Source organism: Solanum dulcamara, chromosome 4 (assembly GCF_947179165.1).
Source record: "Solanum dulcamara chromosome 4, daSolDulc1.2, whole genome shotgun sequence".
NCBI classification, from domain to species: domain Eukaryota; kingdom Viridiplantae; phylum Streptophyta; class Magnoliopsida; order Solanales; family Solanaceae; genus Solanum; species Solanum dulcamara.
Genome location: NC_077240.1, coordinates 76595667 through 76667174, shown reverse-complemented (window position 1 = coordinate 76667174; position 71508 = coordinate 76595667). Strand labels below are relative to the sequence as shown.

General features: G+C 32.6%; 7 protein-coding genes across 9 annotated transcripts; 3 read left to right on the top strand and 4 right to left on the bottom strand.

Moving 5' to 3' along the window:
• Positions 1-10408: 10408 nt before the first annotated feature.
• LOC129887635 (protein ETHYLENE INSENSITIVE 3-like) lies at positions 10409-14519 on the bottom strand. 2 transcript variants are annotated; one of them, XM_055962803.1, is made up of 2 exons: positions 14376-14519; positions 10409-12966 (listed from the first exon to the last, which is right to left on the bottom strand). In XM_055962803.1, exon 2 carries the CDS (start codon positions 12954-12956, stop codon positions 11106-11108), a length of 1851 nt encoding a protein of 616 aa, XP_055818778.1. In that variant the 5' UTR covers positions 12957-12966; positions 14376-14519; the 3' UTR covers positions 10409-11105. The 2 variants fall into 2 exon arrangements, with proteins under 2 accessions (XP_055818778.1, XP_055818779.1); XM_055962804.1 differs by having other exon boundaries at positions 10409-13111; positions 14376-14499.
• Positions 14520-28686: 14167 nt separating this feature from the next.
• LOC129887634 (5-methyltetrahydropteroyltriglutamate--homocysteine methyltransferase-like) lies at positions 28687-37259 on the top strand. The gene is made up of 12 exons (XM_055962802.1): positions 28687-28853; positions 31956-32309; positions 32419-32506; positions 33364-33491; positions 33580-33971; positions 34499-34662; positions 34974-35054; positions 35142-35308; positions 35391-35496; positions 35583-35833; positions 35924-36125; positions 36634-37259. The coding sequence occupies exons 1-12, from the start codon at positions 28702-28704 to the stop codon at positions 37000-37002; spliced, it is 2454 nt and encodes an 817-aa protein (XP_055818777.1). The 5' UTR covers positions 28687-28701; the 3' UTR covers positions 37003-37259.
• A 1103-nt stretch (positions 37260-38362) lies between these two features.
• Positions 38363-42245, top strand: LOC129885126 (double-stranded RNA-binding protein 1-like). Of its 2 annotated transcripts, none has more exons than XM_055959334.1 (7): positions 38363-38639; positions 39467-39532; positions 39747-39845; positions 40209-40462; positions 40948-41167; positions 41348-41467; positions 41565-42245. In XM_055959334.1, exons 1-7 carry the CDS (start codon positions 38429-38431, stop codon positions 41948-41950), a joined length of 1356 nt encoding a protein of 451 aa, XP_055815309.1. In that variant the 5' UTR covers positions 38363-38428; the 3' UTR covers positions 41951-42245. The 2 variants fall into 2 exon arrangements, with proteins under 2 accessions (XP_055815309.1, XP_055815308.1); XM_055959333.1 differs by having other exon boundaries at positions 39446-39532.
• Positions 42246-42681: 436 nt separating this feature from the next.
• On the bottom strand, positions 42682-44301 carry LOC129885125 (inactive protein RESTRICTED TEV MOVEMENT 2-like). Its single transcript, XM_055959332.1, has 2 exons — positions 44140-44301; positions 42682-43443 (listed from the first exon to the last, which is right to left on the bottom strand). Exons 1-2 carry the CDS (start codon positions 44243-44245, stop codon positions 42821-42823), a joined length of 729 nt encoding a protein of 242 aa, XP_055815307.1. The 5' UTR covers positions 44246-44301; the 3' UTR covers positions 42682-42820.
• Positions 44302-45664: 1363 nt separating this feature from the next.
• Positions 45665-46830, bottom strand: LOC129885124 (inactive protein RESTRICTED TEV MOVEMENT 2-like). Its single transcript, XM_055959331.1, has 2 exons — positions 46695-46830; positions 45665-46363 (listed from the first exon to the last, which is right to left on the bottom strand). The coding sequence occupies exons 1-2, from the start codon at positions 46789-46791 to the stop codon at positions 45792-45794; spliced, it is 669 nt and encodes a 222-aa protein (XP_055815306.1). The 5' UTR covers positions 46792-46830; the 3' UTR covers positions 45665-45791.
• A 2014-nt stretch (positions 46831-48844) lies between these two features.
• Positions 48845-50466, bottom strand: LOC129885123 (inactive protein RESTRICTED TEV MOVEMENT 2-like). Its single transcript, XM_055959330.1, has 2 exons — positions 50279-50466; positions 48845-49513 (listed from the first exon to the last, which is right to left on the bottom strand). Exons 1-2 carry the CDS (start codon positions 50400-50402, stop codon positions 48978-48980), a joined length of 660 nt encoding a protein of 219 aa, XP_055815305.1. The 5' UTR covers positions 50403-50466; the 3' UTR covers positions 48845-48977.
• Positions 50467-56676: 6210 nt separating this feature from the next.
• Positions 56677-66857, top strand: LOC129887633 (abscisic-aldehyde oxidase-like). The gene is made up of 10 exons (XM_055962801.1): positions 56677-57553; positions 58813-60486; positions 61814-62073; positions 62196-62405; positions 62524-62742; positions 63512-64477; positions 64920-65015; positions 65222-65320; positions 65574-65763; positions 66399-66857. Exons 1-10 carry the CDS (start codon positions 57406-57408, stop codon positions 66620-66622), a joined length of 4086 nt encoding a protein of 1361 aa, XP_055818776.1. The 5' UTR covers positions 56677-57405; the 3' UTR covers positions 66623-66857.
• The last annotated feature ends 4651 nt before the right edge of the window (positions 66858-71508 follow it).

Sequence of the window (71508 nt, the reverse complement as noted above, 5' to 3'; positions counted from 1 at the left end):
TATTTAAGAAAATTAACATATTTGGCATAGTCAACATAGTTAAGAAAGATCAATGAAATATGTTTAACCTCTCATCTCAATCAACTCATACCAACATGTAGCACATCACTTTCTTGACTCCACAACATCAACATAATAAAAATTAGGATAATAGATGAAAAAGACCTAGTTGGACATAAATCTACCAATAAACTCTATTTTTATGAACAATCAATCTCAAAGAAGATGTAGGGCACATGGGTGGACTCAACCCATGCTTTGAGTAGCCTTACATACCTTGGGGAAGACTTTGAAGAAACCTTAATGTTAGGTCTTCAATGGAAGGCTTGAATTCTTGAAGTTCTTGAAAGCAATCCTTGTTGGAAATGGATTTGAAAGAGAAGAGAGGGGATTTCTAGGGCTTTTTAGAGAGAGGAATGGACTGAAAATAATGGTCCAAAACGTCTCAAGGCTAATGTATATATAATTTGGGGAAATGCCCAATTTTCTCTTTCTCCAAAAATCTGGAAAAACGAGCTAAAACACTCCTGGCACTATAGTGGCGCGCCGCGCCACTACAGCGCCAAGTCGAAAATAGGCTTAAAACCAGCACATCTGATAGTGACGCGCCGCGCCAAGGACCAAACTACTGAGGCTGTTTTATGGGGCTAGAGTGGCGCGTCGCGCCCTTACAGCGCCAAGCCTAAATTTTCTGGGTTCTGGAAAATAGGCTTAAAACCCTGCACATCCAATAGTGGCACGCCGCGCTAGGGACCAAACTACTGAGGCTGGTTCCTGGCGCTATAGTGGTGCGTCGCGCCACTGCGGCGCCAAGCCCAGGTTTCCTGCAGTTCTAGTTCATCTTAGGATAGTCATAACTTTTGACTCCGAACTCCAAAAATTACAATCTTGGCGGCGTTGGAAAGAAAACTCGAAGACCTTTAATTTAATAGGTCATGGGCCACCCAGATCATCATATTTCAAAAGATATGGTCGTTAGAAGTCGACCCCTTATACGAACTCATGCATACACTTCACAATAGTCGAGTTCGATCCTACACGTACGCGAAGAAGGGTCCGAATCTTAGTGAGAAATTTTGGGGGGTGTTACAATGTAGAGTCAATTTAGTCAAAAAAATGTTCTTCTAAATTGACTCACATTCTTTAGCAATTTTTCTCCATATTCTTTCTTTAATATTCTTTTTTCGTACTTATTTTTACCTTAATAAATCTATTTTGACATTAATTATTTAGCCGCTTTTGATTTAAATGATTGAAAACTACTGTATAATAAATGTATAATAAATATTTAGCAATAGCTATATACAGAGTGAATTAATTTAAGAACAATTTCAGCCACTTGTGTTTACTCTCAATGTCCACATTCAATGTAACAATTTGCCTCGTCATTATAATTGTTTAAGATCATAATATACTTGCATTTGTCCACATGAATTGAAAACTGATAGAAAGTCAAAAAATAAACAAAGTCGATGTTCCCAAAATTATCTAGTTGTGTTCCCATATATTTATCTAGAACTGCTAGATGATTGAATGAGTTAGGATGTTGAGTGTTGATTCGCCTCGGGCTCAGAGGCAGAGCAAAGAAAGCTTTAGATCTTTGCTTGTTTCGTGGTATGGGGTTGGTGTGGGTGCTAGTTATAGACATAAAAAATTTGTACGACTCTATAAAATGAGTCTTATTTCAATTAGGGTTCCATGGAGGCTTTCTACCCAAACCCATATTTTCTTGAAAAGGCATTTCAAATATTCCAAAAATTCATGAAATATTCACAAAGATCAATGGAGATCAAATAAATCTCAATGAAGTCCATATTATTTTAATTCGAGAAATACACTACTATGTCTCTCAAATCACGCAGAAATCTTTAGAGAGAAGAATCAAGGGGGCAACAATTGTATTTATTTGATTTCACAACTATTAGTGTTACTATTTCTATGAATCCTCTTATTAGTCTTTTTCAAATATAAATTCAAAGGCTTATAAACTTGATCTTGAATTTGGTTGACTTGATGGATTTGATCTTGACTTGTTTTTGAACTTGATCTTAACTTGTACTTGAATTCAAGGGCTTTTGAGCTTGTTCTTGAGTTTGGTGGTCTTGATCTTGAGTTGTTCTTGAACTTGAATGTTTGTGTGCTTGAATTTTTAAATTTTTAGCTTGTAGAGAAATATGTGGTGTTTGATCCACGAGCTCTCTCTGACTTCTTGTTAGAATCCTAGTGTGATTTCTGAACTATGGGGACCCCTATTTATAGTTGTAGAATGGAGGAGTTATAATGAGAAAAGGCTTCCATTTGGCCAATCAGATTTAAGTGACATGGCGGATGAGTAGTGATCAGAATAGATTTTCTTCGACCAATCAGATTTAAGTGACACGGTGGAGAGGAATAGTGATAAGAACAAGTTTCCTTCGGACAATCAAATTTAAGTGATATGGCATGATCCTATTGGCTTCTTTATTTGACTTGGCATGACATATCACGACATGTTACTTTGACATGTGGCATGATCCTATTGGTTTATCTATTTGACTTGGCATAACACGTCACTTGACACGTGGCACCAAAATGGACTCATCTATTATAGCCCAAATTAATGAATTTGGACTTTAATCAAACTCATATTTATTGGCTTAAATAATTAATCCAATTATATTAATCCACAATATTTATTTAGATTAATATATTTTAAATTTAATGTAATTTAAATATTTATAAATTTATACTTAATAAATTTTAAATGATTACACTAGTCACCACCGATTGAATCGTGACATTCGGAGTACAAATATCGCTTAATTATTCATTAATTAGCTCTTAATTTTGAAGTTTTATAGCTTTTCCTCAAGAGTATTTCTCTTGGCATTTTTTTAGATATGGCTCCAAACTCAAAAAAAAAAAAAAATTGATATGTGGGGTTTGAGTATGTGAAACAATTAACTTGGTCACACTTACGGATCGTTTCGTTTAAAGATAAGTTATGTTGAATTTAATTATTTTTATTTTTATTTTATTGATTGTTTAATTTATTGTACCATTTTTTAGAGAAGGTTAATTATGTATAAAATATGTATATTATATATACACACATAAATATATTAAAATATATATATTCTGATTATTATTTTGATGTGCAAAAATCTCTTATTTTTTACTTTGCTAAGTATCACAGGAACTTAACAAAAAAAAAAGATATGTTTTGTAACCTCTAATTGGAATCATGTCTTGTAAGAATAATTTGTCATAGGAACAATATTATACCAATGTACTATATATTATCACTATTCAAGTATCATATATATGATCGCCAAAGACATTGTGCACATATACAACATTATAATGAATAATGTCTCGTGACGGAGCTAACTTAGGGTTAGGGATTAATCCGAACTTTTTTTGATAGAAAATAAAATTATTTGTATATAATTAAAATTATTTGGATAATTTGTCATTGGAATAATGTTTCTACGTAGCATAGAATGAAATTGCAACATTATGAATGATTCAAATACACAAAAAGAACAATCCTTCCCCAACGTTTGTTTCTTTTTCTTTTTTTTTTGATTTAGTACTTACTTTATATGCACTGACTTCACAAATTCTTATCAATTAAAAACAATTAAGATGTTGGTCGTCTTTTTTGGCTATTGGATATGTTTGATAAGCCCAAAAAAAAGGGGGGAAACTGCAAACATTTTTTTTATTTCTCATCCGGTGATTGGTATCATATTAAAATCTGACTAAATTTAAATTCATATCGAAAAATTTTGTATTGGAGGGTAAAGCGCTCTCAATTAACAAAGGCGATTCCATATTTAGGGGACTTGTACTCGAAGGTTAAGAATAAAAGACTACTTACTACTCCACCATAATTCTTATTGATAAAAATATTGCAAAGACGCATATATATATATATATATATATATATATATATATATATATATATATATATATATATATGGTGTACAAAGACAACTCTGATAGAAACACTGCATGTTCTCTTGTCAGAAAATGTTGCTTCACATTCAAGATTTGTGCATTCTGTAGACCAGTTACCATATTAATGACTTCTCTTTTCCTTTTTGGTCTTGTAGGTTTAGAGGTATGGGCTAAACAATTGGATGATTTTGTATATAAATTTTAGGTAACTTATCGAAATCTTATTAGTTTACGAGCTAATATTTAATACGTTAGTTTATAATATTATGAATTTTATCAGATTTTAATTCATCTAGATACGTCCAGATATATGTATTTCTGAATATATAGAGTCAAAATTAGGTGTATTTTATTCTAGATACACTGTATACAAGTGGATTCACATGTCTCTGGGATACATAGTCAAATCTCGCTCACTTCTCTCTCATCTCACTCGTCACTCTCATATCTCACCCCGCATATATGATATTCAGATACATGTAAATCACACCAGATACATGTATATATTGTGTATATAATATAATTTGCATATTTTTGGGATACATAGACAAATCTCGCTCGTGTATCCGCATTCTAAATACATGTGGATCACACCAGATACATGTATGTAGTGTGTATCTAGTGTGATTTGCATGTATCTGACTTGAAATATGATATAAAATTATTAAATAGTGAAATAAAATATAATTATTTTAAATTATAGGGAGAATTAATAAATATGTTTGTGTAATTAGGTAGTTTCCCTTTAAATTTTTAGGACTCGTTTGATACGAGGGATAAGGAATGATTAATTTTGGGATTAATTTATGATGAGTTTATCCCATGTTTGGTTGAAATGAAATCATGAAATAATTTATTTTGAAATTGTAGTGTTATTTTTATCTCATATTAAGGATGACATAATAATTCTGAAATAACTAATCTTGGAATTATTACATCCGAAAGAACTTATTTCCAACCAAATGAATACTTATAATTAAAGAAGGATTTTTTGTTGCGAGTGGTCCTTTTAACTGATCCAACGCGACGTGAATCTAAATTAGTAAAGTTCAAAATTTTGAATTGTAATCTAAAATTACTTTGTGAAATTAGTGAAGTTTCTGGCTAATTTACTAACGTTAAAGAATCAAATTCTTTAATTCACGAAAATCGCACAAGACAAATATTGTCTCGTATTTTTAGGACAGTTTCTATTGCATATATAGTTTATATATATGCATTTGCCTTGAACTTATACATATATAGAGAGAGAAATCTTTTGTTTTGTTTTTTTTCCCTTTTGGATATTGGATCTGTTGATAATCCAAGAAAATGTACAGATGCATGTATGAGTACATGTTCTTCTACCAGAAAATGTTACTTACTTCACATTGAAGATTTCTGCTTTCCATAGTCTATTATAAGTGATCGTTTGGCTAGGAATATTATTTACTTTTTTTTGGAATTGAATTTCAGAAACTGTATTTGGTCACAAACTTTTAGAAAATTACATCGAAATATTGTTTGTTTGTTTTTTTACTTCAAATTATCCACAAGAATTCAAAAACAGTTTAAATTTATATTCTTGGCTAAACACAACTTTAATTTTCAAATTTTATTTTTTACTTTGAAAATAAAATAATATTGATGAAATATATGCGTTCACCACACGAGTCAGGGGACCAGGTCCCTTGACACAATCAGTTAGCAGACCACTCAAGTTAGGTGCAGAAGGTAAAATGACACACAATGTTTATATGGAAACCTCTTTGCTCAAGGGAGAAAAATCACTATCTGTCACACATGTTTTCACAATCAACTTCACTAAGATGCAAGAGTAAAGTAGTCTATTACAACCTATTGTAACTAGACACTAACCTTCTCCATCTCTTACTTGCAATACCTCTATTACAAGACTTTGAGCCTAAGCAATACCTCTATTGCCCACTGCACAAACTACCTCTAGTTAGTGCAGACTTCAACAATACACCATGGCTAACTCTAGCCACCAACTAAGCAATAACTCTATTGCCCACTACCCCAACTAGCTCTAGTTGACATAGACTTTAGAAACCACTTCAAGGCTAACTCCAGCTATGAACTTGAAGCAAAACAAATACAAGGAAAGATGATCAATATTCCTTTATAGTGTTGGAACTGATCTTACAATATTTAGCACACTAAACTCAACATTACAAAAAAGTAACAACCTAAAAACTATTCTTCAAAAGTAGCTCAATCAGGTCCCTCACTGCCTTGAGGAAGTTGTTCTTTCTTTTGAGCACACACACCTTTCTCCTTGAAACAATGATGTGAAGAACTAAGTTGTTTAGGTCCTAAGAATAGTATTTGACGTATGGACGAAACAACCTAGTCTTCTCTGATTGGTTGGACGTTTACTGTCTTTCAGCTGCTGCCCACCAACCATAGCAGGTGGTGGTAGCTTTTACAGTTGGTTCTCATTTGATCTGTGACACACATTGTTCATGGGACCAAATCGGCCGATCAGGTCCCATGGTTTGTCGATACCCAAAACGCGAATGTGCACCTCTGCTGCAGTGTCCACCAACCTCTGCAGCTTTACAACTATACTTCACTTTCTTGCCCTTAACAAGCGTTAATCATGGGACCAGATCCCTCTATCAGGTCCCATAGTTTGTTAAATCATCAAAATACAAATATAATATACTCTCCCTTTTTGATGATGACAAACTATATCAAGTTTGTTCTCCTTTTTTATTAGTGTCACTGCTTGCATATTCCCCCTATGAATATGCACCTCTTGTCTCTCATGTCCTTCCTTGTATCATTCGTTGTACGATAGTTTGTTAAATCATCAAAACCCAAGATACAACAAATATATTCAGTGTAATCCTACAAGTGAAGTCAAAAGAGGATATTGTGTACGCATACCTTATCCCTACAAAGGCAAATAAATTGTTTTCGATACACCCTCGACTCACTTTGAAAATAAAAATTCTCCCAAAATAAGAATTACTTCTTTTTTTTCAAATTTCACAATTTTCATGACCAAATGGATACTTAATTATAATCATATTAAAGAATTACTTTTCCTTCTTTTTTTTGGTTTGGGGGGGAGGGGGAAGGGTAAAAAAAACAAGGTTAAAATTCACGACATCAACCATTTTGATGGTGAAATATATTGTCTCTCCCGCGCATATATATATATATATATATATATATATATATATATATATCATTATCCATTTTTATTTTTAATTAATTAGAGTTTCCAGTTCAAATTTGATATTATTTTTAATAAATGTTTAACCTCTTAAAGAGAGATTTGATATGAATTTGAATTAATTGGATCTCAATATATGTATCGAACCCTTGTACTCAGGTAGTACACGTAGTAAAATTATAACTATTGAGTTACAAATTCAATCCCCACTTATTTTAATTTTAGTTTTACTTTTTTCTACCAAGGATCTTTTTTTCTCATCAAATTATATTTAGAAAAAAAAAGTCGTTATTTTATTAATTTAGTGTGGCTAGATTCAACAAGGAAAACTTAAAATACTAATAAATCATTTTTTATCTGTTATGGATTAACATTTTTCTGTTATGGATTAATATCATTTTTGATTTTTTAGTTATTAATATATTCTAGTTTTGATCGTTGTGTATTTGATCAAATACATTTAATCTTTAATTAATTGAAATGAATGGTTTTTATTCGTATGCTTGTGAATATTCACAAATTTTACTATAATTATAGTTATCTCACCACTTAATTACACACGTGTTATGTTAAGCTTGTACTATCTTCATATTTAATGGTAATATAGTTCTAAAAAACCGTTCAAATAAAACGTACTTTTAACATAAAAAGACTTAAAACACATAATTTTATTATTTGAAGGTTGCATGTGCTTTGTCAGATATCACAAAAATCGGAATATACCTATAATTTAAGGACCAAAATGATATTATCTCATTTGTTATATTCTCTTTGTTTATTTTTATTTGTCCGAATTTTGCATGTCTCTTAAAAAATAATGATTAATACAAGTAGTTTACCACAATATCATTTTAATTGATATGTAGCCTTAGATGGAGGAAAATGATTTAGGAAATAGGAAATTAATGTTGAGGATAGAGGAGGAACTAGATGAGCTTACTATTCCAACTGTAACTGGATCAAAAAGAGAATGGCCTTCCTACATCTGCGGGCCGGTAGGCTATACCTTAGGGGGTCGAGGGCTGCTATTTGTATTATTTTTTTGGGTGAATCTCGATTGAAAGAATCTTCTTTGGCTCCGCTACAATAATAGAAAAAAATGTTTTTTCTTGATTTATTAAAAAATGACAAGAAAATTGAAAATTTATTTTTAAAATTATGGACAAGTAAAAGTGAACGAATGGAGTATAACTAACATCAGTATGGCAACATGGACTTATTTACTAGTAGCACATTATATATATGTAATAATGACAAAGAAGACCTAAGGTAGACATTGGCGGAGCGAGTCTAGGGCTACGAGTTCATTCGATCTCTTTGACAGAAATTTACATTATTTACATATAATTAAAATTATTTTCCATGTATATATAATAGATGTTGCAATCGCTTTGACTAGTTTGTGTATTTAATTATTTATATTTTGAACTTTTTCAGTGAACTGCCATCGAAGGTAGGTGGTTTAATTTCTAGAGTTATTGATTAATTTTCACTAGGACTTTTGGAAAATGAGATTTACAATATTATGAACATAAATGAAGAATGAGAATTAAAAAAATATAAGAAATGACTAAACTAATAAGCACATTTATTTATGAGTTACACAAATCATACACACACGTTTTTTGTTGTTAAAGTCAATTAATGATTTTCTATTCAGCATCCATTTCCATATCCCCTTGATTTGTTAGATATAATAATAATACTAATTATTTTCAAAGGTCAACTATAGTTGTTGTTGTTTAAATCATCAGCAAACTTATTGAATTTGTAGGGATAAATAATGATTAAGAATTACACAAAATGGTGAAAGTTTATTACTTATCTTTTTTCATGTGCTAGTACTTTTGCTCCTAAAATTTCTACTCCTTTGGCTCATAAACAAGAAAAAAAACAAGAGTTGATAGAAAATAATAGAATCACAAGAAAATTGGATACAATTGAGTTATAGCTACTACATAATTTGTTTCTTCAAATTATTAGTAGGGGTGGACGTTCGGACCGTTCACAGTGTATATGAAAATTTCAATTTGGATGTTTAATTTTTAAATTGAAAAAATTGCGATATAAATTTAATGAAAAAGGTAAAAAAAATCTCTTAAACTACGGAAAATTGAAAAAAATTCCTCGGTTAATAGTTTGGCTCAAGGCCTAATTTGATATGATATCAGAGTCAGGTCCATTAAATTTGATGTGATGCCCCTAGATTGTGTGAAGTTGTGAATATACTCCTGGTCCTTGAACGTCATGCTCCGAACCAGATAGTGGAACCCCAAATAAAGAATGTTTGAATTTAAACGTAAAGGGTTGTTTATGAAAAGCGTCCCACATCTGATCGAAACAAAATTTCTAGGATGTTTATAAGAGTTCGATAATTCTATTACTTTTGAGCTAATTTTTAATGTGAATTAAGCGTCGTGGGAACTAATTTGACAATCTTCCTTAGGGAAGAAAATAAATATATCCATTTTGTTTGTTGATCAAGTCAACTGGATTCCTATTCAGCTTCTTTGATTTTTTCCTAATAAAATAAAAGAAAATGAACATTATCCATGGTCAACTCCACTTATTGTTGTTGAAAATAAATCTTTAGACTCTTTCAACCAAATATAAAGAAGAAAAGTTAACAGCAAATTTGAAATTCTAGTGACACCTTTTAAAATATATCATTAGTGGTTGAGTTATTACACTGTCTAAACTTTTTCTTTTTTATTCTCTCTTTTTTATAGAGATAGACCCTATCATCCACTAAATTTCGAATTGTGCGTCATTGATCCTCAAAGTTGACCAGGTTACCATCTTTAAGATGCAATGATAACTATTTCATCCATCTAATTAAGTCAAAAATAAGACAATCAAATTAAAATGAATGGAGTAATTTTGTAGTAATCAGTTTTTATCTTATTTACTTCACTATCCAATGAAATTCTAGTAAAGCATCATCTTTAATGTTAAGGTAAGTGCAAGCGCTAATAGTAAATATATGCCTAAAGTTCAACGAACGAAGCAATAATAAGCCAAACTTCAAGCGGAGGGTAATATATGCCTTTTCCCCAGTACACGAGTAAATATGACCTTTTTCCCCTTTCTAAGTGATGGCTATTAGTATTTACACGTACCTCGACTACTTTACCAAGTATGTGCTATACCTTATGCCTTCTTACTCAACACAGAGAATCAATCCACAAGACTCACAAATTTGACCATGTACCAATTCTATTTTATAGCAAACCAAACATTAATTTATGAGATGATACACTAAAACAGATTTGGAGAAAGAAGACATACCAAAATAGATCACATAACATTTTATTGTCAAGCCATGGCCTATAGATGCTAATAACATATCACGCAGCTTTGGCCAACACATTACACAACCACCATGACAAACAGTACTTTAACATTTAAGAAAAAGACCTGCACCTGCAGGGAATGGTAACATTTCCAGAACCAGACATAGGAACAAAAGAGCTGACAAGTCTCCGAACCAACGATTGACTAATTTCCAGAACCAGACATAGGAACAAAAGAGCTGACAAGTCTCCGAACCAACAGACTATGGGATAAAGCTAACCTATACATAAATATATGAAAATAAACTGACTGCTAACCTTAATTAAAAACATCTATAAGTTCTTTCTAACCAGCATGGCGAATATCCGAGGACATCTCTTACTACTCCCTTGTTTAATTACGCCTTGCAAGATCCTCCAACCTCTACAACTACATAGTAACAGAAAAAACAAACTGAGAAACTATAGGCAATTGAAATCCACCTGATTAAAGGCAGATTGTTTAGATCTTTCCTCTTGGAAAGAAGTGATATCCATGTGCACAAAGTTTGAGGACTACTTGATGTTCATTTGAGTAATCTACTTCCTAGTACCAGACCGGGACATCTTGTTTCGAAATGTCATCTTGTGAAATCCCAAAAAGACATTCAGAGAAATCGGTGGATTGTAAATTGAATGGAGATCCACTAGTACCAGACCGGGACATCTTGTTTCGAAATGTCATCTTGTGAAATCCCAGAAAGACATTCAGAGAAATCGGTGGATTGTAAATTGAATGGAGATCCAAACATGAAACTGAAATCATCATTAGAGCCTGCATTGAATGGTGAAGTTGACACCTTACTCTGATCAAACCGATCTCCTTGCACGAACATGGACTGGTTAGCAGAAATGTTGGTGTCCCCAAAGATACTTCCCTCCAACACAACCCCTTGGCTTTGTAGGTAATTGTTCTGTTGAACACTTGGCTGTTGACGAGACTGCTCTTTGGACATCACAACGTTCCCCGCCATTGAGCTTTTGTTTCCTTCTATATTACTATCATAGAATGACATAAGATCATTGATCACCCTCTGCCCATCTGCAGGAACCCCAAGTCCAGATATATCAAAGGAGGGTGGAGCTGGGTTGACCGGAAGCGAAGCCTGCTTTGGCTGGACATACTGTTGAGGGAAGACAACTGGCTTGACTTCATCCACGTGAAAGTTTGGAACACCAAATTGGGAAGTATTTCTGAAAAGGCAAGTTAATTGATGATTGTCTCTGGTGGATCTATCCGGAAAACCATTGCGAAGCTCACTATGAGGACATTGAAGACACTCGCAAGTGTATATCTTCTGATCCATCATAAAAGTCAAGTCATCAGCCGGCTTCCTCTTGCGAGTGAAATCTAAGTTGGCAAAAATGTTGTCCTTCATTATTGGATGAGATTGTTGTTGCAGAGGCAGCTTCTCCTTGAACATCTCAACATTAACATTCAGCAAACTGAGATGGTTTGGTTTTTGCTCTTGAACATCAAAGATAGGGTCATCAACAGCACCTTCAACATCATACTCACTGCTGTCATTCATAGTGAAAGTTCCACTACCACCAGCTGAGGACAAAGGTGCACAGTGATCAGGATAAAGTTCGCGAGCCAAAACTTCCTCCTGATTGATGATGGCAAGCCAAGTTGCACTTTCCTTCGCTGTCATCTTGTCCTGCAAGCACTTTGATTGCCTTACCAGCTTGCGAATCTTAGTAATATCAGGGGAGATGTGCTTGATCACTGCTGTGAGGACACCAACCTTCCAGGCCTTCTTCAGATCATGAGGCTTCTTATAAGGTGGAGGACCTTGATCATTCGGCAATCCCAATTGAGGCCACCAATCCTCCTGCCCATTTGGCCACCATGGAGGTGAAACACCTTTTTCCAATGGAAATCGCCTCTGAGGAGGATCACAATGCTGCATTAAAGCTGACAATAAAGAACCAAGGGTGGTATCTTGAAGCTCCTGCAAGGTGTGAGGGGTAGGACCAATCGGATTAGAACCCTCGTTCTTGCCTAGGATGGCATTATCAGCTTGATACTTTGCTATGGCAGCAGGTCCATTGCGATCAAACCTCACTTTATCCTTCCACCACTCCCTGAGATTATCAGATGCCCCAGTCACCGGGTTGCCTTTCTCCGGGATAATTCCATAAACAAAACCCTGAGCTTTACATACTTCCATCATCTTCAACATGTACTTCAAGATCCCATCTTGTGCCCTCGACATCTTCTTCCTCCTCGCTTGCTCCTGAGACTGACGTTGTTTGACAGCATCAACACCTTCCTTACCCTTACTCATTTCTTTCAGCCTTTTCAGCTTCATCTTGTCCCTCCACATCTTCTTCTCCAGCTCATCCACATCAATCTCCTCATCACTATAGTCATAATCCATCAACGGCTCCGGCTCAATCGGTGGTGGAACAGCTGCTGCTGTTTCCACCTCCTTTAGCGGAGCAGGGAAGAAATCAAGATCACCACAAAACCCAATATCTTCAAACATCATCATCTTCACAACCCTGAATTTCAGTTAAAAAACAGCAATCTTCAATAAACAAAATAGGATTTAACAGCTATCCTCAAAATCTACAGGTTCCTCTTCACATAAATTTGGAGATAAACCAAATATGTTGTAGTTGGTCAATTAGATGATGACCTTCCCTCCTTCAAATACAAGTATAAGGAAAATAAGAAAATCTAAAATTCACTACATCTAGCAACAACCAAAGGCTATTTTAATTCAAACAAGCCTATAAATCAACTCACATCTAGTCAATATAATTAGTGGACATATAGAAAATGAAGCATCAATATCAGAAGAACCTATAAAATTTGTAGAACTGAAATCTCACACACAAAAAAAAAGTGATAAGACATGTGAAGATCACAACAAACACATGGACATGGAGCTCCAACTAAAACCTAATAGAAAAAAAGTGGCCCTTTTGGCAGATAGTTAGTACTGACATCCGTGATTATAACACTTTCATCAAAAGAAGCCTAGATTTGGACACATCAGCTGAAAAACCCACGATCATCTTTCATACTATTTTCCCAAAAAAAAAAAAAAAGATCATCTTGGAAAAAAAAAAGGGATCTTTACTTCATTTTTAACAGAACCCATTTCTAGCAAAATTTGACAAATTTCTAGATCTGAAATATCAAAAATTGTTGCAGCCCCACAACCAGAAATCACAAGAGCAAAAATAGAAAAAGAGAGAGAGAAGGGGGTTGGGGGTTGGGGGGGGGGGGGGTTATTCCTAAAACCTTGTAACTGACTCTCCCAACTATCTGGTGCCAGAGAACTGAAGAAACCATAAGACTCATTTCATATGTCAGATTTATCACTTGATGTGAAAAGAAAAAACAAAATTCAACTAAAACAATCTACAACATAAAAGCAGAAAAATCCAATCTTGAAACAAAAGCTTCAATTTTTATACTGAAACACAAGGCAAAAACACAACGGAGAAAGCTATTCAGTAAAACCAAGATCAAAAAATGAAGTCAAATAACAGAAAAATCCAATCTTGAAAGAAAGCTTCAATTTTTATACTAAAACACAAGGCAAAAACACAACATAGAAAGCTATTCAGTAAAACCAAGATCAAAAAATGAAGTCAAATAACAGAAAAATCCAATCTTGAAACAAAAGCTCCAATTTTTATACTGAAACACAAGCCAAAAACACAACAGAGAAAGCTATTCAAGTAAAACCAAGATCAAAAATCAAGTCAAATAACAGAAAAAACCCAATCTTGAAACAAAAGCTCCAATTTTTATACTGAAACACAAGGCATAAACACAACAGATAAATCTATCCAGTAAAACCAAGATCAAAAAATCAAGAAATCCAAAATGTATCTACATCTAAAACCAATAAAAATCTAATCTTTACAAAGTAGAAAGGCAAGAAAAAGAAGAATACCTCAAAGGGGTTTCTTCTTTTTGCTTCCAAAACTTTGTTCAACAATTGACCCCTTCAGAATATAGAAGGTAAAGAGAGAACAAAAGAATAGTTTTTTATTACATGGATATAAATACTATTTGTTGTGTGGGCTGTGGCGGTGGTGTGATAATATTAGGGAAAAAGGTGAAAAGGTGTCAAAACCAAATGAACTTATTTCCTTTCTTTTTTTTCTTTTGCTTTCATGGATTTTCTTTATTTGAGAATGAAAATTATGGTATATGATTATGATAGAGTGATCAATATTTTTGAATTTTGAATTTGAAATGTGGATATGAGTTGTCTTTGTTAGTAAGTATTTCATTTTTGATATGAAATTATTTGAAATGAATTTGAATTTAATTGTTTAGAAGAAAAATATTATAGATCGCAGATATTGATCGTAAAAATAATTTTTTTAATATCTGAAATAAGAATATATGCAAATATTTTATACGATTGCATGTAGCATTTTACCAATTTTTACTGTATTTTGACACATGTCAATGAGAAAAACTTCAAGAGTCGTGTCAAATATAATATGCTCGAACATTTTTTTCTGCACGAGATCCAAGAATTTTTCTTGTCGAGAACATAGTTTGAGCTATTGAAAATAGGTAGAAGTACATTATATCAGGATCGGTCACCCGGGCAAACAACCCTCCTCCAAGAAGAATTGTGTTATGCCCCTCCTAATCTTTGTAGAGCGAAAAAGATATCTGGTAATTCCTAGGTTGCAGCACATCTGGTCGTTATTCGGAGTCGTTATTTTTAGGACAGACCAACGCCTCACCTGCATAGATACCTACATAATGTAGTCTCCATCGCACATTCAACATAGCGTTCGGACTCATGTGCCTTCCAGAACCAGAGATATTCAAAACTATTGTTGAATTCTCCTATGAATCAAATAAAATTTACCGACAAAGAGAAAACATCTGGCAAAGGGTTTATTTGATTCATAGAAAAATCCGACAATAGTTTCATCTTTTGATGACTGAGATAAAAATAGATGTAAATATTTTATATGATTGCGTGTAGTATTTTGCTAAGTTTTAATATATTTTGACACGTATCACTGTTTCAAGAAAAAATCAGCGGTCGCTCCAAAAGTAGTTTATTTGATCATAAAAGCATTTTTATCGCGCCAAAAATAGTTTATTTGATCGTAAAAATATTCTTTATTGCGCCAAAAATAATTTATTTGATCGTAAAAATATTCTTTATATATGAGACCTAAAAAAAATTCTTGTTGAGAATATAGCTTGGGCCTTTGAGAGGAGAGGATATTCCAAGAAAAACTTTCGACAAAAATTTCAGCGGTCGCGCCAAAAGTAGTTTATTTGATCATAAAATATTTTTTATCGCGCTGAAAGTAATTTATTTGATCGTAAAAATATTCTTTGTCGCACCAAAAATAATTTATTTGATCGTAAAAATATTCTTTAATGATTTATTTGATCGTAAAAATATTCTTTTTTTATATATGAGACCTAAAAGAAATTCTTACTGAAAATATAGCTTGAGCCTTTGAGAGGAGAGGATATTCCGAAAAAAACTTTTGAGAAAAATTTCAGCAGTCGCGCCAAAGTAGTTTATTTGATCATAAAAGTATTTTTTATCGCGCCAAAAGTAGTTTATTTGATCGTAAAAACCTTCTTTATCGCGCCAAAAATAATTTATTCAATCGTAAAAATATTGTTTCTTTCTATATGAGACCTAAAAAAAATTCTTACTGAGAATATAGCTTGAACCTTGAGAGGAGAGGATAGTCCAAAAAACAATTTGAGAAAAAATTCAGCCGTCGCGCCAGAAGTAGTTTATCTGATCATAAAAATATTTTTTATCACGCCGAAAATAGTTTCTTTTACTTTATCGCGCCAAAAATAATTTACTTGATCATAAAAATATTGTTTCTTTATATATGAGACCTAATTTTTTTTTTACAGAGAATATAGCTTGAGCTTTTGATGGGAGAGGATATTTCATGAAAACTTTTATGAAAAATTTCAGCGGTTGCGCCAAAAGTAGTTGATTTGATCATGAAAGCATTTTTTATCGCGCCGAAAGTAATTTATTTGATCGTAAAATCATTCTTTATCGCACCAGAAATAATTTATTTTATCATAAAAATATTATCTCTTTATATATGAGACCTAAAAAATATTTTTTTCTGAGAATATAGCTTGAGCAGGAGAGGATATTTCAGGAAAAACTTCCGAAAAAAATTTCAGTGATCGCGCCAAAAGTAGTTTATTTGATAATAAAAACATTTTTATCGCACCAAAAATAGTTTATTTGATCGTAAAAACATTCTTTATCTCGCTAAAAATAATTTATTTGATCGTAAAAATATTATTTCTTTATATATGAGACCTAAAAAATATTTTTTACTAAGAATATAGCTTGAGCCTTTAAGAGGAAAGGATATTTCATGAAAAACTTCCAAGAAAAATTTCAACAATCGCACCAAAAGTAGTTTAAGAAATTATATAATTGACGGTAAAAATAATCTTAGAATTATACAAATAATTTATAAGATTACGTTTGGCATTTTGTTAAATTTCACTGTATTTCATTATGTATCAGTATTTCGAAAAAAACTCCAAAAATTACATCAAAAATAGTATATTTGATTGTGGAGACAACCTTTTATAGTGAAAGAGATAAGAATATATGTTTTTTTATATATTGCTTAATTATAATATATGTACCAAATATCTAATACTTAAATTATATACTTAGTTGGATATGAACTAAAAGTGAAATAATAAATATTGTAACATAGAATAAGAAAAGGAATAAATTACTCAACTATGTTGTATGGGAACTCATTAATGAAGGATATCTATCATTATTAATAACGTTAATTAAAGATAAAAAAAATAAAAATAAAGAGGTAGATACACTTGATGAGTGTTTTTAATAAAGAAGTTAATGTTCAGAATTAGGAAATTAAGTGATAAACTACTGACGTCAGTGATTACATATTTTATTTTTTATTTGGTATTCGATTTTTTAGATTTTACCGAAAAAATCATTAAGATTATATTTGGTATTGATTTTCGTAACAAGGCTTGATTAATCCAAGTCACTTATTAAACCAAAAAAAACTCATATTGAAAACTTTAACTTCAGAAGTATCTAATTAAGAATAAATGAATCATGTTTATCTCACCACAATTTTTATCGATAATATCAATGGTTGAATTAATTCAGTAAATATATGATCTAACTTTGCATAAATTACTGCCTTCTCAGCTCGTCCTTCTAATAATGTCACTTTAGTTAAAATAAATGAAAATTAATTCAAATATTTGTTATTTTAAAAAATCAAACACATTTAGTATGATTAATGCATGATTTTCTTAATAAGTATGTCAAAATCTTACACGACAAATAAAAGATCTTAGAGAGAGAGTATTAGCTGATTATGATGAACTAATTCACATTTTTATCTCAATTTTATTATTAACCATGATAAACAATTCTTCATGGGGTCGACACGACAAAAAATTTACGAATGAAATAAAAAAATTGAAATTTAAAATAAATTATAAATATTTATGTGAATATAAATATTTTACTAAAAATAAAGAAAAATAATAAAATAATAAAAAATATAAATAAACAATTTTTGGGGGTGTGGTATACCTCTTCAACATTAGTTAATAATATTAAAGGATAGTATGTCAATATTATCATTTTATTTCTTTTCCAAAAAAAAAAATAATTTAAAAACTAGAGATAGTTGGGGGAAAAAAACATTAAAGAGAAGGATAATTTTAGAAAAAAATTAATTAATACATCTTTACACTTCAAAAAAAAATAATTTGGTTCTTTAAAAAATTTCAAAAATTAATTTATTTTGGATCAAAAAAAATCATAAAATTGAGAAGTAATATAATTTAAGGTAAATAAGGTAAAGTGGGAAGTGACCCAATGACCCTTCTTTCAAGTTAATAATAAAGTGGGAATGCATTGAATTGTTGAATGTGGGGATAGACAAAAGGGACATATCATTTTTGTAGTTTTCATGTGATCTTGACACTATTTTTTGGAATTTATCTTTGGGGTATTTGTCCTATCGAGTCCTTATTTTTAGATACTTGGTCCATATGGATAAGCTTCATTATATAACCCCGATCTATTTTAAAATAAGTAAATTGTTGAGGTATTATACACTCTTTAAAAAAAGAATGTTAAGACATTAATTAGATATTTCTTTTTCTTTTTATCTTTTTAACTATTTCTCTAATCATTTTTACTTGTCCACTTATACTAAAAATAGATATTCAACAATACTTTTCCAGTTTGAAAAATCAATGAATTATTTATCTATTTGTGTCAATTTTACTCTTGCTATTAAATACTATTATTCAATATCTAATACATTTCTCAAAGCATTAAATTTAATATATTCAAAGGGTAATATAGTAATATGACCCCTATTACTTATTGTTTCTTAAAGTGTGTTCAAGTAAATAGTGAACAACTATTATTGGACAGAGAGAGTATTGTCAAATTACTCCTTAGAATGACTATATATTGATCATGATAACTACTCCCAAATTTAGAATTCAAAGGAATTAAAATTTCTTGAATTCATCACATAGAAAATCCAAATTAAGGGTAAAAATGGAAGAAAATTCTAAAATTATTCTTGAAGATTGAACAATTAAGTTAATTTAAACAATGAAAAATGTCTCAACAATTCACTTATTTTTAAATGGAGGGAGTATTTTTCAAAAGTTATCACAATAATATTTAGGGTTAATTACCTTAAATATGACTCGGTATTTATATATTTTTTTTTATATTTTAAAATTAAATATTTATATTTATGATACTACGAAAATCTTATACTTTAAGTATGTTAAGATATAATTATTACAAGAAAATTAAAATTATTATTTTTTCAAGTAAATGATATTGATTAGATTGAAAAAAATTAAGGATAAATTAGTAAAAAATACTTTTTATTTATTTTTTAAAGAGCATTAAAAATGACAACCAATAAAAAGGGGATACGAGTTGAGAGAATCGAATGCTTTACCAAAATTGGAAAATTCCTTCCAAATAATAATCAATATCTGATTTGAGGTATTTCTTAAATAAAGTGGCAGCTCATTTTAGGTAAAAGTTTGTTTGGTTTATGAGATTTGAAAATTTCTCTCTTTTAGTTAAGACACTAATTATATGAATATTTTAGGTGTTATAAAAATAAATAAATTATTTTACTCTTTTAGTTAAATTATTCATCAAATAGAGGAGAATACGTGAGAAATATGGGCAATCATGAATAATATATAGATTTGAAAAATATCTCTTTTAGTTAAGATACTAATTATATGTATATTTTAGGCGTTATAAAAAAATTAAACGAAAAAGGGACAAAATATTATTAAATTATGCATAATTGAAAAAATGTCATCCATTAATAGTTAAGTCTAAAAATAAATTACTATTAATACTTTAATTCAAAAATGTCTCTATTATTATCTTTTGTTCAAAAGTGCTCTTTTCCTAATAAACGTATTATTTTTTTATTTTTTTTAAACACACTCTTTTAAATTTTTCAATTAAATACTTATTCTAATGTATTCTTTCGGAACTATTATATCGGTCTCGACTTAAATTTGATAAGCCTTAAAAGTTACAATAACTAATATAACAAATTAATGTGTAATTGAATATGATTTCTTTTATCATGTCATTCTTAGGTTAGTAAGAAAAGTCATTATTATTAATATAAAAAATAAATTTTAAATAATTATGTAATAAAATATACGTAAAATCATGTTTAGAAATAAAAATTCATACCTAATATATAAGAAATCGGAAGGAAAAAAAAGTTCCTTGTCATCATGTTTATTTGCTAAAAGAAATGTGGTTATACTACTTATTTTCTTATATATTATTATATGTTTCACACATTCAATCCCTCACCCCAATTGAACATTTAAAAAAAAAAAAACAAGGGGAAAATTGCCCTATTTCGAATAGTTCAAGGCAAAATTGATTCATTTTTTTTTGTATTTTATAGTAATTAGGAGAGTATTTTTGACCTATTTTGATAGTTGGAGGGCATTTTTAAGCAAAAAAGGTAATAATATTGGTATTTTGGGGCCAAAAAACTTAACAAAGGGTAAAACTTACCCTTATTGAAAATTTTTTGGGTATAATTGGCCCTTTCTCCATTTTTTTTTTATGTATATATAACAAATTTTGTGTGTTACTTCTTCATATTTTGATTGAGATTCTTTTGTATAATTGTGTTTCTTATTTGAACATATATATTTGTGATAGTTGAGGTGATTATCTGTCATACTGATATTTGATTTATTGAGATGCATCATCATCCCCTATGTTGTTGTTATTATATTGTGTACATACATTGACATGAGATTGAATATGAATAAAGGTCTGACACGTGGAGATCGTCCGTGAGAGATCGTTTTATTATAAGTTGGGCACGTGGAGATCGTCTATGCTAGGGATGGTTTAATTTTATGATAGTGCATTGAGATTGTCCGCACAAACAAGTGGAGATAGTCTGTGTCGATATATGGACCTTGTGAGTCCCCCATATATTGCAAACTCTGGAAGTATTTCCAAGAAGTATTGTGTATATACGGTTGTGAGGTCACTTGGTAGTTGAGGCATATCATCTCATGGTGTTGCATTGCATTTCATTATCTTCTTCATTTTTACTTGATTATGTGTTAAATTGATGGTTGAACATTTTGTGACATTTGATTATCCCTATTTTGGTGAGACTTGGCTAATAAGTATAATGTATATTTATAAAATTAGAAAATGATTTTTATATACTCTTGTCACTACTTCTTCGTTGTCGGTCAATGAGACATAATGAATACACGTGGTTTCGTACTCATACTACACTTGTTGCACTCTTTTGTGGTGCAGATTCGATCCCGAATACAACCACATCTCGTGGAGCTTTTTGAGTCCGAGCTTGAATTATCTTGGTGTTGTGGTGAGTTGCTTGGCGGTTCCGCGACCCACATCTCCCTCTATCTTTTATTTATTTTATTGTTTTAGTATTCAGACAAGATATTTATTACGTCTAGACTGGTCAGTTTAGTTTTATATTTGAATCTTATTTTAGAAGCTCTTGTACTTATGACACCAAATCTTGGATGGTATTTTAGCTTTTCGCAATTCATACTTATAAAAGACTTAATGTATGAGATATTATGCTTATCGCTTATTCTTTACTTTATTTATTTAATTAAATTGATAAAATGTTTGGGTTGGCTTACCAGTTGGGAACATAGGTGCCATCATAACTTGTAAATTTGGATCGTGACAGTTTACTTTTTTATATTTTAATTTTTTTGACTTATTTGTGTGCTTACTTCTTCATTTTTTTATTGTTTTGATTTCTTTCTGTATTTACTTCTTCATATTTTAGATTTTTTATGTGAAAATTCTGATTTCATCACTATTGATGAACAAAAATAGATTTGAAAACCAGAGCTTGGGCGTAGAATTAGAAAGCAAACCTAGTGAAGGGGGTAGGGTGCACATGCACCTATTAACTTCAGAAAAAATAAACTATGTATATATATGTGTATGTAGCTTGAAGAACTATCATATCATTTAAAATGACCATTCAAACATACATGATAGACTAAGTCATTTGGTTAGCGTCTCACCTTGAGTGCGGGCGGGCGACTCAATTTTGAGTCTGAGCTACATCATTTTTATTTCTAATTGATAATTATTGTTTGACTTATTTGTGTGCTTACTTTTTCATTTTTTATTGTTTTGATTTTTTTGTGTATTTACTTCTTCATATTTTAGATTTTTTAAGTGAAAATTCTGATTTCATCACTATTGATGAACAAAAATAGATTTGAAAACCACAGTTTGGGCGTAGAAGTAGAAAGCAAACCTAGTGAGAGGGTAGGGTGCACGTGCACCTATGTATATATGTGTGTATGTACCTTGAAAAACTATCATATAATTTAAAATGATCATTCAAACATACATGATGGACTAAGTCATTTGGTTAGCATCTCGCCTTGAGTGCGGGCGGGCGACTCAATTTTGAGTCTGGGCTACATCATTTTCATTTCTAATTGATAATTATAAAAATGCATAAAACATTTTCATTTCTAATTGATAATTATAAAAATGCATAAAACATTTTCATTTCTAATTGATAATTATAAAAATGCATAAAACATGAGGTGATAAGTTTCGAACAGGCAACCTAATGTATGCAAAGTTATGCCTAGACCACCAGTTTGCGGAGTGAGCTTCATGCAATTATGTCATTTAATTAATTCTATTTATACCTAGTACATCAATCTATGGATGCTTAATAAATTCTCCAAACGAGGTGATGTTGCGGGACATTGCTTCAATTAATGTGCATATGCCTTTAGAGATGCCCCCGTTGTCTTCAAATTGTCAATCTGCCTCTAGGTAGAAGGAGAACTCAATGCTAATGAGATGAAAAATACGACACGAAATTGAATTGCAATGCAATATTACTTCATGCTCCGTTAGCTTGAACTAGACCATTTATTTTAAGAATTTATTAATATAAATAGTTTCTCCTCAAATAATAACAGTAAATGTGTAATTTTTTGTATTTAAATGTATACAACAATACAAAAATAACAACCCAGTGTAATCCCACAATGTGGGGTCTGGAGAGGGTAAATTGTACGCAGATCTTATTCCTACCAAGGTAGGACAGCTGTTTCCGGGAGACCCTCGGCTCAATAAAGCATAAAAAGACGTTAGATAAGGCTAAAAAGTGAAGAGGTCAATAAGTTCAAAACGATATGATAAGACAAATAACGAGGGCGCTATAAATAAAATAGAGTAATCAAAATATGGAAAGTACGGGAAGTACGGAAAGTAATAGATAATAGCAGACATCAGAGAACAAGAAATTATAGTGTGCTAAAGCGTCTACTAATAATAGACTACCGTGACTATATACTAGCCTTCTACCCTAATGTGAGTCCTCCACACCCTCCTATCTAAGGTCATGTCCTCGATCAACTGGAGCTGCGCCATATCCTGTCTAATCACCTCTCCTCATTACTTCTTCGGCCTACCCCTACCTCTTCTGAAACCATCCACGGCCAACCTCTCACACTTCCGCACTGGGGCATCTGGGTCTCTCCTCTTTACATGCCCAAACCATCTCAGTCGCATTTTCCGCATCTTGTCTTCTACAGAGGCCACTCCTACCTTGTTCCGAATAGCTTTGTTCCTAATTCTGTCGCTCCTGGTATGCCCACACATCCATCTCAACATTCTCATCTCGGCAACTTTCATCTTTTGAACGTGGGAGACCTTAACTGGCCAACACTCCGCCCCATATAACATAGCCGGTCTAACCACCACTTTATAGAACTTGCCCTTAAGTTGTGGTGGCACCCTCTTGTCACATAGCACACCGGAAGTGAGCCTCCATTTCATCCACCCTGCCCCAATATGGTGTGTGACATCCTCGTCAATCTCTCCGCTTCCTTGCATGATAGACCCAAGGTACTTGAAACTACTTTTCTTTTGGATGGCCTAGTTTCCAAGCCTAACTTCCGCGCCAATCTCCTAAGTTGTCTCACTAAACTTGCACTCTAAGTACTCTGTCTTGGTCCTACTCAGCTTAAATCCTTTAGACTCCAAGGTATGTCTCCAATCCTCTAGCTTAGCGTTAACTCCACTACGAGTCTCATCGATCAGAACTATGTCATCAGCGAAAATCATACACCATGGCACCTCACCTTGAATTTGTTGTGTCAATCCATCCATCACCAAGGCAAATAAAAATGGACTGAGAGCTGATCCTTGATGCAACCCCATCACAACTAGGAAGTGCTCTGAGTCCACTCCTACAATCCTTACCCTGTTTTTGGCACCCTCATACATGTCCTTAATCACCCTAATGTACACCATCGGTACATCTTTAGAATCTCTAGACATCTCCACCGTATCTCTCGTGGAACTTTATCGTAAGCCTTTTCTAGGTCAATGAATACCATATGCAAGTTCCTCTTCCTCTCCCTATACTGCTCCACCAGTCTCCTCATAAGATGGATGGCTTCTGTAGTTGAGCGTCCCGACATAAATTCGAATTGGTTCTCTGAAATAGACACTCCTCTCCTCACCCTCATCTCCATCACTCTTTCCCACACTTTCATAGTATGGCTTAGAAGCTTGATACCTCTATAGTTGCCGCAGCTCTGGATATCCCCCTTATTCTTGTATAGGGGGATCATTACGCTTGATCATTGTATGATATACATAAAATATAGTTTGATACAAAATAATATATATACTTTGATATATATTGGTAGCAAATATAATTAATTTTAATATATAACTTTCCAATATTCTTTTAAGATGGGAAGGGGTGGTTTCTTATTTTTCAATCCATTTAAACCTAAGTGTTAATTTCACTACTTAGGAACTTAGGTTTTTGTGGTATTCATCTTAATGATTGAGCAGTGCTAAGACAAAGTATGGTCGGGGAGGTTCATTTAAATTTGTTCAAGCAAAATTATATTATTTATATATTTAAAATTATTTTTTTATATATATGATAGATATTAATTTATTTATTTTTTATGTATACTTTTTCATATTTTGAACTCTTTAAAAAGAATTCTGATTCTACCGCTATGAGTGCGGTAAACCTTCTCCTTTGATCATTGAACAACTCTCGATCTTCATGTTGAGTATTTTCTCTCTCTCCATTTTCACATTTCTTTTTACATGTTTTTTAAAATAAATAAAAAGTATTTTTTACTAAATAATTCTTAATTCAATTCAACATAATCAATATTTTTTACATTAAAAAATAATTAATTTCAAAGACAAAAATATGTTAATTCATATTATCTTGATTTTGTAAATTAATAAGCATTTTTAATAATGTTGACAATTAATATGAGACGGAGAGAGAGTATTGAAACCCGTTTAGACATGATTTCAAATTAGTAATTTAAAAGCAAAGTGATTTGAAATTAAATTTTATTTGGACATGCAATTTTGATTTCTTATGTTGTATTTTTTTCATAAACATGTAAATTCATAATTTGTGAAAACTATCAAAAATTTTCCAATTCTTATAAATAGAACCAAATAAGCAAATTATAATTCATAAATAAGGTATTGAATATCCTAAGATACCACATTAATAAATCACATATTTTTTTGTTTTTTTATAAATAAATATTTACGATAACATACTAGTATAATTTTTTTAAATACACATAATTATACAAAGATTCACTGATCCAAAGAATCAACAATAATAGTAACAAATTGTTCTTTAACATGATCCTTTGAGATGGTGTGAAAAAATTATTCACGTCGAACATGAATTTCTTTTTACAAAATTTAAATTAATGAGTCCTTTTTATATATAGAATTTAATTTATGAATTAAATTTTACAATTTAAAATTTTGAAAATCTATTTTTGTAAAATTTGGAATTTGAAATTATAATTAAGAATTGAAATTGAAATTTATATACATATTTCATAAATAAATACTAATTTTTTAAATTAAAATTTAAAATTGAGGCCCTTAAATTTCATAATCAAACACCTACTAAATTAAATATTGCTTTATATATCTTGAACCTCACGTTGTGAAATTTTACTGGATTTTATTGTTGTATATATCTTGAACGCTATCAAAAGGTAAAAGAGAAAAATAAAAAATAAAAAAGGAAGTGATAGAGACCTCAAGCGGATAGTGGCAATGGCGGCTGGCCAATAGTAATAGTTCCATTAACTACTATATTTTTTCCTCAACACAAGGTCAATTTATTAATTTATTAAAATATTTCATTTCGACATTCAAACTAATTTTATTTGTAATTGAATATTTTAATTTTTAATAAAATATTTTAATTACATACTTTTAATTCAAAATTTAACTTTTTTATGTGTTCTTATTCATCAATTAAATAACTAAGTTAACTATATATAATATATTATTTTCTTTAATTATATACATTTGCTTCAATAATCCGTAACACTCCAGAAAGATTTTACTTGAAGTTGATATAACTAAATGAGATGACATATTTATAAAATTAATTATATTTATCTAATAGGCAAATGAAAATACCATAAAATTTTTCTTCAAAATTTGAGTGTCTAACTGAAACACTTCAATTAGAACATGATTTAATTTAATTGTTGTGATGATCCTAATTCGTTGTGAGTGATACCCATACTAACTCTCTCTCTAATGAAAGAATCAAATTAAATTTTTTTACAATAATTTATTTTAAAAAAATGATTATATTTTTTTGACGTCCAATCGACGTTGGTTTGTGAAGAAAACACTTTCAATTATTTTCCACTCCTCTACTTTCTTTCATCATTTTCAAACAGGCTAAGTTGTCAACACGTGCAAATGGGAAAATTCGAGAAGTGGTGGGACACTAGACAGTAATGGTCAATGTCTTGTTTTGGATCTACCTATTTTCAGTCATTTGGGCTGATGATCATCGTAAAATGCCATTTGAGTATGTGAGAATTTGCTTAAATTTAAGGAAAAATAATTTAATTACACAAATATTTCTATCGTATTTATTAATTCTTTATAAAATTTGAAATAATTACATGTTATTTCATTAATTAATAATTTCATATAGAATTTTAAGTCAAATACATCTAAATATATATATTTTTGTTATCGTGATACTCTGAAATACATATACATAGGGGAGAGGCGAACAAGAGAGGAGAGAATCAAGCGAGATAGAAGGAAGGCGAGCGAGATAGTTCGTGTATCCCAGATATATACGAAACACACTAGGTACATGTATCTGACCGAATAGATTGTGAAATATAGATACATAGGAAAAAGGCGAGCGAGAGAGGGAGAGGGTCGAGCAAGAGAGTCAGAGACATGCAAATCTACTTGGATACACTATATTTGGAATAAATTACACTTAATTTTAACCCTATATATTCGAAATATATGATTCTGAATGCGCCAGATACATGTATCTAGGAACCAAAATTTGACACGAATGATAATTTCAAAAACTCACGAAAAATACATATTTAAATTTGAAATTAGTGAAATTTGTGTTATTTGCTGTAAATTTAATTACTCTTTTGAAGGTAGTATAGTTTGCAAAACTAGAACTGATTGAGTATCAAAAGAGTTTTTCCTTGTCTGAATATTTGGTTTGAAATTAGGTTTTCCTCTTCTTTGTTTTGAACTTTAACTTGTCCTTAAGTCTGTTTGCTTTTCCATTTTAATTTCCTTCTAGCTAAATCTATAATGTTATGTGTATTATATAATACTACAATAACAATATATTCAGTGAAATTTCATTAAATAGAATTTAAAACAAATAAAGTGTACACAAATTTTATCACTATCTCATGAAGGTGGAAAGTCGATTTCCGAAAGATCCTTGGCCAAAGTAATTTGTTTGTGTAACAACATTGTTGTTTACTCTGGGACTATTGTGGATGTATTCCTTCTCTAATCCTTTCCCTTTTACTTTCATGGGTCTTAATGGACTCTCAAGTTCCTTTACATTTTGATCGGGTCAACAAGCCCAACATTTTATTAAGAAGTCTTGAAGCTTAAATGATTGGAAAAATTAGGCGAATTAGGAAACATTATTAGTATATTATTTAATATAGTTATAGTTTTACATAATTAGGAGTTGCGGCTATAGTTTAATGAAATTTGCTATTATACAAATTTGGGGCTCATATATAAATTTGGAAGCGAATTTAGGGGCTCATATACAAATCTCTAAAACAAATTTGTATTTTCTTTTGTATTCGTATATTTCGAGGCTCATATACAAATCTCTAAAGATTTTATTTGTATACAAAGTGAATTTAGGGGCTCATATACAAATCTCTAAAGCAAAATTGTATTTGTATATACAATTTTTTTGGAAGCCCAATTCAATGAGATATACAAATGGAAACACTCAATTTGTATAATATAGCGAGATATACAAACGAAAATTGTCATAGCAACTGAAACTATACCTATAAAACGTAATTAGACAAACTATAGCTAATGAACCTAATTATGTTTCAAGTCTTTGCTATTTTTGAATATTTCTCTGAACGATAAGCTACTAAAATTCCCCGCAAGTGTAATACATATGTGTTGGTTCCAAAATACTATTTATAATAAATATTTGGTGCTAAATGCTGAAAAACAAAAACTAGAGGGTCCAATAAAAAAATAAGCAAAATTTCAAGAAACAGTAGCAGTGGTAGGTCACAAAATATATATGAAGAAAAATATCTGAAAAGTGGACATGTTAGCTACTGCTAAGAAATCGAGTTCAATATATATGAGACTAGTTTTACCTACACCTTCTTCATCAACTTTTCTATCATTTGGTTCATCAATTTCTGTCTTCACACCACCACGTGGCACCCAATTCTTGCGTTTCAACTTTCGGTTCAGGTTTGTTTTTGCCCATTTCTTTTTTTTTTTGTTTTGTTATAGCAATTATTAGTAATATAATGCCCATAGTAATCAGTGTTAATGTGATTTATTTGAAGTGTGTTGTGTTTCTTTTTTTTTTTTATGGGAACAGACCTCGTGCCTGTCGTGCACAGTCAGGGTTTGAGCATCACTCCTAAGTCGGCTAACCTATTAAGCTCGGCTAACTCATCCCCAATACAAAAAAATGGACTAACTATAACTAGAAAGCAATAAATCTATGAGAGGACTCCTCCGATACAAATCGACTAAGAAAGCATAAATGAGGAGACTCTCCCCTTCCATGAGAAAACAGGAAAGTAACCTACACTAGTCCTATTCAACTATGCTACGTACCCGACATAGCTACATTGATGAAGAACAAGTATATGAAACTTCTATCTCGCATGGGATGGAAAAATTCTTTTCATCTTTGCCCTTTTTAGTCTTGTCATACCAAGTAAGTCCAAAGAAGTTATGCAGCAACATCCATAGCAGGAAGCAGTTAAGGATGATGGAAGGATAGAAAGTAGATGGAGCCATAGTAGCCAGCAGCCTTGGAGTTGTTGTTAATGAGGCTGAAGGATAGAGTAAGTGTACAATGCAAATTGTATGTGCTGTAGCCATGACTTGAGCAGCTGATTGGAATGGGTGCCTTGCACTTTGGATGGTTCCAATGCTGTCGATGGTGATCAGGGGTACTCCTGTACCTGCATACCCACAGATATACAGCAGGTCCAATAGTCTTGGCTGCAAGGGTTGCTGAAAGGAATAGATAAGACTCCTGCATGTATGTCTGTATGCAGCTTCTTGTAGTTTCCAAATACATAATGCTCAGCTCCTTTGAGAGAGTATTATGTGCCTGCAAATAACAAGTAACAGAACAAAGAGCTGCAGGAGTTTTATGGTGCAGAATTGGTGCTGCAGGTATTTCAGGAAAGAAGTTGGCCTGGGTGGAGGGCTGATGTGTTTGTCTTCTTGTCTTCTCCTCACTGAAACCATTCAAGGAGTTCCAAAGGACTTGGATGAAAGGGGGCTGCTGCAGGTGTTGAAGGACTACAGCAGGTGTGCATGGAGAGTTGATGAGAGTAGGTGAGGCCCTTGCAATTGTGGCTGTTATGTCCCTTTGTCTGTGATTTTGTTTACCTGCACAAACAAGCAAACAAAGAACCAAACAAGTGTGATAGTTGTGGGGGTTGTTGCAAACCTGTAGGCATCTTCTTGTTGCCTCCAAAGGAGAATTGAATAGCTCCTTTGAAGGTATCTTGGGACACCTGCACAGATACACCAAACCAAAACAACATACAAAACAAACCTTCCAGCTACTGTACCAAGTACTATTGGCTTGTAATTGTTCAGTGTGTGCTGCATCTTGGTGAAGCAGGGGTTGGCTGATGTTTGTTGCTGGTGGGTTGGAGATCAATACATTCAATACATTCTTGAAGTTGGAGTTGCAGCTGTGGTGCAGCATTGCTGCTGCAGTAGCTGCTTCAGAAGTTGAGGTCCTAGCCTGCCAAGCTTTAGTTCCCCTTCGTTTGCATGTATGAGTGTGTTGTGTTTCAGTAGTTCAAAGTTTGCATTTTGAATTGTGGGTGTTTAAGTTTTTTGCTTATTAGTACACTATCAATTTATCATGTGTTTGTTTCTGCTCATTTCTTAGTTTTTCTTATTAATGTTAATATTCATAATAATCAGTGTTACTGTGATTTATTTGAAGTGTGTTGTGTTTCAGTAGTACAAAGTTTGCATTTTGAATTGTGTGTGTTTAAGCTTTTTGCTTATTAGTACACTATCAATTTATCATGTGTTTGTTTCTGCTCATTTCTTGGTTTTTCTTATTAATGTTAATAATCATAATAATCAGTGTTACTGTGATTTATTTGAAGTGTGTTGTGTTTCAGTAGTTCAAAGTTTGCATTTTGAATTGTGGGTGTTTAAGCTTTTTGCTTAAGTACACTATCAATTTATCATGTGTTTGTTTCTGCTAATTTCTTGGTTTTTCTTATTAATGTTAATATTCATAATAATTATTGTTACTGTGATTTATTTGAAGTGTGTTGTGTTTCAGTAGTACAAAGTTTGCATTTTGAATTGTGGGTCTTTAAGCTTTTTGCTTATTAGTACACTATCAATTTACTCATGTGTTTGTTTCTGCTCATTTCTTGATTTTGGTTATTAATGTTAATATTCATAATAATAATAATCTGTGTTCCTAAACTGATTTATTTGAAGTATGTTAGTGTTTCAGTATTTTAAAGTTAGCATTTTGGATGTTAGTCTTTCGGAAACAACCTCTCCCCCTCCATGAGGTAGGGTAAGGTGTGCCTGCCCTTCCCAGACCCCACTTTGTGGGATTTCACTGGGTATACCAATTGTTGTAACAATACAATACAATAGGTAAAGACTGTCCAGAAAAGCTGTTAGTAGCACCACCCTATGTATACCCAATATAAATAGTTCAAAGTATCTCCTAAGTTTCTATACATCCAATATAAATAAGAAGAAGAATCTCCTCTCTAGCAAGTTAGGCGTTAAAATGAAACTGTTTGCACAATTTAACTTATTTTATCAGTTGATGTATATGTTATGAGTTGCAGGGTGAGTCTCTAATATAGACTTTATCTCATTATTTTGGTGAATGTTGTTTCTTGAGGTGTGTGGTTGTATTTGGATAATGTCTAATGTCTTTGAAGGTTTATTCTGCTTTCTGACTCTTGATTGGTTTTCATGGATTATTGGAGTTCATATTTATTACAGTGTTAGTCTGATCAGTGTGTCAATTCTGCATTACATCTCAATTTCTTGCGAATTTACGAAGGAAACGATTGATCATATGGGTATTACTTATCTCCTAAATTTAGTAGCTGCTTTGGCGTTTCTTGCTCATTTCTTTTTTGAAACTCTTTTTCATGCAATTTTGTGCAGAATCATTCCTTTCATGTTGCTAATCATTCATTCTAAAGATCTGGAATGATTGTTATGCGATCCTTTGCATAAAAATACAGATGGACATATACACTTTAGAGGCTGTTGAATTGTCCAAATTTAATTTGTGGTATTTTTTTATTTTAATGGATAAAACAGAACAATGGCATCTCACGTTGTTGGATATCCTCGTATGGGGCCAAAGAGAGAGCTTAAGTTTGCTTTGGAATCTTTTTGGGATGGGAAGAGCAATTCTAATGATTTGGAGAAAGTGGCAGCTGATCTTAGGTCATCCATTTGGAAGCAGATGGCTGATGCTGGCATTAAATATATTCCAAGCAACACCTTCTCGTATTATGACCAAGTCTTGGACACAACTGTTATGCTAGGTGCAGTTCCACCAAGATATGGTTGGAATGGTGGTGAAATAGGTTTTGATGTCTACTTCCCAATGGCTAGAGGTAACGCCTCAGTACCTGCCATGGAAATGACAAAATGGTTTGACACCAACTAGTAAGTGAGACATTTCCTTTAAATGTTCATCTACTTGGTGAGCTTTGAGATCTGTTGAATCCTACTGTGTGATGGACTGTTTATATGAGATATTTGTTCTTGGATGCAGCCACTACATTGTTCCTGAATTAGGCCCCGATGTTAAGTTCTCCTATGCATCTCACAAGGCAGTTAGTGAATACAAGGAGGCTAAATCTGTAAGTTTATGACTCATACTATTTTTTTCCTTCTTAGTGCAGAGGTATATGAAATTTAAATGGTAGAAGATATTGTATAAGCGACTCTTAGTCTCACATGCATCAAATGTGTCATTGCGTTGATTCTTTGAAGTCACTTTATGGGTGTTGCGAGTTGTGACATCTCCAAGCTTCAGGATTATTTACATATTAAAATAGGAAAATAAAAAAGATTGTGATGCGTAAGTTAAGGATATTATATTGGACAGGGTCAACTCTGCTTAGAGGTCTGATTGTCGTTTTGTATTATCTGTATCCGAGTAGAATTGCATGAATTTGTGGCCATCTTGTACAAATTTTGTAGCTCTTATTTTATTGTCTTTTTGGAAGCCATCCCAATGTGGTTAGCTTTGTATCTTGCTATTTTGTTGTCATATTATTCTTACAATTTTGTTTGGAAACATTTCTTTTGAGCCGAGGGTTTATCGGAAATCTCTCTACCTCACAAAGATATGGGTAAGGTTTGCGTACATCCTATCCTCCCCAGACCTCACTTGTGGGAATGCACTGGGTATGTTGTTTTTGCTATAGGGATTGATTCTGGTTGTCACTCTCAATGTCACATGCAACATGTGTGGGTTTTTGTTTCATTTAGATTTAAAAGTTGATTTAATTGAATCTTTTTTTCTTGTGAGTTTCTGTTCTATGTGCCTCTCCTACTAGAGTTTGTTATGAAGCTGAACTAACATTCATGCATGGCACATATCCCTGACTGCTGCGGCCTGCAAACATAAATGGTAGCCACATGTCAGCTGTATTAACTGAATCTTTTAGAATGCTTTGGTGTTCTGATATTGTTAAACCTTTTGTTTTTGCAGCTAGGCATTGACACAGTCCCTGTCCTCGTAGGCCCAGTTTCCTTCCTCTTGTTATCAAAAGCAGCAAAAGGTGTTGAAAAGTCATTTCCTCTCCTCTCACTGATTGACAAGATTCTTCCAGTTTACAAGTAAGAGCAGATCAATTTTTGTATTTCAGTCCTTTATTTTTATCTAAAATGTTCACCGGAACTGCCTTGTATCTTTTTGCTCATTTAGGGAAGTGATTGCTGAACTGAAGGCAGCTGGTGCTAGTTGGATTCAGTTTGATGAGCCTACTCTTGTTAAGGATCTCGATCCTCATCAATTGCAAGCATTTTCTCATGCCTACTCAGAATTAGAGTCATCGCTTTCTGGCTTAAATGTCCTCATCGAGACATACTTTGCTGATGTTCCTGCTGAAGCTTTCAAAACAGTGACTGCTTTAAAATGTGTTACTGCACTGGGGTTTGATCTAGTTCGTGGATCGAAGAATCTTAATTTGATCAAGAGTGGTTTTCCTTCAGAAAAGTATCTCTTTGCCGGAGTAGTTGATGGGAGGAATATTTGGGCTAATGATCTTGCTTCTTCTCTCAGCACCTTGCAAGCTCTTGAGAACCTAGTCGGAAAAGGTAATTGGTTGTTACTGCACTTTATTAGTTTGAATAGCAAAATCTGAGTCCGCATATATTCTCAAGAAGCCTAAATTTTATTATAATTTCCTTTCTATTCTCTAGCTTTTCATTTGGGAATTTAACAGCATAGAAAAATCTGCTGCATTCTTTACCCTGTGATGTGTAGACACCGTTCGGTCTGTTTTAAAATTTGAGGTATTCCAGCGATTTGGTTATTCCATTATCCTTTGTTGGTCTCCCGGGCGAACACTTTACTCCCTATTATCAGCATATTGTTTTAAGCACTTCATTTAATCTTTCTGAATTTTCTAGCAACTTTTAGTATGCATGTGAATTGTGATATTTAGACATGTACCAGTAAAGTGAGTCCTCTGTTTTCTCTCAGCTTTTTCCAAAAGTGAAGGAATATAATAAAATTGGTGAAATCTTTGCAGCTATATAATTTTTCAGTAAGTGAAAACAATATAGGTCTGTGCATGATCAGAACTATATGAGTGACACTATTGGGCATTTCTTTTCTTCAGACAAGCTTGTGGTCTCCACCTCCTGCTCTCTTCTCCACACTGCAGTTGATTTAGTGAATGAAACTAAGTTGGATGAAGAAATTAAGTCATGGCTTGCATTTGCTGCACAAAAATTGATTGAAGTCAATGCGTTGGCAAAGGCATTGGCTGGACAAAAAGACGAGGTATCTTGACATATTTTTATTAATCATCTACATGGAAAATGAATCATCATAATGGATTAGGCTAATATAAATCTAGAACATGTGAGATTTAAATAGTGACGAATCTTTAAATCGTAATACTGGTCATTTTCGATGAAGTTTACCCATGCTGTATTGCAGAACTTAAATTTCTAGTGTTTATGATATTTAATGGATCTATTGAACATTATAACTGTGGACCTCAATATATGTCTTTAGCGACAATTAAGCTTCATATCATTATTCAAAACTTGGTTAATATTGCCTTTTGCTGCTACTGTTTCTGTCTGTAGGCATTCTTCTCTGCTAATGCTGCAGCTCGCACATCCAGAAAATCCTCTCCCAGAGTGACCAACGGGGCTGTGCAGAAGGCTGTAAGTATATTTAGGTGTTTTATATCCATCTTATTATAGTTTTAGTTCTTTTGAATTATTAACTTATAATCCGCCTTTCATGTTCAGGCTGCTGCTTTGAAGGGCTCTGATCATCGCAGAGCCACAACTGTCAGTACAAGGTTGGAAGCTCAACAGAAGAAGCTGAATCTTCCTGCTCTTCCAACCACTACGATCGGTTCTTTCCCTCAGACATTGGAGCTAAGAAAAGTTCGCCGAGAATACAAGGCTAACAAGTTAACTATCTACTTCTGCAGTTATTCCTGCATGTTGTGGTTTATGTCTGAATATTAATTTCTTTCCCTCCGACTATTGAAGGATCTCGGAGGAAGATTATGCCAAATATATTACAGAGGAAATCAGCAAAGTAGTCAAGCTCCAGGAAGAGCTAGACATTGATGTTCTTGTGCATGGAGAGCCAGAGGTGAGATACATCAGTCATGTTTAATTGTCTGTAAGGCTATGCTGAAGAAGCTGAGAACCCTAACATTTCATATCATTAAAATGCAGAGAAACGATATGGTCGAGTATTTTGGGGAGCAATTATCTGGTTTTGCTTTTACAGCCAATGGATGGGTTCAATCTTATGGATCTCGCTGTGTTAAGCCACCAATAATCTACGGTGATGTCAGTCGCCCAAAACCAATGACTGTCTTCTGGTCTTCACAGGCACAGAGCATGAGCAAGCGCCCAATGAAGGGAATGCTTACAGGACCTGTTACCATTTTAAACTGGTCTTTTGTTAGAGATGACCAGCCGAGGTTCGAACTTCTTAGCTTCAACACAGTATCATATCTTTCTTTCTCCCGCACAGATCTAATTTATAACTGATTTGTTGTTGCTTTTTTTAGATTTGAGACTTGCTACCAAATAGCTTTGGCTATTAAGGATGAGGTTGAAGATCTTGAGAAGGCTGGCATTAATGTCATTCAGATTGATGAAGCTGCTTTAAGAGAGGGTTTGCCTCTAAGAAAATCTGATGAAGCTTTCTACTTGAACTGGGCTGTACATTCATTCAGGATTACCAACTGTGGTGTTCAAGACACTACCCAGGTCTGTATTTATTCTTGTTTTATTCTCCATATCAAATGAATACAACTATGTGTCGAAGCCTATCGTTCGTATATACTCCTCCAAAAGTTCCTTCCTAATGTTTCCCAACATGTCCGATGTCCAACAATATTCGCAACAATGGGATCGAAAGATTCATAAGCAACTTCTATGTGTGGAATTGGTGCTTTGTTCCTAAATCCTAATAGTTGTCCAGTAAAACTAAGAGTCGGGTAGAATTGAGGGGCATTTTGTGTTATTGGGGGAAGTTATTTTCTTTGCCCCCGGTGCCCTGGTTCAGTAGTCTGGGTTACACGCGCACTTCACTAGTTCAAACCTTGTCGTGGACGGAAGTCTGGATTTAAGCGGAGAAGGGTAGAGGGGCGAGTCATTTTCCATTGTGTTTCAAATCGTGTGTCAGCTGGCTCTCAAGGATTTCTTGGTTATACTAAAGGTAGCATTTTTCTTCTTTCTACATTGTTCTAATGATCTTTGCCATTTGTTGTGACAGATTCACACCCACATGTGCTATTCAAACTTCAACGACATCATCCATTCAATTATCGACATGGATGCTGATGTGATCACCATCGAGAACTCCAGGTCTGACGAGAAGCTTCTTTCTGTGTTCCGCGAGGGAGTGAAGTATGGTGCTGGCATTGGCCCTGGAGTATACGACATCCATTCACCAAGGATTCCATCCACCGAAGAAATCGCTGACAGAATCAGCAAGATGCTTGCAGTCCTTGATACCAACATCCTTTGGGTCAACCCCGACTGTGGCCTCAAGACGCGCAAGTATACTGAAGTTAAGCCTGCACTCAGCAACATGGTAGCAGCTGCTAAGCTCCTCCGCGACCAGTTGGCCTGCACGAAATGAGCTTGAATTACCATAGTCGATCCAACGTGAAGTCCCGTTTGAGATTGCCATGGCTGTTTATACTCTTGCAAAAATTAGGAAGACTATTCTTCAAGAAATAATATGTAGGTCTCTTGAGTTACTGGCAAATTGTCTGAGTTTGTTGTGTTGGCTCCTTTTTCATCATTGCTTCTTGTATTTATCCCGTAGAACCGTAGAAGTAGGGAAAACAAATTTCACAACTGATATTCCATTTTGATTGTGTCCTCCCACCCTTCCACACATCTCATCTTCATTCAAACAGTCACCCCTGTAGCCCTCATTCCCACTACCCCACCTCCCTCCCTTCATCCCCACCTTTCATAGTATTTGTCTAAATTATATAGAAATATTTTTTCCTTGCCTACCGAATTTTGAACACAAGAAAATAAATAAGAAATTACACTTAGAGTGTGACCTAATTGTCAATGATGTGGGTTGATAATCATGAGGTCACAAGTTTAAATTTCAAGAGGCAAAAACGCTAGGTGATTCTTATTTGTCCCAGCCTTAGTGCAAGAAGTTATTTGGTACTTGCTGGTGGTGGCCTGGTGGGAAGTGACAGGTATTTTGTAGGCACAAATTGATTCGGACATTATGATTATAAAACAAAATAATAAAATATAAAATTTATTTATTTTTCTAAAAAATATTTTCCAACACCCTAATTATGAAGTGATTAAATGAATAACTAAACCATAATCTCAACAAACTATATAACCTGCATTAATCCATTACTTCCATTTGTTCTTTATTGGGTTAAAGTCTATATGGATTTCAAAATGTCGTAGTTCCTTTGAGATAATTTCTTTTAATATGAATTTTTGGCATATCTTGTTCCTTCTTAACACATTTAATCACTATATAGATATATTAATCACCATGTCAGCCTGTCACCATTATGAAATTCCATTTCTTTTTACTATAGTTTTTCTATTTCCTTTTTCATTTAATTGTCTTTTCTTTAAAATCACAGTAATAAATTTTTAACACAGTGGAAATCACATAATGGCGAATCACGCTACATGGCAAATGACTTGTCATAATCTGTTTTGATAACTTTAATGTCATAATTTTTTTTTTACAACTTTAATATTACAATGAGTAATTTATCAGTAGTTCAGCTAGAAATTAACACATGCTAAAAGTGAAGATTGTTACCAAATGGTACATTCACAATATCAGCTTTGCAACAGTACTTTTTTGTTTCTCCTTTGTAATAGTACTAAAACATGCAGAAAATTATGGGGGTGGGGGTGGGGGGTGGGGGGGTTGTTTCAAGATTCTCAATACTCAATGCATGAACCATAGTGTGTGTTTGGGGGTGGGGGGGAGACATCTCTATGTGTACATATAGAAATGGAACTTTGAAAGCAAAAAAAAAGAACTTAGAAGCAGAGGAAAAAAAATGTTTAAGTCAAAGCTTCAAGAATTGTGTCAAAACAAGAAATGGGCACTTCCACAATATTGTTGTATGAGAGATGGAGCAGATCATAATCCACAATTCAAAGCTTCTGTTGTTGTCAATAACATCAATTTTGACTCTCCACCTTTGTGCAAATCATCAAAAGAAGCACATAATGAAGCTGCTAAGTTTGCTTTCCTTCACTTTATTAGTGGTATATATTTGAAATATGTTTAATAATCATGTTTTGAAGTGTTTGTTTTGATTATGTTGATGCTTATCTACATGTTTGATCTATGTTGCTCAGACTCTACAAAAATGTTGTCGCATCAGTATCACATCTGTTGGCATTTTTGAAGAGTTCGAGCAACATAGTGTTTCACATAGAAGCTTTGCTTTTAGACTTTTTCTCTTCAACTTGTGAACTCAAATAGTAAAATCTGGTCTATATGTTTTTTTTTCTTTTCAAGTTTGTTGTAGACAAATCACTTTTAGTTCTTTTTTTTTTACTTTTCCCCTCTTTTTCACATTTGAAGTTTGTTTAACTCTTTCACATAGTAGGTCCAAAGTCCAGATAAAGGAGAAGTGGTACATTTTAATTCAACTAAGATGAATATGTTGAATATTGGATTTATTAGGAGAGAGGAATGGACACAAAGAATTCATATAATCAACCCCTATTAGTTCGTGAATGAGGCATATGAAGTTTGTTTCAGATTAAGGGTGTGGAGAAGGTGTCTTATTTTCATTTTCGCTTATTTTATCGAAATGATATGCTCTTGTTCCCCCTTCTTGTATTGTTTCAAGAAAACGATGATGCATTCTTAATGTATGGAACAAATGATTGGCTCATTAGTGTTTAATTCCTCACATTTCTTTCTTGTCTGGGATTACTGACACGTTACTGTTATGAGTAGTACTTGAGCAAATTGTGACTTGAATTTGTACAGTAAACTTTTTGTAAAGAAGTACTTAAGCAAATTGTTGAAGTAAATAACATGTTTTTCTACGTATTAATAGGTGGTTCACTTCCAACTGCAGAAGATAGCGGACTAACAAAAATTGATGCAAGTCTGCAGGATAAAAGTACTAGTGAGATCAAGCAAGGTGAAAAGTTTAAGATGATCTTTCCGTACATTGTATTACACTTAGATTTTTTGAGATTTTGGTGTCATTACCATTGCGATTTCTGCTTATTCATCTATGAATCCTTCATATGGTTTTTGGTTTTTGAAACTTTTTCTTTATGTTCTAAAAAATCTCGCTTGACTTGTAATTTCTTTTTTTCTTTAAAGTAACATCTTTCTCTACTTATTATTAGATGGTTCACTTCCCACCATAGAAGATAAGGGACTAACGAAAACCGAGGAAGCATGCCAACGTCTGCAGGATCATCTAAATACTTCTGAGATCAAGCAAGGTGAAGATCTTAAGACGGTTTGCTGTTACATTTGATAAATGAATACACTTCAATTTTCTTGTTGTTGAGATTTTGGTGTCATTACTGTTGTTTTTTCTGCTTATTCATCTAAGAATCCTTTATTTTAAAGAGGAATTCTTTTCGTCTGTTGTAAAGCCTTACGGAAAGCAGTTGATATGCTTCACTAGTTCAATATTTTGTGGACACTATTATAGCTTTATCATTTGTGTAACCTTATTCTTTTAATACTCTACGTAGTGTTGCGCCTATAAAGATTTATCCCTCATGTTGTGCATGAAGTACTTTATACAACTTTATCTTCTATACTTTGTAATTATACTTCTCCTTGAATGTCTAAATTAGGTTGTTTTGTTACAGAAGATTCTCATTATCAGTGCAAGACAAAGCTACAGATGTATGCAAAAAGGAAAAACCTTGGTGTACCTGTGTACCACAACAAAAGGATGAGTTCAGCTCAAGATCTTTATTTCGAGGCAACTGTGACAGTGGCTGGTGAACTGTTCAATAGTCCCGGAGCATACAAGACTGCAGAGGAAGCAGAAGAATCTGTTGCACAGTTTGCATTAATGAAACTCATAACCGTTGCCTTAGAAAAGGTATAGCCCCTTGTTAGCTTGAGTATATGTCCTATTATGCACCCGTCTATGACAAGCATTACTTGAAAACTTGAATAAAAATGACATTTAACCGACTATAATACTTTAAAAAATGTTTACACTGTTGGTGTATGTAACTTAAATTCTAGCTAAGTAGTCAACCTATCTTGTTTGCTTCTAGTGTGTTGAAGAAGAATTTTATAGAATTAGCCTAAATAGCCATCCAACCTACTGATTAAACTAAAAATAGCAGGTGAACGTATAATACATGTATGATTCATGAATAATCGTGTATAATCTATGTATACCGGCTAGAAAAAGTAAACAGTAAATCTGTCTGGCAATTTGTGTGAAGATCCCTTTTCTTTTTGGCGATTGGCATGGAAACTGAAAGATGATAATGTCATTCATGCACCACTCTTATGTCTTCTATACTACTAATAAATAACCTCTCTCTTTTGTTCATTTTATTATCTTCGTCGCAGAGTAATACCAGCAGCTACAAGAGTTTCCTGCAAGAACTGGCACAACAAGAAGAAATTTGCTTGCCTGAATATAAAACAATCAGGTTTGGTGAGCCTCACAATCTGACATTCTTCTCAAGTGTGGAAATTGAAGGAGAAGTCTTTCACGGGGATGGCGCAAAGTCCAAGAAACAGGCAGAAGAAAATGCTGCCAAAGTTGCTTATATAGATTTAATAAAATGTAAGTATTCTTCTTCTACCTTCTTTGTACATGTGCCAATTGAACATTAAGGGAAGGGAAAGTTACGGATATATACCCTTCGGCCAACTAGTTTACCTTCGTTCAGGCTAATAGCTAGTTGTCTTGAGATCAATTAACAGTGACATTTCTACGGTATTTTGACATCTTTTCCAATTTCAGGCAAATCCGTATATGCTGGTAATCCTTCCACTGTTTCGTCGAGCTTAGAAGGTGAAATTGTCAAAACTGAACCTATTATGGAATCACTGTCAATTTCCATTGGTCAAGGAAAATTCAGAGGTCTGTCTCATAGTTTTCACCATGTACTCATTCCGACTAATGTCACTGTCTTATTATTACTGGTTCTGATGCAACTAATTATTCATGCCTTTGATAGATGAAGAGGAGATAGTTTACTCTAAACATACATCCCCACAGTCTAAAGGTGCTGAAAAGGTTAATGCATCTTCACTTTCGCTTAGCGTCCAAGAGCTCAGTGTAAACGAGAAATCCCCTTCTTCAGTGGAACCATTGTGCCATTTGCCTAGAAAAGCTATGCCATCATCAGCTGCAATGACACCATCCAAGTCCTCTTCTGTCTCGAATGCAAATTCTAGTGCGAGGAGGACTGCAGAAACGAAAAGTTACCTCCTTTCCAACAGGTTCAGAGTTTACAAATCCATTCCAGACGGGGTCCTCCCCACGGGTACTATTGTACTTCCTATTGCTGAAGATAAGTGGGCTGTTGTGAGCTTGGAATTCCTCAATGAGAAGTGTCGCTAATTATGTACTATTACAGTAGAAGCATGTTACTTACGTTTATCATCCTCTTAAAGACTTAAACATAGAGGCTAAACTGAATCAAGGATGATTACACCTACCATCTATTTAAAGTACTTGTATTAAGTGTTTCGTTTTCTGAAACATTAAAGTGTTTGTGGAAGTTAAATAGTACTATTCCAAACTTATCATGGTATTCTTTTTTTCTTTTTTCCCGCGCCTTTGATGTTGTCTTTTATTCTGTTTAGTTGTGATTGCTGCTTTCTGCAGGATTAGATGAACAAAGTGTTCATGCCAAGTTCTCCATTCTTTCTACAGTCGTACTGGTAGATCATTGCATAATATGCTTGAATATAATTTTGAAATAGAAATCCAATGAAAAAGACTTTTTCACGAGTTTCACATTTCAACTATCAGTTGTTCCCTTTTCCTACTTGAACTAGCACCATCTATATATTATCATCTATCAGCTATTTTTCCTTATTCTACCTGAACTATCACCATCGGTCAGGTAGAAAACTGGAACAACTGATAGTTGTAGTGTGTTTTAATACATAGATGGCGATAGTTCAGGTTGGGAAAGGGAACAAGTGATAGTTGAGGTGTGAAACTTGTTAAAAAATTATAGTTCATATATGTTTTTGACCATTATCTCAATGAAAAATGATGATCAGTAAATAATATGTTAGGTTGCTGCTCGACCGTGCAAGCAGAGGCGTGTGCAGCCTATATACAATGGGTCCATATGATGCAGAACTTTAGTGAACACACATGAAATGCAGATCATTTCACTTCATTAGCACTTATTATTTATTCAAATGATGGTTTTATGATTCATAACATATTTGATTAAGTACAGTTTAGAAATTCAATTTAATGAGATCGTTCCTTGGCAACATAGAGGCTGATACCAAGAATCAACAGACCAACAAGAGTCATTTTCATCACTCTCCTTGGCTTCTTCAGGTTTGCAGCCATAAAACTCGTAATTCCGGTATCTTCATCATCATCTGTCTCATCATCAGTCGATTCAATATCCGATTCACTGGAACTAGAAGAACTTGAACTACTTGAATTACTTTCATCTGATGTTAATTTTTTTTCTGCAAGACTTTTAGCTTCTGTTTGCTCACTTGTTTTAGGACTAGTTTTCTTTGGTTCTTCTTTAGCAGGTGTATCAATATCAGCATTGTCTTGTTTACTAAATTCGTCTCGTAAAGTGGTCTTCTTTCTTTTAGCTGCAGGGGTATTCTCAGCTAATGTAGCTGACAATTCCTTATCCTTTTTCACTGATGAAGTTGTTGTAAGTTTTGGCTGTTTAACATAAAGAATTCCGTTTTCAAACTTTGCGCTGATTTTGCTTCTGTCACAATTTTCTGCAACAGGAAATTCCTTCTGAAATCTCTGCCATTTATTCGTACCAATTGGCCGTTGTCCGCTGATCTTCAGAATTCCTGTGCTGGTTAGTACAACCGTCAGCTGTTCCTTCTTGAAACCTGTGCATTTTCGATGTTAATTAGTATGTAATTGTTATGCCATATCGTGTTGAGGGATTAAGTTATTGTCTCCTTATACGGTTTAGGACAATCTTTATTCCATGAGTTAGGTTCAATGTCCATTTCTTTAAAATAATCGTATATGAAATCAATATGTTCCACACAATAAGAAGATAATCTCTAAGCTAAGGTTATTTGTGAAATTTATAAAGAAAGTAACAACAATCGTGTGTGATGTGAACGTACACATGACTTCTCAAATATCTCGAGTGCACACACTGTCTTTTAAACCCTAGATCCGTCTATGATTCACTCCCCATCAAGAAAAAGCAAGTGCAAATCATGTAACATTTTGTTTGGAGGCTGATCCAGAATTTAGAGTCAAATGGATTCTGTTCTTTATATATGTGCGATTTTTTTCTCACACGTGCACACAATAGATTCTACCTAATCTACATCTAGTCTAGATTCGTCACAGGTGGGAGCAGTGGTGGAATCGGGATTTTCATTAAGAAGGTTCAAAATATGAATAAGTAAACACACGAACAAGCAGAAGAGGGTTCAACATCTACTATATATATATTAAAAATACTTTTAACCATGTATAAATTGTGTAATTTTCCGCCAATTAGCTCCGCCCCTCGGATGAGGAGGTAAACAGGTAATCAATGACAGGAATGACTAAAAGAAAATCACCTTGAAGATTAAGGTGAATTGTGTCAAAGTGTTCTTCTTGAACCAACTTTGGTGATAGCACAAAATCTTCATATACTTGAGTTGGTGTAGCTCCCTTTGAATTCATATTCTGTCTTTCTTTTCTTTCTTTTGTTAATATGTAATCTTTTCTTTAAGGCTATAATTTCTTCTTGTTGATGGTAATGATTTAAGTTTGTATTGTATATATATATATATACACACACTTAGAAAAATTAATTAGAGCCCTTTCTTGAGATGCTTTTTTGTGTTTTCGTAAAAGATACATATTCCTTAACTAATTTCCATTACTTTGTTTACAAACCTTTTCTTTAAGCTACACAGTTTTCTTGTACATGAAAAGAACTCCTAAATAGGAAACCTGAAAGTTTAGGTACAAAGTTTGGAGGCTCAAATTTTTAAGAATTGATAATTTGGGATATAGAAAGACTATTAGCCTATTTGGATTGACTTATTTTTAAGCAACTTATAAGTTGAAAATTGCTTATAAGTTAAAAAAAAAAAGTAGGTGCAGGCCAACTTTTTTTTTGACTTATAAGTTGTTTTCAACTTATAACCTACTTAAATAAGTTCATCCAAATAAACCCAACTATTTATTGAGGCTTATTTTAAGCATAAAATGACTTTAAGTTGGCCAGCCAAATACTCAAAAAAACTGAAAACAGCTTATAAGTCAATCCAAACGCCTCTATAATACAAAAGAAAGTAGAAAATACCTTTTTTTTTCCCAATAAGACATAAAACTTTACAAGGGTCCTATTATCCCCGTGTAGTTGGAACTGAAATGATAATCCCTTTATGCTTAAGTGACATGGTAAATATAATATATTATGGGAGGTTAGTTTGTTCTTGAGTTTATATTATTATCTACATATGTAGAGGTCGATTCAAGATTTGAAGTTTATTGATTCTATATTTCTGCTCAAAGTTACTGAGTTCTAAATTAATAATTTGTATATATTATGCCGAATTCGTATCTTCTACTCTACCTTCGTCTCTGAACACATGTTGTAAGAATCATACTTTTAAGTGTACAATATTATGATTTGGCTAATGTGCCATATGATACATTATTGCAAACATGAATATACCTTTGCATAAGGTTTGACATGCCTTTTTCATTGGCATAGGTAACTATATATAATTGGTTCGAGGATTAGGTTAGAAGGTAGTTGCGCTTTGTGTAGTTTCCTTAATTAGTATTATTATTATTATTACTCTCTTCTACTTTATTCTTCGATTTTATTTTTACCCGTTGTTTCCTTTGCTTCGGTTATAGTATTATTTGTTGCTATTGTTCTTTTCTACATGACTTCTTCACCGATGTATTGTGTTTTCTTATTGATTTTGATATGCTTTACTCGAGCCGAGGGTCTGTCAGAAAATTAAAAAACCTCTCTTTTACCTTCACAAGGTTGCATTACACATCACCCTTCCCAGACCCTAATATGGAATTACACTGAATATGTTGTTGTTATATGAAATGAAGACCAATATTGCACCTTAGTTAGCAGTTGTGATGGTTTTAAGATTCATAACAAATTGATTGATTACAGTTTATCATTTGCTAGTTATTCTATTTACAATCATAGAAACATCCCAACCAATTTTGGCTATAGAAATTAAGACTCTTCTCATTCTTCAGCTTCGTTTGCAGACTTCATCACGTTCGCGACATAGAGCCCAATGCCAAGAACTGAAAGAGCAACAAGAGTCATTTTCATCCCTTTCCTTGGCTTCTTCATGTTTGCAACCAAACAACTCACATTTCCGACTGTTTCATCATCTGTCGATTCACTGTAAGAACTACTACTTGAACTGCTTTTATCTGCTGGTGTTCTTTCTGAATGAAGTTCAGTTTCCTTTGGTTCTTCTTTAGAAGGGGTATTAATATCAGCATTGTCCTGTTTACTAAATTCGTCTCGTAAAGTGGTAGTCTGTATTTTAGCTGCAGGGGTGTTTTCATCTAATGTGGTTGGCAATTCGTTATCCTTTATCGTGGGTGAAGTTATCATTCTTGGCTGTTTAACATGAAGAATTCCATTTTCTAACTTTGCGCTGATTTTGTTTCTGTCACAATTTACTGCAATAGGAAATTCCTTCTGAAATCTCTGCCACTTATTCGTCGTCCCAACTGGCCTTTGTCCACTGATCTTCAGAATTCCTGTTTTGTTCAGTTCAACCCTCAGCTCTTCCTTCTTGAAACCTGTGGAATTTCAATGATTTATATCATAGATGAAATCAATACATGACTTGGTTAGTTTGGGGGCTAAGTTGTATGGCTTTAAAACACGTCACTAGTGTCTAATGCATGTTTCCTTATATATTAAACATCTCTTCCATGTTATATTGATGTGAGATTTTCCTAGGATGTCACATACTCCCTCTTAGGGAGTCAATGAGGAAAGGAAGACATTATTAAAACCGATAGAAGGACTGACAGACTTCTAAGATGACACACAAGTTGTAGTCGGCTATATTATGTGTCCTCACTCCGTATCGATTTTAAACTATTTAATGAACTAAGAAAAAAGGACCTGGAAGAGTAAGGTGAAGAGTGTCAAAATGTTGTTCCTGAACCAGCTTTGTTGATGGTACAAAATCTTCATATACTTGAGTTGGTGTTGAATCCATTTTATATCTCTTTTCTTTCTTTTGCTAATGTGTGATCTTTGCTTTAAGACTTTGTTTTTGTTGATGGAAAGGATTAAGTTTGTAGTGTATATATATATATAATAAATAATTTTAAAAATTCATAAGAGAACTTTCTTGAGATGCTTTCTCTGTTTTCTTTCAAGATACATATTCCTTTAACTAATTATTTCTATTACTTTGTTTATAAACTTCTTCTTTTACAATAATTAAAAAAACACTAAGAACACCTTAATAGGAAACCTGAAGTGTAGGAGCAAAGTTTGAGGCTCAAGGGTGTGTTTGGTACGAAGGAAAATGTTTTCCATGAAAAATATTTCTAGAAAATGGAAAATAATTAAGTGATTTTTATTACTTATTTTCTGATATTTGATAAATAAAAAAAATATCGTCCAAAGAATATTTAGGTATAAACTGAGAAAATACTAGCTACCGCACCCAATAATACTATTAATCTTGAGTTGAATCCGGGGTCAGCGTTGAGAATCGAATTTTGGATGAAGGTTGAGAGGCGAGTTTTGGGTCAAGGTCGGGACCAATAGTCGGTTTGTCGGGAGTCAGATCTTGGGTCTAGGTCTGAAGTTGGGTCCAAGCCCTGATCCGTGATCCTACTATCAACCCAAGATCTGACTCGAGACTCGACTCTTGAACCTGACCCTGATCCGCTGTCCCGTTCCGATTTGGGACCCAACTCTCGACCCAAATTCTGGATCTAACCTCGATTTGAGATTTAGCTAGCATGACCTTAAGTTGATCCCTTTTATTGGTGAACAATGTGACTTTAACTCCACTTCATTCAAGAGTTTCATACACTACAAAAAAATTAAATAAACGATAAATTTCGTTACTAATCTGTCATTAATTTATTTATAGCTAACATAGTTTTATCATAACCCATTGGTAATGAACAAATTATCGATGAATTTTATTGTTTAACTATGAAATTTATGTATTACTAATTCTTATTTTTTCGACAGTGATAATTCTTCTTCTTTTAAATATTTAGGGAGTTATATGGTGAAGTTCATCAAGGTAAGTTATGGGTGAGCTCATTTATGGGTGTACACCAACTGGCAATACTACTTTTGTTACTTTTGTACATAGATCCACATGGTACCGTCAGCTGCGAGGATGTACGTGCACTCGGTAAATTTAAAATGATATTTTAATTGTGATACGGTAAATTGATTATTATAATTTGATCAACTTTAACTTACATATATTCGTATAATAAGAATTAACTTTGAGTTTTCAAGAAACGTCTCAATTATATCATACTACTACCTTACACATGTAAAAGTATTCAACATAAAGTACAAACAATTTTCTTAATTAATCAATCACCCAAAAAGAATATTTAAATCAAGATAGAGTAGTCAAAATTTCAACATCTAAATAATTAGTTACTATTTTATATATTGCTAATATTATATAGTTATATATATTTGAATTTTGTGTAAGTTGTAACTATATATTTTGATACGATATTCGGTATATTGATATTTTTTTTATATAAATATTAAATACCATATCAAATATCAAACTTTTAAAAAATACATACCAAATATCATAATATCCAACCACAGTGTTAAAATTTTCAATTTTAATATAATATTCGATATCTACCATACCATGTCCACCCTACTTTTAGTCCGTTTCAAAAAGAATATTTTTTTGACAATTTTTTAAATCTAACTTTCCACATGACATGTTGAAATCAAAATATTAAAGGATATTTTGATTCATTCTACATATTTTTAGTTTAAATCCACAAAATTCAAAAATATTCTTTACTTTTTTAAACTCTGTGTCAAGTCCCAAACAAACAAATTAAAATGAAGGCAGGAGCGGAGCTAGATAAGGGGCAGCGGAGTTCATCTGAACTCCACTCAACGGACAATTACACTATATACAAGGTTAAAATTGTTTTTATGCAATATACAGTAGATGTTGAATCCTCTTAGCTAACTTCTTCATATATTTACTTCATCATATCTTCAAATATCCGTAGTAAAAATTTTGATTCTGCCACTAAACGAAGGGAGTAGAATATACATGTGACACAAACCATCTCACCACATTAGCACTAATGCTTTATTATTCAAATAAATAACAAATTGATTCATTACATTTCACTATGAAACTTTTGTAACTTCACCACATTAGTCTCATTCTTTAGCTTTCTTAGGAGACCTCATCACATTGACAAAAAAGCTCCCAACACCAACTATCACCAGAGTAGCCAAGGCAATGTTCATCACTTTCCTTGACACCTTCAACTTTGCTAATAATAAATCACTAGCAGTACACGTCGTGGAATCTCTCATCGAATCGTCTCGTTTAACAAGTTCATGTGTTTGTTCATTGGTGTTTTTTGGTTCTTCTTTTTTGGCTAGGGAATTCTCAGCATTGTTGTCATGTTTACTTAGTTCATCTAATTCTGTTTTCTCATTATCTTGTTTTGGTTCATTGGTTGATGAGGTTGGCAATTCATTTTCATTTTTTTCTGATGAAATTATGAGTTTTGGATGTTTAACATAAAGTATGCCATTTATTAGCCTTGCATTTATTTTACTTTTGTCACAATTTCTTGAAATAGGAATGTCCTTCTGAAAGCTTAAAAAATTATTGACTGGCCTTTGTCCACTTATCTTCAAAATTCCTGTTTTGCACAATTGAACCTTTATCTCTTCTTTCTTGAAACCTGTTCATTTATTTGATAGTCAGATTAGTCAAAAGCACAAAAAAAAGCGTCGACTTTAACGAAGAAAAAACACAAATAAAGGAAAAAAATACTAATAGAAATGCAATGCAATGCAAAAAATACTATATATAAACACGGGACCCTATAAACACAGACGCAACAATAGAAAAACTTTAATTAAGCTATCATCAACTTTGTAATTTGAAGCTGATATATCTATTCATAACTGATCCAACTAAAAAAATGGGTGGGTTAATTCAGTCAATTAAATGTGAGTCCGTTAATAAAAATGGTAAATATGTTGTATGTTAGATGACGAGAGTATATATGCACTATTTTCAAAGGATAGGTATATCAACTTTAAATCTCAAAATTGAAGGGTATCTTTGCCCCCTTTTCCTTAAAAAGAAATTAGAGATGGATACATTTCGTAGCTAAACAACAAACTATCGATAATCCTATTTAGCAACAGATTAACAACTAATTATCATAAAATTTTGTTGGCTATGAAAAATTAACGATAGATTAGCAATACAATTCGTAGCTAATTCCATATTAGATGAGCCTTTAACAATACTGGGGCAATTATACATGAAAACCAAAGGTGAAATCAAAATTTGACTCCAAATGAAGGAAAAAATAGAAATGTAAAACAACACCATTTTTTACTTTTAAAAGAGTTTGGCTAAACAGAGAAGAGTCTAATTGAATATATTGTGCTTATTTTGATCATATTGGTAAATAAATTTGGGAGAAGAGGTGCACCTGGAAGATTAAGGAGAAGGGTATCATGGTCTTTTCCTCGAACCAATTCTGATGATGGCACAAAATCTTGAGATATTCTTAAATTGCTACAACAAATGCACCTATCTTTGTTTCCATTTTCCATGTTTTTTTCTTCTTAAGTTCTCTTTTGCAGACTTTGTAATATATATTTCCTTTTAAAGATAGGAGTTTGTAGGTTATTTTAGGTTATATATATGCACATATCTTTCTTGGGATTCTACTTTCTTTGTTTACTTTCAAATTAAATATTCCTTACACAATGTTACATGACATTCTTTATTTATAAACCTTTGCAAAGTATTGTTTGCTTGTGACAAGAAAGAAAAAAAAAGAAGAAGAATTCCTAAATAGGAAACCATAATTTAGGAAATAAAGTTTGGGGCTCAAGTTTTAGGTATTACTAATTTGAGGAATTTATGGTTTGGCATATATATACAACTTCATTTGTAATCCCACAAAAATGAAATTTGAAGACAGTAGAGTATACAGAGATCTTACCACTATTTTAGAGATAAAGAGACTGATGACATAATTTTATCCCCAAGATTTTAGTCTAGTGGTAAGAGATCGTTTGGATGCTGGTTAGGAAAGGAGTTATTTATGTGCGAAGTATTAAAATCAGGAAAGTTTATATTATGTTTGACATCTAGTATTTTAATTATGTTGTATAAAATTCAGCACATTATATATTAATATTTGATTATGTTTTATAATCTCATGTAAAAAATTAATGTATAAGTTATGAGTCAATTTATCTATTTTAATTTGGTGTGTTCGCTATGGAGGGAAGAAAATCAATTTGGTTGGTCAAATCTTTATGAAAAATATTTTTTCTATAAAATAATTTTTTTACAAATGAGAAAAATAATTCTACAATAAAAATAGAGAAAACAAATTTTATAAATGACATTGCTAATTGCATCTTCTCCGCCCTCCTATGTAACTCATCTTCACCCACATCCCTCTAGTCCCCATCTCTACTAACCCCTGCCCTTCACTTCACCAGGCATAGTTATTTTTTTTAGATTATATATAAATATTTTTAAAATAATAATTTCTTCTTATATCTGAAATACAAAAAAATAAGTAAAAATTTTATTTATTTTTTTGAATAATATTTTTTTTGTACCAAACATATTTTTTATTCAAGGTAAAAAATAAAATAACTAATACATGAATTAATAATATATTAATAAAATAATTGAAATAGTAAATTTACTCTTTATCACTCCACACTTCAATTTATGAATTAATTTGATTTGCAGTACTTTCACGTGTCAATTATTTTATCTTGATTTGCTTCATTTTTAAAGGTCAAACATTTTATTATATATTGTAACAAATAAATAAATATTTATATTAATTTTTAATAACAAATCAAATATCCAAAAAAATAATTCATACAATATAATTTTTTCATCACTAGTTTCAACATTATTAATACTAATATAATTCTAACTAGCAACTTAATGACTTCTACCTAAGAGCACAATGTGTGATATTTGAGACCCAAGTCATGAATTTAAATGTTTCTGCAGATAGGAGCGGAGCTAGTTTGAATGTTTGATGAACCCCTTTCGATTAGTTTATGTGTTTATTTTTTTAAAATTTTAAATTTTTTATGTGAAAATCTTGACTCTATCACTATCTGTAGATAAAATTCTAATGCAAGTCCATTATCAACTAATTTCAAATTATAATCATTGTCCTCGAAGATTTCTCGATTAAAAAAAAAATAGGAGGCTCAATACCAAGTGACAAATAATCAAAGAGAATTTTATACATGCATCAAAAGGGAATGAGAACAAATTACAAGCAATGTCTTTATGATAGTGACCGTTCATGAATTTCTATATTTCATGATCCTTCTTTATGAATTTTTGAAAAGTTATATTATAACATTTGTTTACTGCATGGGAAATTGAGAGTTCCTTCAAAGAATTTGTAGGAATCTATTCTATATTTAGCATGACAGAGAGAAGTTGATCTCCTTTCTACATCCTTTTCTATTTTATTTATTTATTTCATCATAAAGTGTATATATGTTGCTCTATTCATATTTCTTTAATTTACCATAACAACAACAACAACGACCCAGTGAAATTCCACAACGTGAGGTCTGAGGAGGGTAAAGTGTACGCAGACCTGACTCCTACCAAGGTAGGACGGTTGTTTTCGAAAGACCCTCGGCTCAGTAAAATCAAAAAAAGAAGTCAGATAAGAATGAGAAGTTCAAAGCGCTATAGAAAAACAAGTAACGAAAACAATCCAGATAAGATAGAGCAGTCAAAGTACAGAAAGTAATGAAAGTAATAAATAATAATAGACATCAGACCACAGGAAATTATAGTGCGCTAATACGCCTACTAATAAGGAAGAATAACGAGACTATGAACTAGCCTTCTACCCTAATGTGGGTCCTCCACACCCTCCTATCTAAGGTGATGTCCTCGGTAAGTTGTAATTGCGTCATGTCCTGTCTAATCACCTCTCCCCAATATTTCTTCGGCCTATCCCTATCTCTTCTGAAACCATCCATGGCTAACCTCTCACACCTCCGCACTAGGACATCTGTGTCTCTCCTCTTCACATGCCCAAACCATCTCAGTCGCATTTCCCGCATCTTGTCTTCCACCGAGGCACTCCTACCTTGTTCCGAATAGCCTCATTTCTAATCATGTCACTCCTGATATGCTCACACATCCATCTCAACATTCTCACTTTAGCAACTTTCATCTTTTGAACGTGAGCCAATAAGATGCTAGAATGTATTAATCTAATTTTAACGTGCTGCAAATATTATAGACAGTTTCTTTAACAGCATGCTAAACTGTTCTTTAAATCCTATGACCCTGATTTTTAGATAACATAATATGCTGAATATTCATTTAAAGCTATAGGAATGCTTCAAATAAAACAACATGATAAATGTATATTTAAAACTTATAGACATGATTTCTTTAATTTACCATAAAGTAGTTAAATTAACGAGGGATTAGAGTAGAGGAAACTAGGTGTGGGGAAAAATAAAAACTAGATCGAATCAAATTAATTCAAATCTTTGATTTTGGTATTTTGATTTTTTATTCAATTTTGATGTTTTATTTTAAAAAAACAGTTCTCCGATTCAATGTAAGAGTCTCGAACTTCGGTGCATCAAAATTTTCTTTTAAAAAAATAATATATATGTGTGTGTTGGGGGGAGGGTGAGTGAGGTGGGTAGGAGGGGGGTTCTTAACCAAAAAACAAAAGTCAACTAGCAATTAAATAATTCATGAATAAATTAACGTAGCAACAGATTTACAATTCAGATAATTTACTTCAAATATTAATTTTCAAGAGGAATTCAAACATATTTTTGCTGATGTACGTCATGGTAAAGAAACTCGTTTTCGTCTTTGTTTTCCTCGAGCAATAATTAGAGGCACAATATTTTTGACAAGGACAAATGTGATCTTTTAAGCACAATAAGTGTTTCATGATGAGACTCATCATCACTTAACATGATTTAAATTTTTTAAGTGTCTTATACTTTGATTTTATTCTCATTTTATTTTTTATTGTCATCAAAATCGAAATTGAAAAAATCGAACCAAATCAAATTAGTTCAATTTGATATTTGATGCATACCTTTTTAAAATCAAAAATCAAATCGAAGTTTGATAAAATATAACTGAAAAATCGAATGCACAATCATAAAGGAAAGCGAATGGCTTGGACATAGTTTTAAGTTTATGTGTCTTTAAATAATTGCAAATTAAAAACAAAAAGAGGCTTTATATCTGTCCAATAAATATCTCTAGGTAATTTTACTGCAAACTCATAGGTAATTTTACTGATTAACATAAATTTAAGTGTGGACCTATAATGGTTGATTAATCACATGAGGGGTAGTTATAAATAGGGGTAGATATGGTATGGTATTGGAAAGTTGGTTTGATAATTTTGATTTTTGATTTTAAAAAATATTATGTTATTACTATATTAAATTAATTTGCTATGGTTTGATATTTTAAAATTTGATTTTGATATTTTGTAGTATGGTAATCAGTTATCATAGTTTGATCAACTTCAACATATATATATATTCGTATAATAAAGAATTATGATTTTGACTTTTCAAGAAACGTCTCAATTATATCAAACTAATACCTTACACATGTAAAAATATTCACACACAAAAAAAGTGCAAGCAATTTTCTTTTAATTAATTAATCACCCAAAAAGAATATTTAAATCAAGATAGAGTAGTCAAAATTTCAACATTAAATAATTAATTGTTATTCTATATATTTGCTAGTATTATATACTTATATATCTATGGATTTTATATGTAACTATATATTTCAGTATGATATTCGGTATTTCGCTATTTTTTTTAAAATATTAAATACCGTATCGAATACCAAACTTTTTAAAAATACATACTAAACACCATATGAAATACCATAATATTCAAATTATGGTATTAAAAATTTTAATTTCGATATGATATTCGATATCTATCTTACCATGCACACCCCTGGATAATTGATGGGAAATAAGTATACCTTGTGGAAACTGGAATGATAATCTTGATTTCTACCAATTAATCGGATAATTGATTTCAATTTGCAAACATGCTAATTAAGACAATAATTAAATTAATAACATACTTATTATTAAATTTCAATTAATCGAATCTTGATCCTTAATAGTTCAATTTCAATTCAATCAATAAAAAAAATATTTATATATAAACGTTATTTAGTGTGGGGAAATATGATATGATATGAGAAGGTATCTCCTATAGAGGCCTAGTTTATCGGTTTAATCATAAATCAAAATTATAAAATCAAAAATGAAATCGATAACCTAATAAAAAAATTATAAAATTATTTATAAATTGTTAACTCAATCCTGACAAATTAATAATTGAAAATGAAATCAATAACCTAATAAAAAATATAAAGTTATTTATAAACTATTAATTCAATCCTAACAAATTAATAATATTTTTTTTTTAATTCGATTTATTGATTGAACCGATTTAAGCAGTCCCCTTGACCTATAAAGGCTGACCTCCCTTATTTGGCCTAATCATGCCTCAATAATTACTTAATTGAGTCAGATATATCTTTTTTTTTACACAACATTTAACAAAGCATAATTATAAGATTTAAAATGTATATTTTGACATATACACATACATTAGTGACATATTTGAATTAATTTAATTTCTCACTGCAAGTATGTAACGAACGATTTATGAAGCAATTTAATTAAATTATAATAATTCTTTTCACAAATTTAAGACATCACATATACTAATTTTAGAATTAAATTTGAAATTATATTTCTCTATTGGTTAGTTATTAATATTTAATAATATTATCTAATCTCATATAGAATAATTTATTTTGAACCAAATGACTATACTATCTTTATTTTGATGAATCAAATGACTATCGATATTATAATAACGAGCTAAAAAGTTAAAATACACTAAAACTCATTTTTATGGATATTTTCAGCTCCCACACACTTTTTGTTAACATGTGGCCAACTATGCATAACGAGTGCTTAATATATTTCTTTGGTTTTAATTTATGTGGTATTGTTAGATTTAATATGATATTTTAAAAAAAAATATTAAAATTTGTGATTTTAAATAATTTAAAAATATTTATGTGTTGTAAATCATTTCATTAAATATAAAAAGAGAATTTTAAAATTAAAATATTTTTAATTATAATAAAATAACATTCTTTTTGGGACAAACTAAAAAGGAGAGAGTACCACATAAAATATGATAAATTTAATAGTAGAATAATAATATATATCACAGGTGAGATCTGAATAAGGTAAAATATATATATGTAGAGTTTATTTTTATCTTTATTTTGGGAGATAGCTGAGAATTTATTTTCGAGAGACTCTACATTAAAAACATTATAATAAAATACTATAGAAAGCATATAAACATATTTTGAAACAATAAAATAATTACAACAAATATTATGATAATTGAAATGTAATAAAACAACAGACATCAAAAGATAAAGTATTAGTACTATTAGTATGAAAAGATAAGTGAGACAACGGTTTGTAGAAATTGCTTTCATGACTAACCAGTTCAACTCGACTATCTATTAAGCTCTCACTCTAAATCGTGTCGTTTACAAGTACTAAGTTAAGATTATAATCTCGATAATATATATGGTGTGATAATTTAGGAGATAGTAATAACATCCTAATTAAAATATTTAACTCACAAAAATGTGATAGTTTAGATGGTCGGAACAAGATAAAAAGAGACAAGCATAATGAAAAGAATGATTTGTGTCACTTTCCGCAGCCCTTTAGTCGGTTCCTTTCCATAGAAAATCCAACCTTACATTATTATGCATTAGCAGACAACCAAAATAAGTTCTTTGCACTTCACTAAACCAATATTCCTCTGCTTTCCCTTCAATAATTGGCTATTAATTACAAGAATTTAAAGGGGTTAATCTACATGTTGTATGTTAGTTTATTGCAAAAGCTTCTCTTTTGACAAATCTTGAACACCCAATTGAAGTCAAGATTAGTTACTGTACAAGTTTCAGCCAAAAGAACACAAAAAGACAAGATTTTGGAGCCTTGTTTGGAGAGAACAAATGGAGGAGACACTAAACCATGACAAATCTTGAATACCAAATAGAAGTCAAGATTGGTTACTGTGCATTTTTCAGCCAAAAGAGCACAAAAAGACAAGATTTTTAGAGTCTTGGCACCTTATTTAAAGCTAATTATTTGAGCCCAGAAACTTGTTTGGAGAGAACAAATGGAGGGGGCACTAAAAAATGACAAATCTTGAATACCGAATAGATGTCAAAATTGGTTAGTGTACAAGTTTCAGCCAAAAGAACACAAAAAGACAAGATTTTTGGAGTCTTGACATCTTATTTGAGGTTTATTGCTTGAGCCCAGAATTTTGTTTGGAGGGTACAAATGGAGGAGACACTGAAAAATGACAAATCTTGAACACCCAATAGAAGTCAAGATTGGTTACTGTGCATTTCTCAGCCAAAAGAACACAAAAAGTCAAGATTTTTGGAGACTGACACCTTGTTTGGAGAGTACAAATGGAGGAGACACTGAAAAATGGGATCTTGGTTTTTGCTGTCAATGGAAAAAGATATGAGCTTCCTAGTGTTGACCCTTCAACTACTTTGCTTCAGTTCTTGCGCACTGAAACTTGCTTCAAAAGTCCCAAGTTAGGCTGTGGTGAAGGTCATACTCCTTACTCTTCCCTTGTGTATATGTGCAGAGGGGTATTTAGAATTTAAACTTGAGAACGTGTCAACTTTTAAGATTCTTAGCATTTGAGCCGTTTGACTTATGAAATTATGAGTTCAAAATTTAATATTTAGTTGGGCTATGTGCAGTTGTTCACTATATGTTTGTTTTGGTGCAAAGTGCACAAGAAATGCTAAAAGCTTTGGACTTTTTGATATTGGTATTTTTGTTGTAATGTGTTGGCTCCTTCTGCATCATTTTCTTATTTTTGGCTTTTTTCTTGAAAATTGGGTATCTCTAAATCTGCATAACTCTTCAGTATTTAAACTTTACCCCTTTTGCTCTAAAGAGATGTAGTATTATTAGTTATGAAACTGACCAAATGACTAAATTCTCTGTGATGACTAAGCTATTTGGTTTTCTCGGGCTGACTTTAAACATTCTACTCCCTCCTTTTCAATTTGTTTGTTTGGTTTGACTTGGTACGAAGTTTAAGAAAATAAAAAAGACTTTTGAATCTTGTGGTTTTAAACTAAAGATATGTAAAATTTATCAAAACATCCTTAAATCTTGTGGTTTTAAACATGCCACGTGTAAAGTTGATGTTAAAGAGTTGTCAAAAAGGGAAAATGACATTCTTTTTTGAAACAGACTAAAAAGTAAAATAGGACAAACAAATTGAACGGTGGGAGTGTTATGTATAGAAATCGAGCAGTGCTATACTTATAGGATTGAAACTATATGGCTTGAGTTGAGGGGAAAGGAAAAGAAAAGAGAGACTAGTATTTATCCTGTTAGGTTCTTTTCTTTGTGCTGCTTGGCCTTTTGACTTCTGTACATGGTTTAGTTCTGTAATTTTATGTCCCTGCTGGTTATGGAGTCCTTATGTAGCACATGAATTGGTTACTGTTCTTTTTTCCTTTTGTAGTAATTGGATGTTTTCCTTTTATAGTTTATACTACTTTGTGTCTCCTATTCCTTTTCAATTCTGATTGTTAGGAAGCTAGGAGGGCCAATGGTAAAATCTGTGTATCTTCTGTATCGATCTAAAACGTAAAGATTACAAGTTAATGTGAGGTGTTCTTTTATTCTATTGGTAAGTTTAGACAAGCTTGAAATCATTTTACTTTGGAAGTCTTTGAAGAAGTTTTCAGCTCATCAACTTGAATCCTTAATGAATCTGATATTTAAAGTGCAAAATGAGAATTTAGTTTGAGAAAGAGCTGTTCAGTTCCTAATTTGAATGATTGCAGGTGGTTGTGGTGCTTGTGTTGTTCTTCTCTCGAAGTATGATCCCCAGCTTAAACGGGTTGAAGATTATAGTGTGAGTTCATGCCTTACACTTCTTTGCAGTTTAAATGGTTGCGGAATTACTACAAGTGAAGGCCTTGGAAACACCAAGGGCGGTTTCCACTCAATTCATGAAAGGTTTGCAGGTTTTCATGCATCTCAATGTGGATATTGCACTCCAGGAATGTGTATGTCCTTTTTCTCGGCTCTTGTGAACGCTGATAAAGCAAACCACTCAGATCCTCCACCAGGATTCTCTAAGTTGACTGCATCTGAAGCCGAAAGGTCTATAGCAGGGAACCTTTGTCGTTGTACTGGATACCGGCCCATTGCTGATGCCTGCAAGACTTTCGCGGCAGATGTTGATATAGAGGATTTGGGGTTCAATTCTTTCTGGAAAAAGGAAGATTCCAGGGATATAAAAGTGAGTAAGTTACCTCTCTATGATCCAAGTAAGAACTTGAATTTTAGTACATTTCCTCGATTCTTAAAAAGTGAACCTGCCTCATATTTGGACTCCAGAAAGTATCCATGGGATACTCCTGCTTCTGTTGATGAGCTTCGAAGTTTGTTGCGATCCAATTTGGCTGAAAATGGGGAAAGAATTAAGCTGGTTGTTGGTAACACAGGCACTGGATATTACAAGGAAACCCAGCGATATGACCGATACATTGATCTGAGATATATCCCTGAGCTTTCAATAATCAGATTTGATCACATAGGAATTGAAGTAGGGGCTACTGTGACTATATCTAAACTTGTTTCATTTTTGAAGGAAGAAAACAGAATCAATTTGAGTTCATACGGAAAGCTGGTTAGCCAAAAGTTGGCTCTGCACATGGAGAAAATTTCTTCACCGTTTGTTAGAAACTCTGCTAGTGTTGGGGGGAATTTGGTTATGGCACAGAGGAACGGTTTCCCTTCCGATATTGCTACGTTATTTCTTGGTTTGGGTGCTACTATCTGCATAATGACCCATCAAGGACATGAAAAACTCACATTCGAGCAGTTCTTATCGAGGCCACTGCTAGACTCGAGGAGCGTGCTACTTACTCTTTTGATTCCATTTAAAAAGGAAGGAGGTTCAACCTGTTCTAAGTTTTTGTTTGAAACCTATCGAGCTTCACCGCGACCTCTTGGAAATGCATTGGCATATGTAAATGCTGCTTTCCTTGCTGATGTTTCTTCCCACGGGAATGGGATCCTGATAAATGATATCCAGTTGGCTTGTGGTGCTTATGGCACAAAACACGCAACACGAGCCAAAAAAGTAGAAGAATATCTAATGGGGAAGATATTAAGCATTAATGTATTATCAGCAGCACTTAGATTAGTCAAACAAGCTGCGGTACCTGAAGATGGCACTACACACCCAGAGTATAGATCAAGCATGGTAGTCAGTTTTCTTTTCGAGTTTCTTTTTCGCTTCACCAATGTTAGTCCCATGATATCTGGTGGTTTTTTAAATGGAATTACTTTGGTAGAGGAGGTCTCAGAAAGTACCGACGACAGTTATATTTGTGAAGGGAGACCAAAGACACTATTATCATCTGCTAAACAGGTGGTGGAATCAAGCAAAGAGTACCATCCAGTGGGTGAACCAATGAAAAAAATTGGAGCCTCCATGCAAGCTTCTGGTATGTTTTTTCCTTTTGTATTTTATTTCATCTCATGCATGTAACGTTTGTTTTATGTCATTTTGAATCCTATTTGTTGCTTTGATGTTACCGGCTAAATAGGTCAGAAACACGGCAAACTGATTAAAGTTCCTCATGTATTACCTTTGTGAAGTTTTCAATTTAGATTGAATTGGAAGTTCTTATGTACCTGATTGAATCACCTATAGTTATCTTGTCAATTGCATACTAGGTTCTGTGCAATTTTCTCTTTTTTCCTTTTTGTGAGCTCAATACCTGTATATCTTATCCGAAAGGTGCAGTGTGCCTCACAAGAAAAGTATATCAATAACCAAGCCTTGAACTGTATAGGAAAGCAAATATGCTGAAACCTACAACACAACTATTCAACAATCACAAATATGGTTGATATGTTTTAATGTATAGAAAAATATGTTTCTCATTTGCTGTTGCTGTTAGTCTGTCTCAGTAACTTAGTTTATCAACGTATTTTCCGTATTCTCAGAAGAACTTCTTGTTAAAACTGAGGAAGATGAATGAGTTAAAAAGCAGATTACTTGATAGGTAGGTAAACATGTATGTAAGTAATAATGACGGGGCTCGTTGTTGAGCCTCTGGAACAGGTAAAATTGGAATAATATTCTTCATATCATTATATGTTTATGTTAATGGGTTATCAATTTCCTTAATTTTCTCACCCCCTGGACTTGTCCTTTTTCCTCAATCAGATGTGATCATCATTTCTTCTTATATACTCTGGTTTATTCATTCTATACAATCAAATATGAACTTTTATTTTATTTAGAATGCTGGGATTTACTTATCCTTTATTCTACTCAAAGAAGAAGTGTAAAAGAAGGATCCTAAGAATGGATCAGAAGGAAAAGGTCCAATGCTATAGGAGAAGCAGACGTTGATGACGAATCTGTTGACTGACCCCTTTGGGAGGAGAATTTGACAAAGGAGAAACAAATGGACCATAGTGCTGTTTGGCCCATTAGTAGTTTTGTGAGAGAGGAAGTTATCTCTGAGGAAAATGACATTGAAAAGAGGAAGAATGGGGAAAATATGGTGGGATATGGGAAAATAGAGAAGGGTAGAAGAGATGATTGAGCAACGGTTGTTCAAAGTCGGTGTTTATTAGCTTTTAAATAAATATAAATTATTCATATTCAAATGATGAAAAAACAACCTTAATTATTCATTGTTCAGATTTACATGCAATATCTTGATATTCAAATGTGTATTCACATTCAAACGTTTTAATATTTGAAAAGAACAACCAGATGTCGCATTACCTTAGTGTAAAAAGCACTTACAATTGCAGGTGAAGCTGTTTATGTAGATGACATTCCATCACCACCAGACTGCCTATATGGAGCATTTATATATAGTACAAGACCATTAGCAGGGGTAAAGGGCATCCACTTTGGGTCTGATGCATTACCTGATGGAGTTATTGCCATTATCACTTTTAAAGATATCCCGAGCGGAGGGGAAAATGTAGGATCTAAGACCCTTTTTGGTCCCGAACCTTTATTTGCAGATGATCTCGCCCAATATGCTGGTGACCGAATTGCTTTTGTGGTAAGCCCTTAGTTTTAAGAATCTTTCTGCTAGAATAGGTTAGGCAAGATGTTTGCTTATATACTTCTCCAGAGAGAACGTTCTATTTCTTTTGTGTTCAATGTTGTTGTCAAATAACTCAGGTTGCTGAAAGTCAGAGGTGTGCAGATGTGGCTGCAAGCACGGCCATTGTTGAATATGACACTGAGAATATAGATTCTCCCATTCTAACCATCGAGGAAGCCGTTCAGAAGTCCAGTTTTTTCCAAGTCCCACCATATTTTTATCCAAAACAAGTTGGTGATTTCTCAAAAGGAATGGCTGAAGCTGACCACAAGATCCTCTCTGCTGAGGTACTTTTATCTCATCTGAAAGTTTAAGGGGTTAGGAAGAGCACATTTTATTTGCTTAATTATGTCTTCAACAGTTTCAAATTTATCGGTGATTCGCCCTGCTAATAATATTTTGCAGACGAGACTTGGGTCTCAGTACTATTTTTATATGGAGACACAAACTGCTCTAGCAGTTCCAGATGAAGATAACTGTATGGTTGTCTATGCATCAAGTCAGTCCCCTGAATACGCAGGTAGTGTAATTGCTAGTTGTCTTGGTGTCCCTGAGCATAACATCCGTGTCATCACAAGAAGGGTTGGAGGTGGCTTTGGAGGCAAGGCAGTGAGAGCAATGCCTGTGAGTATCTTCTACTTCTAATAGAGAGAAAATGAAGAAAACATAAATTTTCTGCTTGGATGAAGTTTTGGATCATTATTTGGTTCTTTGTCCCTAATATCATAGGGTATAATCAACTCTTTGCTTACATGGAAGGTTTATAGGAGCAAAGACCTTATGTCTTCCCAGATGAGATCAAGTTTGGCATGACATTTTTTCTGTTATTGAGACCTGTAAATTTGCATGTCCTCTGAACAATGTGATCATAGTAGTGCGATGATATGTGGAAAACATGGCTAAAGTATGTGGGAGTCTCTGTGATAAGATGAGAAAGAAACTTTGTACGCAGCTATCGATATGCTTAGATAGAATTAGTGGAAGGCAATACAAGTATCTTGTGCACATTCCAATTTCACATATTTTTAAATATTAACATGTCGCCAAGCTTCCTTTTCCATTTTTTGGTTCTGTTGTAGTGAACTCTCTTTAGAGGCTTTGCGGATTCCAACACTAAGCGAGCACAAAATGTCCCCTTATATTTTTTTGATGTCCTCTTTAATAACATAATTTATGTTTCCCGATTGTGTATGAAAATTTCATGATATTGATTAGCTTTGGAATTTTAATATTCAAATGAAATGACAACGGAAGACGTGAATAATCCTGAAATGAGTGCCTACCCCACCTTTCAAGACATTACATTCATTTCCCCTCCTCTCTTTATATTTCTCTCTTTATGTTGCGACAACATTTCTAGTTCTGTTGTGAAAATTTATACATGATATGTTAGGTCTCCACCGCTTGTGCACTTGCAGCACTCAAGTTACAACGCCCTGTCAGGATATACGTCAACCGAAAGACTGACATGATAATGACAGGAGGGAGACACCCGATGAAAATAACATACAGTGTTGGATTTAAGTCGAATGGCAAAATCACCGCCTTACATCTTGATCTATTGGTAAATGCTGGGATCACTGAAGATGTAAGCCCTATGATACCATCAAACTTTATTGGGGCTCTCAAAAAGTATGATTGGGGTGCCTTATCTTTTGATCTAAAATTATGCAAGACGAACCTTACCAGCAAATCAGCTATGCGTGGCCCTGGGGAGGTGCAAGGATCTTATATTGCCGAAGCTGTAATGGAACATGTAGCAAGTGTACTGTCTCTGGAGGTGGACTCCGTTAGAAACCAAAATGTTCATACGTTTGAAAGCCTAAAATTATTCTATGAACATAGTGCAGGAGATATAGGTGATTATACTTTGCCAGGTATCATTGATAAGTTGGCGACATCCTCAAATTTTGTCCGAAGAAGTGAGATGATAGAACAATATAATCAGAAAAATATATGGAAGAAAAGGGGAATTTCTCGAGTGCCACTTGTTTATGAATCTGCAGTACGACCAACGCCTGGAAAAGTAAGCATTCTGTCGGATGGATCTGTAGTTGTAGAGGTTGGAGGTATTGAACTCGGACAGGGTCTATGGACAAAGGTCAAGCAAATGACAGCCTATGGTCTTAGTTTAATTGAAAGTAGTTGGAGTGAAGAACTCGTGGAGAAAGTACGTGTCATACAAGCAGACAGTTTAAGCTTAGTTCAAGGCGGGTTTACTGCTGGAAGCACTACATCTGAATCGAGCTGTGAAGCAGTTAGACTGTGCTGCAACATATTAGTTGAAAGATTAACTCCTCTGAAGAAGAAATTGCAAGAACAAAATGGTTTGGTTGATTGGTCTACACTGATTCGCCAGGTTTTACTCTTTTGACTTCCTTATATTACAAATTTGTATGTTATAATCATTCATTGTCTCTTCACGAGGCACATTTCATGCAATCAAAGCTGACTCCATGTTTATGCCTTTAGACGTATTCATTCTGTGGCATATACCATGTCACTAATGAATACCTTGTTCATCAGATCGAACAATTCAAAATAGAATTCCAGTTTCTAAAGATTTCAAATTGAAGTAGTCATGAGGATGATATATGGTATGAAAGACAGACTCAAATTGGAAACAGTATAGGATCTCCCATGTTGGACATATTTTTTAACACCATGATAAATGAAAGGGATTGTATGAATTTTTATCTCCGAATCCATTTTGTGTGAACTGAAAGTCTTATAAAATTCTTTGTTTATAAGTTGAATAATATTGAGGTGTTCAAATTCTGATCCTTCCCTACACCTCTCAGGCACAATTTCAAGCGATAAACTTAGCAGCAAATTCTTATTATGTGCCAGAATTCAGCTCCATGAAATATCTGAACTATGGTGTTGCTGTCAGTGAGGTAAACTTGTTTTTCCCCTACTCAATCTTGTAGCTCAATGTGGAAAGACTCTTCACCTGGTCCTCAAGGATTACACCAATTCTCGATATCCTAATAAGCAGAAAACACTTTGCCGGATATTCTAGTTTTTGGGGCATTTATCAACCATGTGATCCCTCTGTAGCACCTTTTAGTGGAAACTAACAATGACGATGTCGGTTTTGCAGGTGGAGATAGATATCCTGACAGGAGAAACAAAAATTTTGCAATCAGATATTATATATGACTGTGGACAGAGCTTGAACCCAGCTGTTGATATGGGACAGGTCTAGCGAAAATTTGTCTCGATTTACTTCAAGTCTTAGCTTTTATAATGCCTGATTTCCTTAAACAATTATGAAGTATATGACGGTAGCTGTTATTCAATCTTGTGAAGAACTATTGATCACCTCCTTAATCTATTTTATAACCTAGCTTAGCCAGCATGGACCTTCAATCGTCTATGATGTTCGAATAGTGATTGTTTCCATGAAAACTTTCTGTTGATCAACTCCTTAATAACAATTTATTTTCTTTCAGATTGAAGGGGCTTTTGTACAAGGGATTGGATTTTTTATGCTCGAAGAATATATTACAAACACAGACGGATTGGTTGTTTCAGATAGTACATGGACATATAAGATCCCCACAATTGACACAATACCCAAAATTTTTAATGTTCAAGTGCTAAACAGTGGACATCACGAGAAACGTGTTCTCTCATCTAAAGGTACTGTTCTTTCTTCGTTCCATCACTCGGACAAGATCCAATTTTCTTTTCATTTGTTTCTTAATACTGCTAGGATGACTCGTGAGTGAATTCTCATACACATTCGCCATTAGGCTGAGTGGAAAGTATTATTAAAATGAGTATAAGTTGAGAACCGTTGATAGTGAAAGGTGATGGAGAGCGTGTGATGGTAGTGCATTGGAGTAGTAGATGAAGGACCGCGATAAGGTTTATGATGGAGCAATACCCGAAACTTGACAGAGGAAGTTCTATAAGAAAATAATTTTGACTAATATGTTATTTCCCACAAAGGTATTCTACAGAATCAAAGACATCACAAATGGTAGCTGCAACTCTACCAATACGTGCCTCTAGGAAACTATCGTAGATTAGACTTATTAACTTTCATGTCTAAATATCTTGGCTTAGAGGAATGAGTGAAACCATTAGTATAAAATGAGTTTGTGAAGCCATTTTCCATGATTTTGTCAAAAAACTTATCAGAAGGTGAAAAGAGGATTAATGCTATATCCAATTATAGGTATAAAACAAATCTCAGTTTGAAGTCTCTTCAAAATGGTTTATGTCAATTAGTTTGTGTATATCGTTGATTCAACTATAACGACTTTTTGCAGCATCTGGTGAGCCGCCACTGCTTTTGGCGTCCTCAGTTCATTGTGCAACAAGAGCAGCCATTAAAGCAGCACGAAAACAGCTTAAACTTTGGGGAAAGCTCGATGGGTCGGATACAGATTTCTATCTGGATGTCCCTGCCACATTGCCTGTAGTGAAGACACTGTGTGGCCTGAATTATGTAGAGAAATACTTGGAAACTTTGCTTGATCTCAAGTCTAGCTAAATGCCTGATTTCTGGTGTTTGCGATACACATTGTTGTCTGGATCTATGTTTGCTCGTAATCTGTAAAAAAATTGTCGTACTCATGTCGGATTCTAAAAAATACATGACTTACGGAGGATCCGACATGCACACGACATTTTTGAAGAGTCCGAATAACATAGACCTAGATCTTATGTATCAACAAAGGCAAATACTTTACTCTTTTAGCTTGAAAAAGGACTTGCTTTATTATGTTACATTAAATAGCATTAGCAAATTTTGTGTTTTCATGTATACAAGCCTTATTTTAAATCTAAAATTTACAAGTTTAACCATAGGAAAAGATCTTCTTCTTTTTTTGCATGTAAATTAGATAAAGTGTTGTTCAATACACTTGAGATTTCCAGCTTGAATTGCAGGGAATTTGGTAGGTTTTCGGGTTGTCAAAGATTTGAATAATGAAATTCCATAACGTTTTGAATATCAATCATGTTTATGCTATTTATTCAACAACGTAAAATTGAGGATTACTATTATTATCTATAAAAAATAATTAACTGTACAATCTTGAAGTGAACAAAGTTTCTGTTATATTTGAAGCGAGTCATATATGTGCATATGTAGTAATATATGCACTTGAGGCATCGTAACAGACCGATAAATTTAAGCTTTGTTTCTACCTCTAATCAATTCGATCCAACACTTTACATCTAATTTCATAATTCAAATCTTTGACATCATAAAAGCCTGCAATTTTTTTTTGCAATTCAAGAAATTTCAAGTGTATTGGACAACACTTCATATATAATTTACACATACCAAAGATAAGACTTGTATACATGAAAATACAAAATTTGTGTACGCTATTTGTTGACACTTAATTTTGATCTTCCACCTGTCAATTAATTACTCGAGCTTTCAAATTTCCAAATAGAGTAAAATATTTGTTATTTTACATTTCATTTGACAAAATACCTTAATATATACTGCATATGTATTATCTATAACATTTCGAATATTAGTCATTATAATCTTAATTTTTTCCATATTTAGTTTTACCAAATTTATACAAAATATAATGCGGAAGATTTGAATTTGATAATTTGATTGTAATTTCCTTTTTTATTTTTCTATTTCCAGATCATTCTAATCGATTTTTTATTTTAAAATATGTATGCAAGTTTCATATAAATGAAAAATATGATTGAATGTACAAAAAGTATTGGTGTGAATTAAATTTCAAAATTATACCATCGCAAAATTGGCAAGTATTATGTGGTACTCTTTCTTTCCAAATTTATATTTTATTTTTGCTTCTCAATACATTTTAAATGTATTCTTTCTATCATATATATTATTGATAATGAGAAGAACTGCACTTACAGTATTTTTTGCATAATTTTTAATTCCTAAATTTCGTTTTAAAATAATAAGTTAATTTAATTTAATTTAATTTTGAAGTTAAGTCAAATTGACTCTCGATAAAAGAAAAAATATCACATAAATTAAAATAGGAAGTATTATATAACAAATAATTGTCAATAAAAATAAATATGTGTAATCCCACATATAATTAGGTCATAGCATTAAATAACACTTAGTATTAACATGCTCAACTATTAATGTTTTATGAAGTTTAGAGCAGATAATCCGATTATCTTAATCTTGCTATGATTAAGATAATATCAAATAATATAATTACTTTTACATCCTCTCTGATTGAAAATGAAAACAATCATTTAATCAAATTATAAATTGATCTAACTCTATTTATTCTTTTAGAAAACCACTGATGAGTTGGATCCTATTTTACTATGTTTGGTAATATATTATACAAAATTAATTTTTATATTATGCATTAGAAGGTAATTTTACAGAAGTCAAGCTCTTGCACTCTATAAATAAGAGCATAACAATATACACCTTGTTTGGATGATTGTTATCCGTTGTGCTGTATTGTTTTGTTAGTTTAAATGTAGTGTCTGTTGTATCGTATCGTTTAAATTCATCGTTAAATAATGACGAAAAGACATATTTTATGTAACAACCGATTTGGTGTGATCATGTCATTACCTTAATACTTTTTTCTCATTTTGTCTTTATTTATATATTATTTAATAATCATATTTCATCTTTTATCGTACCTTTTCATAGTAACTCTACCCCGTACCCTATTTTTCTTGTAAGTTTATCATTCAAATCATAGATGTGTGACATTATGTAACGACATAGAGCGATACAATCTATCCAAACATTGTATTCATTAAGACAATCCAATACGATACAATACAACACAATACAATACGATACATTAGGAAACAATACGTAACAACCCTCCAAACAAAGTGTAGTCTTGCTTGAAAAGTATATTATTCCTTGGAAAAATCAGGTATTCCTTTAACATTCATTTTGAGTTGATTTGTGTTACAATTTCTTTTTTACCTTCATTATATAAATTGACTTCGCAATACCATGGTAGATAAAGACCCATGTATCCTCAATTCTAATGCTATGTAAAAAAAAAAAGATGAGGAGTTTTATTTCATTTTGAAGGCAAAAGGGAGAGGATGATATATACATTGGGATGTATTACTTTCTTTATCTCAATTTACGTGATATTTTTCATTTTTCAAGTATCAAACAAGAAAATCTTTGAATGTGATTTATTTGTATGCCCTTTAGCGCTATAATAACTACAGGAAAAGGATGATGATTTTTACTTCTTTTAGAAAAGACGAAGTCATATGAGGGAGAATGTGATATCATTAGCAGTATCAAATGAATGGTTATTGATCTGCTTGAAAGTTATTTGAGTTGAAGTAAGTTTAATAGTCGATCATAACTCAATTACTTTTTTATAATATTTCTTAGTACCTAATAAAAATATATATTTCTTTATTACAACTCTCTCTCTTTCTCTCATTATTTATATCATATCAAATAAAAAAAATATCTTTTTAAAAATATTTTGAACAAAAAATTTAGAGATCAATTTAAACTACATATCTTCTGATTTTCAACTGGTTTACCACTATCTTATTTTAATTTTATATGATTCAAATAATAAAAATTTAATAAGAAGCTTTCAAATTGAGTTCTATTCATGATCTAGGTAATGATGATGGTACAACAATCAATATGTTATAAATATTACTTGCAATACTTCTTCTTTTGAGCCACAATGAGGTCCAAGGAAGAACCAAATTATCCCACCTTGAAGACAAAGAAAAAGAAGCATCCTCAACAAATCTCGTACTATTTCTGAGGGTAGGATTTTCTTTTTTTTGCATGAAATCCTCCTATATCGGGATGTTTTATTGCTTGAAAATTTGTGGGTTAAAGTACCGTTATCTATGATCTAAGTTTGTTCTGCATTTTAAGTTTTATCTCGCTTGACATAAATTTTGTAGAAATTAAGTTATCCGACATCAGTTTTCTAGGAATTAAGTTATGTCTCGTATGACATAATTTACTGATTATTTGCCTCGCTTGGCATAGAACGTAGGAACTAAGTAATGCCTTTTACGACATAACTTGGGTTCTGAATTGACCTTCTGCCTCGATCGACATAAGTTCTGTAGGAATTAAGCGGCATAAATTCTTATGCCTTCTAAGGCATAATTTGTGCTATATTATGATGCGGAAATATAAAATTATGTCGGGCAAATTTTTTATTTGAGTGCCAGGAGTAAAATTTTGTCACTGTTATCACTTAAAGTTAGGGCTGTACAGGGCAAACCGATAAACCGCACCAAACCGACAAACCGAACCAAATCGGAAAAAAACCTGACTAGTGGTTTGGTTTGACTTGGTTTGGTGTTTAAAAAAAAAATCCGACCATTATAGGGTTGGTTTGGTTTTAACTAAAAAAAGTCAAACCGAACTCAAACCGACCCGATTATAGATATACTACTTTTAAATTATGTTATACATAAAAATATTTATTAAAATATAATTTATAAATATTTTTTTTAATTTTTTTATAATTTTTGTTTTCTTTCTTACATTTAGATTTGGACTTGAGAAGCTTATCTAAATAATATACAAAAAAAGTATATCTTATAAAGTTATATTATAAAGTTAAAACTTCAAACAGTGTTCTGCCTCTATCTTATATGTTGATATTTTGTACTAGAACTCTTTTTAAGAAGCACTGCTATGTGCTGTTTATTAGATACTATGAAAAACCCGAGAAACCCGAAAAAACCCGAAAAATCCGATAAAAATTAATATCGAAAAACCCGACTTTTATTGGTTTGGTTTGGTTTATAGATTCAATAATCCGACACAAATGATTTGGTTTGGTTTGTAAAAAATCCGAACCAACCCGATTCATGTACACTCCTACTTAAAGTGTTGAAGGCAGAAAATAAAGACCACCTAAAGTAAGGACATTGTGCAAATGTCTCAATTTGGTTTTCAAGAACTCAAAAAACTTCTAATTAATGATGAAAGGATCCAACAATTCCATCACAATCATGTTGATATTTTAGTTTTTATGACAATCAAGTAATTGAGCTATGTGAAATTACTCATGAAATATAAATAATTTCATGTGGGATTATGACAATATCATGAAATTAAAAAATTCCATCGTCATTTTTTTTTGTTGAGAAAATTACAGTTCAATACTTATGGTCCATCTAATTTATTTCTATACTATATTAAAAACATGAAGGTCCTTAGAAATGTTAATTAAATTTTTTTTGCCCTTCATAAAGACTCTACAATAGATAAAATCGTCATTTTTTTAATATTTACAACAACATACCAAGTGGAATCCCACAAAGTGTGGTCTGGGGAGGGTAGAGTGTACGCAGACCTTATCACTACCCCGTAAAGGTAGAGAGACAGTTTCAGAAAGATCCTCAGCTCAAGTGTATCAGACCTAAATAAAGAAGAAGAAA

What these genes read in the sequence shown, in the direction of transcription:
- LOC129887635 (XM_055962803.1), bottom strand. Translation starts at nt 12,956, where the DNA reads ATGATGATGTTTGAAGATATTGGGTTTTGTGGTGATCTTGATTTCTTC.
- LOC129887634 (XM_055962802.1), top strand. Translation starts at nt 28,702, where the DNA reads ATGTTAGCTACTGCTAAGAAATCGAGTTCAATATATATGAGACTAGTT. An exon ending in CGTTTCAACTTTCGGTTCAG is followed by an intron (nt 28,854 to 31,955) that starts GTTTGTTTTTGC and finishes TGGATAAAACAG; the next exon opens with AACAATGGCATCTCACGTTG. An exon ending in ACGGGGCTGTGCAGAAGGCT is followed by an intron (nt 35,055 to 35,141) that starts GTAAGTATATTT and finishes TTTCATGTTCAG; the next exon opens with GCTGCTGCTTTGAAGGGCTC.
- LOC129885126 (XM_055959333.1), top strand. Translation starts at nt 38,429, where the DNA reads ATGTTTAAGTCAAAGCTTCAAGAATTGTGTCAAAACAAGAAATGGGCA. An exon ending in TTTCCTTCACTTTATTAGTG is followed by an intron (nt 38,640 to 39,445) that starts GTATATATTTGA and finishes ACGTATTAATAG; the next exon opens with GTGGTTCACTTCCAACTGCA. An exon ending in TGGTCAAGGAAAATTCAGAG is followed by an intron (nt 41,468 to 41,564) that starts GTCTGTCTCATA and finishes TGCCTTTGATAG; the next exon opens with ATGAAGAGGAGATAGTTTAC.
- LOC129885125 (XM_055959332.1), bottom strand. Translation starts at nt 44,245, where the DNA reads ATGAATTCAAAGGGAGCTACACCAACTCAAGTATATGAAGATTTTGTG. An exon ending in AATTCACCTTAATCTTCAAG is followed by an intron (nt 43,444 to 44,139) that starts GTGATTTTCTTT and finishes GAAAATGCACAG; the next exon opens with GTTTCAAGAAGGAACAGCTG.
- LOC129885124 (XM_055959331.1), bottom strand. Translation starts at nt 46,791, where the DNA reads ATGGATTCAACACCAACTCAAGTATATGAAGATTTTGTACCATCAACA. An exon ending in TCTTCACCTTACTCTTCCAG is followed by an intron (nt 46,364 to 46,694) that starts GTCCTTTTTTCT and finishes GAAATTCCACAG; the next exon opens with GTTTCAAGAAGGAAGAGCTG.
- LOC129885123 (XM_055959330.1), bottom strand. Translation starts at nt 50,402, where the DNA reads ATGGAAAATGGAAACAAAGATAGGTGCATTTGTTGTAGCAATTTAAGA. An exon ending in CCTTCTCCTTAATCTTCCAG is followed by an intron (nt 49,514 to 50,278) that starts GTGCACCTCTTC and finishes ATAAATGAACAG; the next exon opens with GTTTCAAGAAAGAAGAGATA.
- LOC129887633 (XM_055962801.1), top strand. Translation starts at nt 57,406, where the DNA reads ATGGAGGAGACACTGAAAAATGGGATCTTGGTTTTTGCTGTCAATGGA. An exon ending in AGCCTCCATGCAAGCTTCTG is followed by an intron (nt 60,487 to 61,813) that starts GTATGTTTTTTC and finishes TTACAATTGCAG; the next exon opens with GTGAAGCTGTTTATGTAGAT. An exon ending in ACAAGATCCTCTCTGCTGAG is followed by an intron (nt 62,406 to 62,523) that starts GTACTTTTATCT and finishes AATATTTTGCAG; the next exon opens with ACGAGACTTGGGTCTCAGTA.